This window comes from Aplidium turbinatum, chromosome 5, assembly GCF_918807975.1.
Source record: "Aplidium turbinatum chromosome 5, kaAplTurb1.1, whole genome shotgun sequence".
In the NCBI taxonomy this organism is placed as follows: domain Eukaryota; kingdom Metazoa; phylum Chordata; class Ascidiacea; order Aplousobranchia; family Polyclinidae; genus Aplidium; species Aplidium turbinatum.
The window spans coordinates 7,466,053-7,527,674 of NC_137476.1; the positions used below are offsets into that span (position 1 = coordinate 7,466,053).

General features: G+C 39.7%; 1 protein-coding gene and 1 pseudogene across 1 annotated transcript; both read left to right on the forward strand.

Moving 5' to 3' along the window:
• The first annotated feature begins 34,694 nt into the window (after window positions 1–34,694).
• Window positions 34,695–47,329, forward strand: LOC145770711 (uncharacterized). Its single transcript, XM_082582409.1, has 2 exons — window positions 34,695–34,837; window positions 44,701–47,329. Exons 1-2 carry the CDS (start codon window positions 34,775–34,777, stop codon window positions 45,565–45,567), a joined length of 930 nt encoding a protein of 309 aa, XP_082438535.1. The 5' UTR covers window positions 34,695–34,774; the 3' UTR covers window positions 45,568–47,329.
• LOC145770098 (protein FAM200A-like) lies at window positions 36,525–38,235 on the forward strand (annotated as a pseudogene).
• Window positions 47,330–61,622: the final 14,293 nt, after the last annotated feature.

Sequence of the window (61,622 nt, forward strand, 5' to 3'; positions counted from 1 at the left end):
TGATAAAGCTTTAAGAGCAATTGAATGAATGTACAATTGTGACGTCAGTTCGTAAACTTTACTCCAGCTAGCAGAGTGACCCTGCGACGATTAATAAAATACAACAATTAAATATAATATAATACGCCAATAGTCGTTACAATTGATTGGAAATAAATCAGTTAAATGGTTTCGGATCAACGATTAAGGATTCAGTATAAAACAATTAAAAGCGACACGTAATTCAAGCTTAAAAAGAGAGAATATGGAATTGAATTTGGGGAGCACTGGCAACACTAGGTTTTTTTTTAAATTGATGCTAAAAAGCTATGAAGAAAATAATCAAAATGGGTGGAATTTGGGTAATTAAATGGGCAAAATAACTTATTTTTACAAAAATTTGAAGACACAACAGGCTGGTTATACAAATTAACTAAAATTATTGAAATTGGTAAAAATTGAGAGACAATATTGGTACAGAGAAGGTCAAAAATTAGGCTAGGATTTTTTTTTTTTTTAAATATTGCAATTGTTTTTAAATTTACGAATAAAGGTTATTAAAATGGAAATAAAACACAAATAATTACAGTTTTAAAGTCTTTCTGTCCTTCTTTCTTCTTAAGCTAAAAAATACTGTCTTTGGGGTAAAGATGGAGGGTAACAAGACCGGGCTGGAATTGCGAATCCCGGTGCTTGCTAAGGGTGGGAAAGGTTAACAAGGGTAGAGGTTGGGTACTGAAGTCTTTTCCGTTGATTGGGTAGGGGTTGATTATTAAGCTAGTCTTCTTTGTCCATTGTAGATGAATTTTTCTTGAGCTTTTTTGTCTTTAATTTTTCCGAATGGCTGAAAACTGTGTAGGCTACTTTTGTACTTGTACTGGCAAGTTTCTTTATCCAAACTGTCTACTTTCCTGGCGAAGTTTTGCTTTATTTGTAACTGATGAATTTCCGGTGGTCGAATAAATTTGTGGCAGAATACATGCGATACTGATGAGCCCAGCCTCATGGGCGAAACACGTGTCTATCGCTGTCAATTCTTGCTTGGTTTTCTTTCATCTATTCGTGTCTCTGAGTAATCGACCGCCGCTTTACCAGTCAGTTTAACTCTTATCTTTGTGGAAAGAAAGAGCCAACAAAACCAGCAGGTGCCTGGGGTGGGTTATGTGAAGAAAGGCGTTCTTCCCGGCTATCAGCACAAGGCTGATAGCCGGGCATGAGCCCAGCCTCATGGGCGAAACACGTGTCTATCGCTGTCTATTCGATGCTACAATCGGCTGCCAAAATAACTTAAACGTTTAATTGGAGGTCTTTATGGCTAGCGTGGAAGCTACACCGTTCTGGTTAGCGAAGCGTTACTGCTGCTCGCTGTGCTAGTGAGTAATCAGCCTTGTGCTGATAGCCGGGAAGAACGCCTTTCTTCACATAACCCACCCCAGGCACCTGCTGGTTTTGTTGGCTCTTTCTTTCCACAAAGATAAGAGTTAAACTGACTGGTAAAGCGGCGGTCGATTACTCAAGTGGCAAGAATACGGTGCGATACTGATGAGCCCAGCCTCATGGGCGAAACACGTGTCTATCGCTGTCTATTCGATGCTACAATCGGCTGCCAAAATAACTTGAACGTTTAATTGGAGGTCTTTATGGCTAGCGTGGAAGCTACACCGTTCTGGTTAGCGAAGCGTTACTGCTGCTCGCTGTGCTAGTGAGTAATCAGCCTTGTGCTGATAGCCGGGAAGAACGCCTTTCTTCACATAACCCACCCCAGGCACCTGCTGGTTTTGTTGGCTCTTTCTTTCCACAAAGATAAGAGTTAAACTGACTGGTAAAGCGGCGGTCGATTACTCAAGTGGCAAGAATACGGTGCGATACTGATGAGCCCAGCCTCATGGGCGAAACACGTGTCTATTCGATGCTACAATCGGCTGCCAAAATAACTTAAAGAGTATTAATTGTTATGTTTGGCATATATTGTTTTTCGTTGTGACAGTCAGAAATAAAAACAAACTGAACTGATTTACATGGATTATTTTGTGTTCTTTACATTTATCAATCACACAAAAAACTTGTTTTTCAAGAGCCTCAAACAACAGCGAGGAGATGATTTCGCTGCAGCAAAAAAGTCACAAGTGATAGAGGAAGAGAACTGGAAAAAACAGCAGTTTTCTGCAGCAATTGATGAAGAAATTGACTCTCCTTTCGAACCAGCTGCACCTGGTACATCTGAATGTGACAATGCCCCGGTATTCAGTGATGATCCTGCTCTGCGATCTTTTTCTGTGAACATGTTAGAAAACATTCGCAAAGGTAGTAACTCTTGTGATGTTTCTGTCCGCACTTTTACCCAACCAAAATTAAATTTGGATGCCAACTCACTGTTCTCTTTGATTGGGACCATGCCACGCTTACTGAGTCTATCCTTACTTCACACTTGACCATGGATGAACTAAAGGGTTTGATAAACACAAAGTTTGAATGCCCTCATTTTCCTGCCCATACTCAGGCTGTGCAGCGTCTTATTTGGGAAGTCACTAACGACTGTGGAAGTATTGCTGGCCATCAACGACGGGATGGTTTCATTCGGGCGAGAATTGCTTCGCGTAGGGTCTTGCCGAAAGCAGACACGAAATCTGACTTTCTTTCATTGGCTACAGTATAATGTTTTGATATTCACCACTGTTTCTTGTTCATTGTCTTTATTCTTCATTCGTTTGTGCACGTTTTACAAGCACTTATAAAGTTGGTTGGTTGATGTGTAAGCTACCATTGGAGAGTTGCAGTTACTATATCTGTCAAAAAACAAATGTAAATCGGCGAAAACAATCGAATATTAATGCAGTGCTTTGTGTGATTATGTAATACATATTACTACAACAAAACCAAAGTGTCATCTTATGCACAGTGCATTCCTACTCTTGCCATAGAAGTGAAAAAGGCTTTAATATCATCAGTTTTTGCTGACCAAGCAAAGATAGGTTTGCCAGGTGATTGTTTAATATCTTACCGTACACCGCCAGACTTTACCAAAAAGGGCAACTAGCAGTCGCATCATATGTAATTGTTGTTGTGGTTGTTAAAGTTGGAAATTTTTACAATTTAAAAAAGATAAACAAAGTTTTTTCTTCAAAAAAATTGTACCTGGCAACTCTGTGCTGGCAACAAATGCCAAAGACAAAATCGACTACATGTTTAAGGTTACTGAATATTTTTGCGTGAAATTTTACAGAAATACTCTACATAGCAATAGTCACCCTGTGTGATAATTCGATTTTTGATTTTTTTAAATTTTTTGATTTTTACATCGCCTTAGGGAACGTTCAAATATTACGTAACGCTTTTTTTCCGAATTTTTGACCCCCCCTCCCCCATGTAACGCCAACGTAACGCTTTTTTCAATCCCCCCCTCCCCCATGTAACGCTTTTTCACTACGAATTCAGCATAAAAAACTACCATTCCGTACTCGAAAGCGTTACGTAACGTTTTGCTTGAACCCCCTCCCCCCGATGTGACGCTAACGTAACGCTTTGCATAAACCCCCCCTCCCCCTCGAAGGCGTTACGTAATATTTGAACGTTCCCTTAGTGGATACATATAAACTATTGCAAAGTTATATAGGTTAGCTCAACAGGCTACACGGTGTAATGTGTGTAACGTTAATAAAATTCATGTCTGAACAATTTAACCCTATTTCCTGTGACGTATTTTGGCCAGTTGACTTGCGGAGGGGGGGTCGGTTCGACACTATCACTTTCAGCTCGTGTAACTCAAAAACCACGCAAAATAGATCAATCAAATTTTCACATGATGCAGATAATTTATCTGACAACATAGCATCGAAAATCTTTTGCAATTTGTTCAACAGAGTAACTTGAAAAATCAAATAATTTGATGGTTGGTCATATTTTTTTATTTGACTTGAGAAATCGTTTCTTAATTACTTTATAATTGAGTGTGACGGGATAATTCCATTGTGTTGGATTTTAATCTCTTACGCGTGGACGTCGTCCACGCTTCAATGAAATCGTAATTGGCGTCTGACTTGCGTTTGCTTGTTGTTTTGCCCGAGGCATTGCAAAAATCTTTCGCTTTGTCTCGACATTTGCAGAGAATGAGACAAAATCACGGCAAAATAAACTGTTTCAAGTCATTTTTGAGCCATATGTTATAGTCTACACATTTTCAAATGTACTGTCATCGCTTGATATTAAAACTAAATCAAGCAATGAGCTTTAGTAAACATTTTATTTGTAACAATTGTGTTCAGTTCAGTTTTCTTTTCACACTCATACTGTCCAATTTGGTTATACATGATCAAGAAACACTTTGCAGTTTACAGCACATCCCAGGGAGCTACTTATTTGTTTTTAACATTGTTTCAACGTCTAGAGACGTTGAATCGATGTAAAAAGTATCTGATTTGCTTTCTAGCTAGCGGTTGATACAGAAAAGTAAGTTGGCCTATTGGTGTCACATGGTGTTTGAACCACAACCTATCCAAAGTCAAGTCAAGTCAAGTCAATTTATTTTGTTTTAACAGCGCCATATATTAACAAACAATCAGAGTAAAATGTAGTTGTCAAAACAATGCATTGTACAACTGTTGGTTAGATTATGGCGCAATCAGAAGGTAGTTACTTGCTTCGATAGGAGCTCGTTCCAACTTGGACCTTCATGCACTTCAAAAACAATAAGTGTCTAGAACTCCTGATTGATAAACTATGTCACGATGCATTACAAAACTGATTTGTTTCCATACCTACCAACAATGATCACTTTGAATGAAATAATTTTGCAACAATTTTGATAAAGTGAAGTGACAATAATCGTTTAGTCAAATCGTATTGGTAGGCTATGGAAGAGGTCGTTTGTACATTGCCAAATGGAACTCCCGTTCTGCGTGACAAACTCAAAGTCGTGGCATAACGATAGGAAAAATAAATACATTTAGCAAGATATCAAATCTTGCAAAAAAAATCTTTTTTAGGCTGATTGTTATTATTATACAAAAAAATCACTAAAATTTTGACTTTTTTCTTCGGCAAAATTGAAGGTTTTTGATATTTTGAAAATGCACGTTTGTGTCTAAGCGATTGAAACGGCTTTTTTATGTTGTCAACTAGATTTGCAAGATAAGGTTTTCTACATGTTTTTCTAATTTGTTGGACATGCATTTTGTGTCAAGCTATTTCTTATGCATTAGAAAATTTCTTTCTCTTCAAATTTTGAAATAACATTTTAGATGCAGTTTGCTGTTGACGGCATTACTGCAAAAGCCATCTTTTGTAATTGATACATAACCAAAAACAAAAGGCGCATAAACTACTGCTGGCTGATAGACCACGTAACAATACATCATAATGATGTTTTTCCGAACCAAAGACCCAGAAAACCAATTTTGTTGTATATTAGTTCAGACGTTGAACCAATGACAAAAAGTGATTTGCTGATTTGAAACAAAGTGATTGCTGTTCCCAATGTGCAAACCTTTTGATAAAAGTAATAAAGTTTTGGCCACAGCTTTCTGGTCCACTGAGGCTACTCTGGTCAATCGACTCACGTTGCAAATAACTTATCGACATTATTGGGTAGGCTCACACTGAAGTTGTTTTGTGTAAAGTCTTGCTTGTGAAAAAGTCGAAGTAAAAACACAAAAATAAAGTAAGTTATATTTACAAAGTATTATATTCTTGAATCAACCACAGTTTTAAAAAAAATAGTTTGAACAGGTTTCATGTAATAGAAACTACAATTGATATCATCGCGAAGGATCAAATAGCTGTGAAAATCACTTCGAACAATTGTTTGTTATGATTTTCATTTTTCATCATGCAAACCAAGGTGAACCTCAATATCATATTTTTATGCCAAACGATAAAAATCGTTTTTATTTTTTTTTAGTTACTTTTAGGAGACAAGGAAAACAATCCGTATAAAAAATAATTCAATTCAACATATTTCCCTTATTTTGTCAGATATGTATTTCGTGCAACAATTTTTTAGAAAAATTGCTGAGTATGGTATCGCGTTTTAGATGCAGTCAAAGAATGCAACTTCGCGGTTGATGGCGTTATTACAAAAGCCAATCTTTTGTCACGGAAATGTATTCGAAAACAAAAAGGCTCAAAAGCGGCTGACTGATAGGTTACGTTGCAATACGTTACAAAAACAAGGCATTGATTTCAGATTCTTTCAACCAAGCAAACAACTTTGCTCCAAATGACATAAACATCCAAGTTTATTGAGAAAATGATATATGTCTACACCTTTTTGAGGTAAGCCTTTGTGAAAATAAGCTTTTGAAGATCAACATTTGAAAACAAAGTTTGAAATTATTGAGTTGGTCCTAATAGTGTTTCTGCTGAGATATATCAAACTTTTCAATCCTCGTAGAGAAAAAATAATTTTGTAATCTCTCAAGCAACTGTAAAATTACCATTTAGGAAAAGATACATTGCTGACAATACAGTATGTGCAATGTTTGTCAAAGCACAACAATTTCGCTGCGCGTGTTTTTCCACAAAAGCAGAGCAGTTTAGATAGACGATGTCAAGTTCTTTTCAGTATCCTTCAATCTCTCGTTTTTATAAAAACGTTTTAACAACATCCATAAATATTTATGTAAATATAAGTGTACCGGTACATGCAGAAGTTTATTGGCGGGTCAAAAACTCACTCCTTGTTGCTTTCCGACAAGAAATCAACAAAAAACTTCCCACATCAGTTTGTTTGTTTTGTGAGATAAACTGAGTTTTGTCAAGAAATTTTCGTACGGCTTCTTGTTATAAGTTAGAAACAAAATGTATTGGCCATAGAAAACTATGTAAAATTACATCTTTTTCAGAATGGCTTATCGTATACTTACTCTCTGATATAATTTCAAAGAAACCCAGATGTAATTAGAAGATTAATCAAAGCAACTCAAAACTCGAGTTTGCAAACAAAAGGCGGAATCATTACGGTCGAATGCTTTACAACAAAGCCAACTCACGAGATATCTGCGTCGCAGTTCCACGCACGACGGCGCTCAGTAATCCTATTAATCCGTATAATTAGAAAACAAAAGGACTAGCTAGTAGCAGGCTAAAATATCCGAGTATGTTATGAAAATCATATCATATCTCTAAAACTTTAGACAATAGCAATGCCATTTAAAGCGGAATAAATACTTGAATAATTTTTAGGAAAAGTCAAAAAATTTCAAAGGTGTGGATTGCGTAGTTCTTTAGTGATATTGCTTTGAAAAGCGCCAAGTCCCACCCGACCCCCCCCCCCCCACAGGACAAAGGGTTAATCCAAACCTTTTTGTGATACGAGAAAGATACAAATTTTGGAGTGATCTGCAACGAACAAAGGGAAAATTCATATCTCAACTTGCTGCAAGAATTCGTCAAGATGCACGTCTGCGAATTTTCTTGTATCGAAAACCCTCAGGATGATGATCAATCAATCAATCAATCAATCAATCGTTTATTTATCAAAAAACAAAACACAAAAGTGACATAAAACAATAATACATACAATGTTTAGGTTTTGTTATTGATACGGAGACAACGAAACGACCATACGGTCAACTAGTCAGTTGCCACCCTGGAAAGAATAATTTGAGTTATGAAACTAATCAACAATTTAACCAAATCGGTTACAATCAAAAAAGAAAATACAAACAAGACTAATACTTCGATTAGTAGCTTACAATTACAGTAATTGTCAGCTTCATAAAATTGTATGCGAGATTTTCCAACAAATAGTAATCATGAAAATCAGTGGACACTGGACACTATGACAATAGACATTGTTGAATGTAAGAGCTTAGGCCAAATGAAGACCCACTTATCAAGTATCATAACTTTGCAAAGCTGATGCTTTGCTATGTTTTTTGAAATCATAAAAAGATAACTTTTTGAGATTGCTTGGAACCTCTGACCACACCATTGGTCCAAATACTTGTATGGGTTTTTTGCCAAATTCTGTATTAGTGCGAATAACAAAATAATTATTGTTTGATTGATATCTAGTGTTATGGTTGTGGATGAGTGAAGAACTTGTGAACGATGCACAGTAAGCAGAAGGGTACAAGTTCATGCAGACTCTGAACATGTGTTTTTTTACTTCTAGTGTACATATGTCTTCCAGCTTTAAGATATTCATTTTTAAAAACAATGGACTGGTATGGGCTCTATAATCGCTTTTTGTGATTATTCTTATTATTCTTTTTTGCATTTTTCTGAGAGGGTCTAGAACTTTGTTGCAAGCTTTACCCCAGCTAGTAATGCAATATTGAAGGTGGGAGTAAATTAAAGTATAATAAACGGTTGTCAATGTTTCTGAATTCACATAATCTCTCAGTTTTAATAGTGCCCAAGAACCCTTTGCAACTTTCCCACAGACTTGTTCTATGTGGTGTTTCCACGTTAACTTATTATCAATATAGACACCAAGGTACTTGATTTGTTCTTTTTGCTGAATTGGTTTACTCCCAATCTTAATGTTAACATCTGTTCCAGACAATTGTTCACCAAATCAAACGTCATATAAAACCGTTCAGGTCTACTGAATCTTAGCGTATTACGTAATGGAATATTTCTAAAAAATGAGCAGATTGCATTATCGCTTGCAAGACCTGTAAAACATTGCAGCTGCAGCATAACATTACATATCATTGCATATCCGCCCCGATAGCTCAATTGGTTAGCGCGTCACTTCTGGAACGAAGAAACTTCAAGATCAATAGCGGCGCTGGTTCGACTCTCGGGGTGTGCGCTTGAGCAACGCACGTTAAGGACTGCTCTCCATTCAGCGGCGTCTAATGGATGGAATAATTCCCCGGCAACAAGACTTCAACAATCGGAAACTTCACTCTGTCAATCTCGGTGACCGGGCTTGCGTCAGTGATTCAAAGCCTCTACAAGTATGCGAAACTGCCAGGATTAAGCTCTACAAGAAGCTTTCCCAGTCCGAGGATAAAGATTCAATCAATCAATCAATCATCGTTAAATCTTTAATTACTTGAACAAGTGTAAGCCAAACTTGAACAGGTGTAAGCCAAACTTGAACAGGTGTAAGCCAAACTTGAACAGGTGTAAGCCAAACTGTTGTGTATCGCTACGGGTCATTGCTTTTAGTTTCGACACATGGTCTGCGGAAAGTTACATGGATGCTTAAGTATTCAATGAGGCGTAAACTCTCGTGCTAAGACGTGGTTGTATCTTTATGCAGTAGAAGAGAAGAGTTTGTGAAGTACAGTGCGTTGTTATTGTGTTGTCTGACTTGATTGATTGATTGATTGGATCTTTATCCTCGGACTGGGAAAGCTTCTTGCAGAGCTTAATCCTGGCAGTTTCGCATACTTGTAAAGGCTTTGAATCACTGACGCAGGCCCGGTCACCGAGATTGACAGAGTGAAGTTTCCGATTGTTGAAGTCTTGTTGCTGAGGAACTATTCCATCCATTAGATGCCGCTGAATGGAGAGCAGTCCTTAACGTGCGTTGCTCAAGCGCACACCCCGAGAGTCGAACCAGCGCCGCTTGATCTTGAAGCTTCTTTGTTCCAGAAGTGACGCGCTAACCAATTGAGCTATCGGGGCGGCTATCGGGACTTATCATCGGGACTATCGGGACTATCGGGCTATCGGCTATCGGGACTTATAAGCGTTTCGTTCAATATACAAAAACCTATATCTTACCGAGGTATCTCCTGACTTAATAACGAGGCAGAAGTAAGAATACAACAGAAGTTTTGGCGACGAGGATGGGATATTCGTTTTAAGCAGTGAGTTGGTAAGAAGTTAACGCAAGTTGAAATCGGTTTTTAAAGTGAATAAAAATGTCGAACAAAGAGCTCATTCAACTGATGAAAGAACAGCTACAGCAGCAACAACTGCAAATTGATCTACAAAACGAAGCTCAGCAACATGCACTACAGCAGCAGTAGGAACAACAGCAGCAGCAGATGCAACAAATGCAAATGCTCACGAAAGCTTTAGAAAAGCTTGGAGACCAAGGGACAACTACTACTAAAACAGAGAGTAGTTCTGTTATTCCTAACTTCAGCGCATTCGATCCGTCGAGTGAGTTGTGGTCTGACTATCACGCCAGATTCAAAACATTTTTGGGAGCACACTCTGTTCCCAAAGGAAAGGCTGCGCAAGTTTTCTTGACAAATCAAAGTGCAGTCACATACAAGATGTTGCAGAATCTTGCAGCACAACAGAGTCCTCCTGTGGAGATAAACAATTTTGTTTTAGAACAGATAACAAAGTTCATGAACGACCAATACGACCCGAAACGTTTTACGATACGAGAAAGATTTAAGTTATGGTGCGACATGCACCGCAAGCCAGGCGAGTCTATCAACACGCTGGCAGCTCGAATACGACAGGACGCTTCAACATGCGATTTTTCTTCTATAAAGGATGCTCAAGATGAGGCCATGTGCACACGCTTTATTTGCTCCGTCAGCAATGAAGCGGTGTTGAAAGCTTTGTTCAAAGTAGACGCGGAAGAATTAAGTTTTGCCAAGGCCATAGAAATTGCCTTGGAGACAGAAGATGCTGCTAAGGTAGCAAAAGAGACAGTTTACGGATCAAAGCCGTTTACACCTGGCCAAGTTAACGTGGTCGAGAAAAAGAGACAATGGCACAGAGGGCAAGCTGATTCCTTTAACCATAGAGAGCGAGCAGATCCGAAAAGAAACTTACAGTGTGGACGCTGCGGGAAGAAGGGCCACACTGGAAAAGATTGCCGTTTCAAAGATTCCATTTGCAACTACTGCAACAAAAAGGGACATATCGAACCGGCATGTTTCAAGAAGAAGCGAACTGCGCATGTTAAGGTGATTTGTAAAACTAAATTGCAAAAAGTAAAAACCAATAATAATGTGCCTCAGCTCCAACAATGTGTTTGTATTGATAGCATGATGTTTAGTTTTGAAGTTGACACTGGAGCTGGGGAAAATTTCATGTGTAAACGTCGTTGGCTGCAGCTTGGCAAGCCACCATTGCAACATTGCAGTTCGAAATTCGAGTCCGCTTCCGGACACAAATTGCCAATTATGGGCATTTTTCACCCGAATTCCGTTACGACAGAAGGCTCTAAAGTGAACTGTAACAATTTATCGTTTATTGTGACAAATGTAAATGATTTGAACTTACTTGGTAGAGATGCAATTTCTAAATTACAAATTTCTGTAGATGCTTTGATATCTCCTGCTGATACTAAAGTGTGTAATTTGATTGGTGTAAATCATGTTTTTGATAACCTTTCCGCAGACACATCTCTCCAAAATGCTTGTAAGCAATTATGCAATGAGTTCCCTGACCTTTTTAAACCAGAATTGGGGTGTTTGAAAGATTTTGAGCTTGATGTCAAATTTAAACCGAATGTCAAGCCCGTGTTTTGCAAGCCCAGACCGGTACCATTTGCCATACAGTCTGATTTAGCCCAAGCGTATGACGCTGGCATTGCCAAAGGGGTTTGGAAGCCAACCCAGTTTAATGATTACGGTACTCCTGTGGTGCCTGTACGCAAGACAAAACTTCCAGGGCAAAGCACAGCATCCCTCCGAGTTTGTGGAGATTATTCCGTCACCGCCAACTCTCAGCTGGAAACACATAGACAACCTCTTCCTCTGCCGGAAGAGCTCATGCACAAGCTGGGAGGTGATTATGGTTTCACAAAGATCGACTTGGCAGATGCCTATATTCAAATACCACTGAGTCCAGAAAGCCAAAAGAAGCTTGCTCTGAGCACCCATCAAGGAGTCTTACTCCAGATGAGATTACCTTTTGGCATTAGCTCAGCTCCTGGCTATTTCCAAAAAATTATGGGTCAACTCACCTCTGATTTGAAAGGAGTAGCCGTTTACCTAGACGACATTTTGGTGAGTGGACACAACGCCGAGGAGCATCTGCAAAATTTGAGAGCTCTTATGCATCGCTTGCAAGAAAAGGGTTTAAGATGTCGTCTGGAAAAATGCGCCTTTGCTCAACCAAGCGTTGAGTACCTGGGTCACCAGCTATCCAAGACAGGCATTGCAAAAGGACATAAAGTGGACGCAGTTTTACAGATGCCACCACCAAACGACGTGTCCAGCCTGAGGTCTTTTCTTGGTTCCGTGCAAATTTTACAGTAAGTTTTTGCCAAACCTATCTTCCACGACAGAACCACTTCATAAGCTCACACGAAAAGGAGTAAAGTGGCAATGGGAAGCAGATCAGGAAGAAGCTTTTCAAACTCTAAAGAAGGTGCTCTGCGCAGATTCTGTACTGGCTCATTTCGATCCTTCTCTGCCTGTCGGCATATCATGCGATACGTCAAGTGTTGGAATTGGAGCGGTACCCTTCCATCGTTTCCAAGATGGCCAAGAACGACCAATCGCCAATGTGTCAAAAACATTGACAGATACGCAAAGGCGTTATAGCCAGATACAAAAAGAAGCGCTAGCAATAATTTTTGGATTACAAAGTTCCACCAATATCTTTACGGAAGAAAGTTTATTCTAATCACAGACCACAAACCACTACTGGCATTATTCGGACCAAACAAAGCCACACCAGCTTTAGCAGCCAACCGTTTGGCAAGATGGTCACTCATGTTGAGTCAATACGACTACTCAATTGAGTATAGGAAAACGCAAGAGCACGGCAACGCTGACGCACTCAGCAGGTTGCCTGCGGGAGAAGACGCCATCTTCGACGGAAAGGAAGAGGAAGAGAACACTTTTGTAGTGAGTACTATCAAAATGATCAACGCTCAGCTGAATCCAACAGAGCCTGGAATGATCCCAAAAGAGTCTCTCAAGGATCCAGTCATATCAACGGTAATGAGATACACCAGGGAAGGGTGGCCTGAATCAAAGACGTCTGAAGCACCAAATTGTGACGCTTACTCGACAGAGGACTTCAGAAGAATCGCTCCATCATTGTCTGTAGAGAATGGTTGCTTACTCTATGGAGCCCGACTAGTCATCCCACGAAGTATTCACAAACAAGTCCTGGAACTTCTTCATCTTGGGCACTTCGGGATACAAAGAATGAAACAGCTGGCACGGTCAGCAGTTTATTGGCCCAGAATCGACCAAGACATTGCAGAAAACTGTCGTCAGTGCACTGCATGCTCCGAACATCAAAACAAACCGGCAAAAGCAATCAACCACCCGTGGATGTTACCAGAGAAGCCGTGGAGTAGAATTCATATTGACCATGCAATTAATTTTATGGGACGCAATTGGCTAGTTATTGTAGATGCGTACTCTAAGTACCCTTGCATTCACCCAACTACATCAGTGGGAACGCAAGCTACAACTGAGCTGCTGGAAGAAGATTTCTCGCATTTTCGCTATCCACATACAATTGTATCTGACAACGCCACAAGTTTTAAATCCGAGGAATTCCAGCAGTGGTGCAAAGAAAGGGGTATAGTGCACTTGACAGGGGCACCTTATCACCCAGCAACGAACGGGGCTGCAGAACGGCTTGTCCAGTCGTTCAAGCAAGCACTAAAGAAGTCGAGCTTGCCACCCAAGCAAGCACTTCTAGAGTTTTTAATGCTATACAGAAGAACACCGCTATCAAGTGGCTTATCACCAGGTGAACTGCTTTCGGGGCGCCGCATTCGCGCCAAGATCGACGTCATGCTACCGTCACCAGCCCACTTCGCACAAAGTAAGCAAGTCAACAGGCAAGGAAATGCGGAAGCACTTCAGAGCGTGGAAAGACCTAAGTTCGAAGCGGGAACCCCCTGTTATGTGCTGTATTGCGGACCTCGACAGACACAAGACCCTAAGTGGGTCCCAGCTGTGGTAACGAAAGTGTTCGGTAGCCGCAGTGTAAACGTGCGGGTATTACCCCACGGTCCGATGTGGAAAAGGCACATCGAACAGCTACAACCGCGTTTTGACCATCCAGCAGATGAAGCAGATGTGGAAACATCCAATCCGGTCCAACAACCACCAAGAACGTCTTCAAGAAGACGTAAGCCAAAAAGAATGTTTGAATGTTAACTCTTTCACGGGTTTTCAGAGTAGAAGGAGGTGTTGTGTATCGCTACGGGTCATTGCTTTTAGTTTCGACACATGGTCTGCGGAAAGTTGCATGGATGCTTAAGTATTCAATGAGGCGTAAACTCTCGAGCTAAGACGTGGTTGTATCTTTATGCAGTAGAAGAGAAGAGTTTGTGAAGTACAGTGCGTTGTTATTGTGTTGTCTGACTTATAAACGTTTCGTTCAATATACAAAAACCTATATCTTACCGAAGTATCTCCTGACTTAATAACGAGGCAGAAGTAAGAATACAACACAAACTTAAACAGGTGCTTGAATAACTTATCATTGGTTATCATTATTACGTCACAGTAGCTGCCTACGTGCGTTTGAGATATTGCAATGTATTCTCGTCATTCTTAAAATTGTTACTTAAGAGTTGGTTGCATATTTAACTGTTTTGCTTAGTGCTTGCCAGCTGGACGAAAGTTCCGTCTTTATCCAAGTAATTTGCATTGTAGTGACAAGTTTAGTGGTGTATCGCGTTGCACCTCAGTTTCGACGGCCAGTGGGCTATTTTTTACAGAAATACAATTCTTGAATAGACGTTTCAGAAGAGTGTTTCTTTTCGGTCATTACATACAGACAAACGGATCCGGGAATCTTATGTTACAATTTTCCCACGAAGAGATTATGGTTTACCGCTGTGACCAACATCTCTTATTAGTTTTTTGTTTGTAATAAGCATGTATTCTGTTTTTGTAAAATTTATTGATAATCTGTTAAGTTTCATCCAAGTGAGAACCTTTTCAAGTTCTGTGTTCACATTTTGTTGTAAGTCATTCTCACATTTGTCTGCCATCATTAGATTTGTGTCGTCAGCAAATAATTTAACAGTCATTTTGTTGAGTTTGGCAGATCATTTACATACAACAAAAAGAGGAGAGGTCCTAATGTTGAACCCTGGGGAACTCCACAGGTAACTTTTGTAGAAGTGGACGGAACACCATTTACAACTGTGCATTTTTGACGGTTTCTGATGTAACTTTTTAACAACTGTTGGGAATGGCCTCGAAATCCATATTTTTCTATTTTTTTTATGAGAATAGTATGGTCGACTGTATCAAAAGCCTTAGCAAGATCAAAAAATACCGAACAGGTGGTTTTTTTGTTATCAAGATTTGCTAAAATGTCATCACAAATGTTTGAAACAGCAAGTGAAGTGGAATACTCTGGCCTAAAACCAAATTGGTGAGGTGTAATAAGGTCTTTTTTTGCTAGATATTTGTGCATTTGGTCAAACAGGCATTTTTCAAAAACTTTTGTAAAAGGTGACAGGATTGATATTGGCCGGTAGTTGCTGCAGCTTTTTTTAGATCCATTTTTATGTATAGGAGTCACTTGAGCAGTTTTTAGGATGTCAGGATATTCACCTTGATTAATACATTCATTGAATGGAAACTGGAACACTGGAGCGACAATCGAAAGGCCGCCAGTTCGACACCGCTCAAGAGCATGCGGCTGTGTCTGTGGCAGGACACTTAAAGGCATGCCTGAAGGTGGACACGAAGATTGGCTTCCTTGCCTTCCCGTCCACTTAATATAAATCTTCAACCACCGGGTGTAAGCCTGGATACGACAAACAAAACATTGAATAGATTAGTGAGGATGGGTGCTATTACTAATGAGGATAACTTTATAAACTTCATAGGTATTCCATTGAATCCAGTACTTTTAGAGCATGACAAATTGCTCAGATGTTTAAGCACTTCTTCTTCAGTGATGGGTGACAGAAAAAAGGAATATGGAACATTTCGAAAATTTAGTGGAGACCCAGTGGTTGACAAAGGAATCTTCGATGCCATTGAAGGACCAATTTCAGTAAAATAATCATTGAAACAATTGCTCACTTGTGGTGGTTCAGATAAGATTTCATTATTAAGATCGAATATTTCTTTTGGCATTTTTGCATTTTTCTTTTTGTGTTTAATAATATCATTTATGGTTTTCCATGTCTTTCCAGTGTTGTGTTTGCTCTCTGAAATTAAAAAGTTGTAAAGCATCTTTTTTGCTCGTTCCATAATTTGAGTGAGCAAATTTCTATATTTTTTATAGGCATCATGAGCAGATTTATCAGTTGGTGTTTTTATTTTTAGGAAATATAATTTGTTTTTGGTTTTGATAGAGTTTAAGATTGCTTTTGCTATCCATGATTTAGCCTTGAGCTTTTTTTCTTCTTTTGTCAAGATTCGAGGTGGTGCATGTTTATTAAGTATGTCGTTATATGTATCTATAAAGTCATTAAATTGATTATGAATTGATTGATCTAATGCAGGGGCGGGCAACATACGGCCCGCGGGCCGGATCCGGCCCGCGACGGGATTTTGAGCGGCCCTCCGACAGTTTCCGGTGTTTACATGATAATGTGGCCCGCTGCCACACTCTGCCGCAATCCCCCAGCATTTGCTTACTAGATCATATAATTGTGACTGTTAGTTATTCTTTAGTTCTTTGTTTTCGGTTTTTAGTCAAGTGACAAGCATATTATGTTCCGTCATAAACGAGCCCTTCCATCCTTTTTCTTTGTCTCTTGTAAGAATTTTCTTCAGTCTCAAGCCTTGCCTCAAGCCGGAAAAGTAGATCAAAGTGAAATTTGGCTGATTAGTGTAATAATTAAACGGAGAACGTATGCGAATAGTAGTGATTGTATGGTTATTCTTTAGCTCTTTGTGTTTTTAGATTCTTTGTTTTCAGTTAAAATTAGATTTTGAATTTACAATAAATATTTTCCCATGGATTTTTCCAAAAAACGTAGTTGAAAAGGAATGTCGCAAATTTAACAAAGATTGGACGCTCAAGTACTTTTTCACAAGTCGGCAAGAAAGCAGTAGCCTATGTTTGCGGTAGGCACTTTAACGTAGGACAGGTTTCCTCGTGAATCAGCTGTTTGCAGTCATGTGACTCACGCCATTATGATTGTAACCTTATAAACTCAATTGATTACAGTCTTTAAGATCCTTCTTGCACTCAGTTCAGTTGCAGAAGAAAAAAGAACATTAACAGAGGGTGGGAATCGAACCCACGCAATCGAAATGACTATTCCCTTGCCCTAACCCTAACCCATTAGGCCACGCTGCTGTGGCGATACATTCACTTAATTTTCTTTGTATCAAAAATGTTTGGAGAAGATCGGATCGAGAAGATCGGAATATCACGTGCTGAGTCACATGACTGAAATCAGCTGATTCGCACGGAAAACTGTCCTATGTTAAAGAGCCTACCTATGTTTGCTTTGCAATGAAAGTGTTGCCGTATTTAAAAAGTACAACACTAGCGGCCAGTGTGCGACAAAACATGCAGGCTATGGCAGTAATTTATCAGCAATGGAACGGCTAACGAGAGCAACAGAACTTAACGTTTACTTAAAGTGTATATTACATTAAATACGATTTATTCCTTGTCTAGGTAGGTAAATACGCAATTAATGTAGCAATTCATGAATCCGGCTCGCCAAGTACTTTACTACATTATATCAGGCCCGCTGACTGGAGAAGTTGCCCGCCCTTGATCTAATGTATAGTGATTTGTAAACGAATTTTCAAGATCACATAAGAACCTTTCTGCAGAAAAATTTCTTGTATCTCTAATTGTATAAGTATGTTTCCCCTCTTTGGGTTTCATTGACTATTGCAATTGTAATTGGAAAATGATCAGAAATGTCATGTAGCAAAGTAGGGCACATAATTTTATTTTTTAAGTCATTTGTGATGATGTCATGTGCACCCGTTTCATTTGCTCTATGCAAAATAAGTCCTTCTTAAAGGCAGTTTTTAAAGAAAAGGGAGGAGACTTGACATTTGCAAAAGCAATCCACATGACAAAAGAAATTGAAGAAGCGACAAAAGTGTCCAAAGAGACTACGAGCATCAATATTGATGCGACATTTATGGTCAAGAGCCAATCTCGCAAACCGACAATGAAACAAACTTTTTCCAAGAGTGTTAAACATGAAAAACTGTGCACAGTAGGCTAAGTCATGTAGCGGATGTGGAAAGCATGGACATTGGACATACAGGTACATCCTGTCGTTTCAAATCTTTTGTGTGTAATTATTGTAAGAAAGTTGGCCATATAGAGCATGCATGTTTTAAAAAAATAAAAGACACAGCAACTTTGCCGAAGAAAAAACGATTGCTCGTGAAATAAAACAAAAGTTTAGTTCAAAAACTTTTCATTCCAAACTACTGTATAAGTAATTGATCAGAATCAGATATAGTTACAACCAGTGGCGTACGCAGGATTTTCTTAAAGGGGGGGGGCATTGACAGTAGCGTAGCCAGGAATTTTGAAAGGGGGGTTGACGACCGGCGGGCGAAGCCCGACGGCGTCTTCGCCAAAGGCGACATCCAGCGGCGGGGGATCTGGGGGGCTTCCCCCAAAAAAATTGCGAAAAATTACTTTGAATTTGGTGCATTCTGAGAACAATTTTAACAAAAATGTGGGTATGAATATTCCTGTAAAATGGTGCTGTCAGGTGGCATAGCAAAAGAATAAGATCATGTTTTCTTCGGCATTTTTCGGAAATAAAGCTAAGTCTCTTTGTTTTCTTGTTGCTAAATCCTGCTGAAATGTTTGAATGTTTGGTATTGGCAAAACTCGCTCTTTTAATGCAGTTTTGTTTAAAATTAGGCAAGTTTTTTTTAGACTGAAAGCATCATTTCCAAGCATAAAGAGACTGAAAGCATGGTTCTCAATATCGTGACGTCACACGCGTGCCAAAGGGGGGGTTGTAACCCCCAAACCCCCCTGGCTACGCCACTGGCCATTGATATCCCAGACGTCTTCATGATATCCCAGTATGGTTTTAGTTTAGACTTTATAGATTTCTTTCTCACTATAGGCTAATAGGCTTACAGAACACTATGCTACATTGGCATACCTGGGGTGGGGTAGGTGGATTGGGCCATGTATTTCGTATTGGCTTAGTCTATAGAACAACATCGTTAATTGTTTTGACAGTGCAATCCAAAACATATTAAATGCCTTAATATACGTCGTTAACTACTAAAACATTTTTAAGGGGGAGGGGGGCCATGGCCCAATGCCCCCCCCCCCTGCGTACGCTAGTGGTTACGACTAAGCCAAATTGATCAGATTCAACTACGAGTGAAAAACAGTCCCGTCTTTGAGCCTGTCGCGACAACATAGGCAGTCCCGTCCTTGAGCCTGTCGCGACAACATACAGTACATAGTCTACTCTACAGACTTAACAAAACCTTGTTCAGACAGACCCAACACAACATAAAACCCAGTACAGACCCTTTTATACCCAAGCAGCAAAAAAAGAGCAGCTTAAAGATGTGTAACAAACATTGCTTGTTGTCATAAACACTTTTTTTATGTTTGAATTTTAAGCATTGAATTTGCCTATAGGCAGAGATTGGCGTGATCTTGATCTTGAAGCGGCTTTGGGTGTGACGATGCGATTCTCCACAAACTACAACAACGATTGATAGGCCTAATAGCAACAGTCACTAATTTATTACAATTCTTAGGCCAGCGATCGAGTAGTTAAAACTAAAAGTTAGCAATACCAACTATATACCTTTACCCAGGTTGCTTATAGTAATTATTTTTTGCAACATCATTGATCAAAAACTTCATTTTTTTTCAAGTACACAAAAAGTGATCTTGATCTTCAAGATCACATAGTTTAGTGATCTTGATCTTCAACATCACCTATTCTTGGTGATCAAGATCACGATCTTGATCTTCAAGATCACATAGTTTGGTGATCTTCAACATCACCTATTCTTGGTGATCTTGATGTTCAAGATCACCAATACTAGTGATCTTGCCCATCTCTGCCTAAAGGCCTACAGACATTTTGTTATTGCGCAGACAACGACTTGGAAATGGAAAGTAGCTTGAAAAGAATGAAACATTTCTTTTTCCTTCTTGCAATTCTAAGTAGCCTGTGTTGAAAAGGTGGTCTCAAGATAAGATAAGGTATCCCTTGCGCCATCTCACCGCCGCCGTGTTACTTTCTAAAAATTCAACGAACCCGTTCACTTGACATGTCCTTTCTGTTAATTAACATTTGTGACATTTTACATTGCATTGTTTTTAACTTGTGTTGCTTAACGGGAACCCAAATCACGAAAGAATACCACCAAAACCGCTACCAATCAATTAACAAAACCAGGGCAGCTACATAACGCCATGGTAGAAAAGTATGTGAGGTTATTCTGAACAAACTTCTGTGTCAAATTTCGTAAAGTTGTTAATCTGTTCTATTCCTATTTTACAATTAGCAAAATTGCCAGAATAGCCTTTGGCTTTACCAGCCTTTGGTAAAACTGGCTTTCTTTGAAAATATATTTTATCAATCACATATCAATATTTTTACTATCAACATTTACTGCGCAGAGGAGGGTCAACTACAATCACCATGATCAGCAGATATGCAATATCTAACAACATGAAAACTGCATCCATAAGGATTTTTTTGATTGGAATAGCGTACTGACGTTTTGCATACCATGCCAACACGCATCCTCAGTGAATAATAATTTACCGAGTCAATTTTTTGTAAATGTTTGGAGCAACAAAAGTTCAACGATTGAAAATTTCTGAAATGTTCCAGCATTCACAAAAGAAACAAACATTTTAAATTCAACTTCTTACGTCGTTCTATCCAACCATACACAATCGTATGTGGTAAAAAACGTTTGGATCACAATAAAAACTTCTACATTATCAGCCTGACAAAGCTTTTTATAGGTTATTCCTGGCAGTTTTGCATAGTCTTAGGGAACGTTCAAATATTATGTATCGCTTTTTTTCCGAATTTTTGACCCCCCCCTCCCCTATGTAACGCCAACGTAACGTTTTTTCAACCCCCTTCCCCATGTAACGCTTTTTCACTACGAATTCAGCACAAAAAACTACCATTCCGTACTTGAAAGCGTTACGTAACGTTATGCTTGAACCCCTCCCCCCCGATGTGACGCTAACGTAACGCTTTGCATAAACCCCCCCTTCCCCCTCGAAGGAGTTACGTAATATTTTAACGTTCCCTTAGAGGTTTGAACCACTTCTGCTGCTTTTATCAAGTCTTCTAAATTTGGTTGATGGCCTACACCAGGTGTTTCCAAGCTGGTGTTCGCGACCTCCCAAGGGGGGTTGCGTAACGATCTTCAGGAGTGGCAGAAAGTAATACCAATTTATAAAAAAAAGTACTGCATGTAATACTGATACATTTCAAACGTTTAATGCAAATTGCAGTTGTTAGAACTGGTGCTACTGTTCAAAACATTGCTAATTGAGCTGTAGATTGTACTAAATAGGCCTAGCCCCAGCAGTGAACTTCGTTACTTGACGGCGAATAAACGTCTTCTTATTTGTTTCACTGCTGAATACGTAACTTTTTGCTCCGTCACTTTGGTTTGTGACGGCACATAATTCTGCTTTTGCGGACAGAGACCAGTTACTGGAAATAAAATTTAAGCTTGGGGACTGAATGCTAATAGCTAAACATTGTCAAAGTAAAACTAATGGAATCAATGGATAGCACTACTGAGTATCTGAAGATATGGGGTTGTTACAAAATATGTTTTTAAAGCCAGCTTAGTAAACAAAACTGTTTTGATTATACTTGTAAATACTTTTTTGCCTGGCTGCTGGACAAGTCAGAAATTTTGAATAGATTTTTAAATACATCATTTTGTTTCAACAGGAAACGCTTGTCGAGAACAGCCCGAAACTTTGGTTATCAGAATATGCCATATTTTATGTCTTCTTTAACCTCGAGTTGAACAAAAATAATAAACATTTGTGCTAATAAAAAAAAATAGATGATACAATAACCAGTGATGTACGCGCATACAAAAAATATTGACGCCGTCAGCGTAAACGCAAACGTTCGAAAAACCATACGTCGTATGCGTCAACGTAACTTGTAAAAAAAGCTGGCGGCGTCAGCGCCAGCGCATACACTAGCGTAAACTCATTTTGTTTGCTAGGTGCCAAACATTCACACGATATAAACAGGGGCGCCGGAACGGTTTTTGACTGGGGGGGCAGGATTATGAAAAAAGGGCACTTTTATTGCTGAAAGGCCTTTTTTTTAAGTTTTAAGATAAGATATAGCAATAATGCTCATCCATCAGCTCATCATCGAGTAATGATACAAGTGTCCGGTATACAAAGAACAATGGCACGAGAGGGCATCATGCTATGTTATGATGATGTAGGCTAATTACTTACTGTGATGCAGAATTTTGTGTCGTGAATATTATTTTGAGGCAGAAATGAAAGATTATAGCAGGCCTCGAAATTCACGGCGGACATGTAACATGTGATGTCCGCGGGAAATACCATCTAGATCGGTCATATTTGTCCGCCGAGTAACACAGGAACTAGCGATACAAATAGTCATTGCATAGCACAAACGATTCTTGCGAGAATATAATTTCCCTCGCATTTAGAAAATGTGAATACTGTACCCCTTAGCTTCCATTCAAGAAGGAAAACATTCGATTTTTACGTTGCTTCAACGATTGATGACATTGAATCAGCGTAACAAAGGTGAATTCTTCGCTAAGAATCGATGGGAATACTGGTACTTCTACACTAATCACGCTCAACTTAGTTCAAGTTTTACGTCACAATGTCTGGCTTTGATCTCCAAGTAATATTGATAAGGCAAGGTTGGTTCGTCACCTCCGAGATAACCGTCACCTCCGACTCCGAGTTATCTTGGAGGTGACGGTTGGTTACAGGAGTAGGCTATGTTACAGCAAGATGCAGCAAAAATTGTTAAGTTTTGGTATTAGGCTACAGTATGAAAGAAAACGCCCAGGGAAAATTCACTTTCCCTCACATGACACTCAAAAATAAACCTGAAGAAAAAAGCCTAATGAAACTTTGGACAGTCGAAAATAGTTGCGTTAGTGTAGAAGTTTTCCGACTCGTGCCCAGAGCATAGTGAAGTAAGAAGCCACACGACGTCGTTAGGTGGAAGTTAATTAGTTATGCGGCGTATTAAGCAGCTACACGGCGCTTTGACTCTTCAAGCGCACGTCGTTGGTCTGATGAAAGCCTTTCAGAGTGACTTCGATAAAATTTAAAAAAGCCTTCTAAGCCGTAGCTATAGTTCTCGAATGGCGAAAAATTATCAAGATAAAGTGATTAAGCATGATGATCGATGTTAAAACTGGTGTGTCCGCCGTGAGACTTAATCTGTCCGCCGAGATAGCTGCTCAGACAGGACACGTTTGTCCCCCATCAACAAAAACGAATTTCGAGGCCTGTTATAGTTAAGCTAAAAGCTAATAGCTGAAATTGTTATATCGTATTGCAAAATGTGCAGTAGCTTACATGACCTTAAAAGGGCATCATTGCCCCCCCTGCCCCCCATCCACAGAAAAATTGAGGGCAAGGGGGGCATCCGCCCCCCTGCCCCCCCGCTTCCGGCGCCCCTGGGTATAAACCACTCGAAACAAACAAGTTTTATTTTGAATTTCCACGAAGAAACACAAGCATCTGAAAGTGTTCATCTGACATTTTGCTGTGTTTTGGTTCCAATATGTCTTTGCCCATTGAAAACATTCTTTCAACTGCAGCGCTGGAATGTATTGGCGTGTTGTGGCGAAAAAACAGACATTAAAAAGCATGCGTTGACGCTATGCGCTAAAAATCGCGAAATCTTTACGGCGTAGCCTCAAGCGACAACTATCCAAAAAAATGTGGCCGTAAGCGTTAGAGCAAACAAAACGTCTACGCTGCAAGTCTACGGCGTAAATTTGCGGCGTATACGTACATCTCTGACAATAACTCATGTAAGAAAGCGATTGTGGCAATAAAAGTATAAAAAAGTTCAGATATAAAGCACAATTGATGTGGTTGAGACCCAAGCCCCTGAGAAAAAAGATTTCAGTATTGCATAAACTCATAGTAATAACTTTATGCTTAAAATTAGTAAAGTTTGCACGTCGCAAAACAGCAAACTTCTACTCCCCTGATTTTGAAACTAATTTCCGCAGACAACTAAAAGTCAAAAGACGAACCAATGTGATGTGACCTAAGGCTATAATGGACGAACGTCGTAGCACATGACTAGGAAACTGTGTTCCGAAAGCTGGTGCAATTCGCTATTATCACAGCGAGCTCGCAGCCTCAGGCTAAAACAGGTGGTTAAAATCTACATGATGAAGAAATGCTATAATGATGTCATAAACGCAATTGTAAATATTTGGTTAGCGACAATGCATTGTCATGATTTTAAAAACATCAACTTGATTAGTGACGTTTCTTGCAATTTCACTGCTACTTTCTGTAAGTTGCTTTCAAGTTTTCAAAACAGAAAATCTTCAAATGCATGAATTGCGCAATTTAAGTTACTCGGACCCCTTACACCTGATAATTCATAATTCAGAAAAATTTTAAACCAAAGTTATAAAGTTTTATTTTTCAAATAAAAATTTAAAAAAATGTTGCAACATTAAAATGATTGGGGGCACGTGTACCCCGTGCCCCTTAACGCAATGCTACTGTGCCAAACATAGCAGAGGTCTAGAAAAAGGTACAAGCGACACGCAGACTTTGTAACGTGCATGATTCCAAAGCAGAACAATCAGATTAAAATATGGCACGGTCGCAACACATTGTGGTCTATTATTATAATTTACTTGCGTCAGACAAAGCCAAAACATATCCATATCCAAAACAAAACAACGAAAATTATTTCAAATGTCCAAATGCTGTATTTTACTTCGCAGTGTAACTTGACCGCTTTACCTGGCAAAAACGATGATACTCAGTTTTGTACTCAGTTGACATGTCGCTTGCGTTAGTGAAAAGCAAAGCTGGTTCATCAGCTTTCATTTCAACCTTTCCATGTATCTGTACGATACAGTGTAGTACAGCTAGGAAGTGACGTATGCAGTATGAATTGATGCAGAAAGCTTTCTGTAGGCAAGCACAAGTTCAAAAAGTTGTGAAATATCTCACTAAAGTATCAACTTATTAGCTAGGATAAATCAATAGTTTGTTTGAACATATATAAAGTACGGCAGAATGTACAAAACCAGAAGGATAGCCAAACCGTAACCCGGTTGACGTGTTGTTACTTGAGGCAATGATTTCAATTGTTGATTGTTTTGGTCAGCCACAGCATGATCACTTCTAAACTAGAATAGAACAGCTAGATTTGAGATGGAGCACAGGTCGGACCAAACTGAAGAGAGAAGACTTTAAAAACGGTGCCGATTGTGTTCTTTCTTGCATAACCCAGTGAGGATAAAGTTGGTTGGTTTCGAATCTTTATCCTCGGACTGACAAAGCCTTGATAGGTTATTCCTGGTAGTTTCGCATACTTGTATAGAGGCTCTTGACGCAAGTCGGGTAATAATGTGGTGAGGGAGTCATGTCGCTCAAAGATCTTAGCAGTTTTAAAGGGACCATAAATAAAACCATAACATTATTATTATTGTTAGAATAGAACAGCAGTAGAACAAAATTTCGGCCAGCACCACAGCAAGTATCTAGAGCAGTTTATTATATGAACAACACAGCCTTAACTTTGTGTTGTCAGATGCCTACGAGCAAGACAATGTATGTGCTTTTCACTGCAGTTTTTCACAGCCAGCAAATCAGTCCTTTTTTACATTGACTCAATGTTGACAAAAATTGATTCAATATAAAACAGGTGTCATTTTCTGGTTGAGGAGTGGTTAGCTATAATTATACTCAGTGCCGGTCTTAGGGTTTTTCGGGCCCTGTGCGGAATATGCTTTTGCGGGCCCCAATGACAATAATCCAATTCAGTGGCGTAGCTAGGTACTTTGAAAGGGGAGGGGCGGCGTGATCGCCAAAGACGACAACCAGGGGTCTGGGGGGCCTCCCCCAGAAAATTTTGAAAAATTACTTTGAATTTGGGACATTCTGAGAGCATGTTCAACAAAAATTTAGGTATGAATATTACTGTGAAATGGTGCTGTCCGGTGGCATAGCAAAAGGATAAGATCATGCTTTCTTTGGCATTTTTCGGAAATAAAGCTATGTCTCTACAGTATGTTGAGTCTGGATGCAACCTATTTCGTCCCCTGAAAAGATCGAGAAATTTTGAAATGTTTGCGGCAACTCCGATCAGCGATTTCGGCTATGTCGTTTTTTTTTCTCGATCTTTTCAGGGTACGAAATATTCAGGCGACGAAATAGGTTGAATTCGTTGAGTCTCTATGTTTTCTTGTTGCGAATTCCTTTGCTGAATTCACTTGTTGAATTTTTCCTTTGAAAATGACAAAATTACTGCATTTTCTGAGTAAATTGCGGGCCCCCTAACTTGCGGGCCCTGTGCGATCGCACGGTTTGCACATCCCAAAGACCGGCACTGATTATACTAATTTAGATTCATGGCCAATTCCATAAGTGTTTTGAGTATTTGATCGAATGTAGGATTTTGCAGGATATCTTAGGCCAGGGATGTCCAACCTGCGGTCCGCGGGCCGCACTGCGGCCCACCTGAAATTTTTGTGCGGCCCGCTAGTTATGTTCACTCCAAGTTGTATTTTGAACTTCATGGAGAAAAAGAAACAAACTGTAAACTTTATAGAAAATGAAGAATGGTTGTCCGATTTGTCTTTCTTATTTGACCTCACAGAAGTGCTAGCTGAGCTCAATTTGCATTTACAAGGGAAAGATCAGTTGTGTAGTTCAATGTTACGAGCGAATAAGTAGCTTTACCAGGAAATTTTTTTCATAGCACAATTGAAAGCTGGCGAAATTGTACATTTTTGTAGTTTATCTGAAAGAACTCAAGACAGGTCTGTAGGCTAAACTATGAAAAGTATGCTAAGTTATGTGAGGATTTGCTTGGAGAATTTACAGTCAGATTTTCTGACTTCAAAAAGATTGAAATTGAATTAAAATTATTCAGTGACCCAATTTCATTTTAGTGTGATAAAGCGCCACCCGAATTCCAATTTAACTGATTGAACTGCGAAGTCGAGAAAGTTTGAAAACTTTCCACAGAGAACACTCTTCCTTTATTTTATAAAGAATTACATTCATGTAATGAATTTATTAAATTAGTTAGTTTGTCCAGAAAATTATTGTTTATGTCGGTCAGCACATATTGTTGCGAGCAGTTATTTTTATTTATGAAAAACATCAAAACTGCAGAAACAGACTGACCGACAAACACTTAGCAAACATCCTAAGAATCAAGACAACGTCCTTGCAAATGTTGATATCCTCTTATCTGGAAAACAATGTCAAAAATCTCATTGATTTTGTATTGTAGAAATAAATTTTTGTTTCTATCTATGTGTGTGTTACTTTTTCCTATTTTTAAAGATGAAATTAATGCTTTTTAATTGTTTCTTTATGTGCCTATTTTTCTTGAAATTTAATAGGTCCTGCGGCCCATTGATTCATTTCAAGTGACAATGCGGCCCACTATAATAAAAGGTTGGACATCCCTGTCTTAGGCAATAAATTAGTCCTTCTTTACATTGACTGAACAGCAACAGAAGTTGACTCAATATAAAAAATGTAACTGATTTGCTGATTAAAAGGTGATTAGTCTGACTATGTCGCTTCATAAAGATACAGGCATTCAAAAGAGACAGTTTGAATTTTGCTGGAAATAAAAGTAAGCTTAGAAGAGTTTATGGAAGTTGGCTGCTTTCAGAATGTTGGACAGTAGCTGTACGGTATTATACTGACTGATTTACTGGCAGATTACACACACAAGTGGTTTGGATGTTTGCATAGATGCGAACATATCTAAACTGCGCAGTTATAGATTTCGCATCTAATCGTCAGATTTGCTATCGAAATGCTATGCTCGGCAAAAGACGTTTTTCGGTTCGCTTTTAAAAGTTTAAAGTTGTGATACGCTACTTTGTTTTGGGGCAGAAATTACAAGATCTACTGTAGGCTATACATAACTTTAGGCTACTAATCAGCATAGTTATGAGATTGTCGAGTAAATCTAGCCGAATTTACGTTTTTGGGTTGAACAATCATAGTTTCATTAATGCTTTGCTCAATGTAACGCAAGTTATGAAAGCTAAAAAACATTTCAATATACTGCATCTTGTATGAAAGACCACGAAACTTTCATCAATCTTGACAAAGCATTTCATACACAAGGCTAACAAACTACACCAAGTTGTCCAAATTGCAAAAAAGCAGGTAGACCATAGCCTACTGCTGACCATTTGATTTGAGGCTGTCTATGGACTGCACTACCCGGTGGTTACAACGCGGAAACCAACGTAGTTCACCTACGCGGAAATACTTTTGAATAGGGGAAGGTCTAGTTCAGGGCTTCTCAAACTATGGGTCGCGACCCCAAATGGGGTCGCGTAATGAAATTTTGGGGTCGTAATGAAATTCTAGTGCCGGTGGGTTGTAGTCTTGCCATGATGTCAATTGAGCGCAACCGTCGGTGCGAACTGTCAAACGATAAAATATAATCAATCGTAACAATTGATGCATTGTTACGCTATCGTTGCTGTAACGTGCTGACCAAAAGTAACCTTAACGCTCGCATTATGATTTCAGAGTAGCTTATCAACTAGTTTCTGAAGGAACCAGTTACAAGATTAATTGTCTATGGATCAGTGGTTAGGTTTCGTAGATTCATGCGGTAACAATTGCAAGCACAAAGAAAACAATTGATAAGTCAGAAAGAAAATATAATGATCAAAATGATCCGTTTTAATGTCATTAACGTGGATGTCCCCATAACAGGGCCTGATTAAGGCTCACGGGGGCCCGAGGCACAGCTAAGTTTAGGGGCCCCTATTGGCAATCGTTTTCGATGCAATGCCATGTACTCTCTGCGAATGATGAAATATGGGTTAACAAAATAGTTCAAGCAAAACTATAACTTCATAAATATTAATTGAGCCAATTTACCTACAACTTTCTAACAGTATGAACACTCTTATACTTGTTACAAAAATTATTGGATGAAAAATCTCTCTAACAGATTGGAAATTGAGCGCATTTCATACTGGAAACATTAGCAAAATATACACTTGAATTTGAACTAGCAGAGCTTATTAATGGTTTCTTGAAACTTATCAAAGTATTAGCTTTTTTATATAATTATGATGGAAGGTTGGCATATTAAAATTCTATAGCAAGTATATATATATATTAATTATGGTTGTCTGGTTTGGCACTAAACATCACTTAAATCACTAACACCAGTAGTAAGCAGTAACACGTTGTAGTACTGTAACACAAACAAGCTAACCAATTAAAAACTAAAAGCAGTAGTCATCAAAGAAATAAAAAACAATGTTTTTCACATCACACAATAATTGTGCCAGGCCCCATTACGTAAACTGTTCAGTCATCATAACTCTTGTTGACTTCATTACTATTTACTGTTTTTAAAATGTGAGCTGGTTGACAGCAGGATTCCAGGATAGTACAAGAAAAAATACAAAGTATTTATAAAAATATTATGGCAGGCTGTTCCAGAAATTATTAATAACCTATGTAACTAAAACTAGTTTCATTTCATTGTGGTACCAGTAATGGAATGTTAAAACAAACACACCTCTGTGCAACGTTTTACATGTTTTGCTTTTAACTGAATATCATCAGTAGAAAATTGACATAGCTACTGGCACAGAAATAACTTTTGATTCGATTTTCATTTTTTATCCTCATTCCTCCTGCATGGGAAAGCGAATTGTATCGCTATATACTGAGATGTGTAAATCATACAAAACATGGCCTACCTTATGGTGCTGAAATCCAAGATCCAGAAAGAACGCTACTGTACTGAATATGCGGCATATTCATTAGTGATTTATCGCTTATTGGAATAATGCCCATAAGCGATAAATCACAAACAACAGGTATAAGGATTTCTTAGGTCAATTGGTTCAGAAGCATTCAGGCTGCATGCCATGTGATGAAGAAAAAATTCCATAACAGTGAAATCATCTCAGTTGTAATCACTATCACTAAATCACTATCCGGCATGGCTGACATAGCATTGCATATGTGTGCATACAGCTTTACATTAACATACAATACCATTTCTGGCCTTGAAATCTTCTTCAATTCAAAATAACTTCTTTTCTGTTGCAGTTAGCGTTTCATATTGTATTGACAACAAATAGGAAGTCGTCCCTTCCGGTCATTTTGGCACAAGTTCCAAGTCTCTAGCTCTTGCCATATTCGTAATAAGGCCAAAATAGCAAAAATCCGCTAGCTGGCACATCAAGATGACGTCATAATGAAAAAATAATGTCATTTTTGAAATCAGTGACGAAAATCCATTCAGAATTTGACCCGAACCTAATTTTCCTGAAAAGTCGCCTAAAAGTGGGACACCCTAATGTAGCTGTTGTCCCTGCTTTCTTGCCACTTACTTAATAATATTACACCTCAATTACGTTTTGGCACTGTATTTACAATTTTTAGGCTAAAAAACATTACTTGGCCAATGAAAATTGCTGATTATATGTTGTAACACTTATCTCAGTTGGTAAATTGAATTTTCGTATAGGCCCCCACATTATTTGGCTGTTGTCACGGTGCACGGTCGATTGGTCGACAGACATTTGGTCGACAGGACAATTGGTCGACAAGACAGTTGGTCGACAGGACGTTAGGTCGACGACGATTCATTTTAGGGTTAGGGTTAGGGTTAGAGTTAGAGTTAGGTTAGGGTTAAGGTTAGTTAACTAACCCTAACCCTAAAATGAATCGTTCTGTCGACGTAACGTCCTGTCGACCAACTGTCTTGTCGACCAATTGTCTGTCGACCAATTGTCCTGTCGACCAACTGACCGGGTACCGTCTATCTGTGGTACAAAAAAGCAAACTTTCTCCCGAAACTATATTGTATACAATAAATACATAGATTACAAAGAAAACACAGGAATAACCGAGGCTAATTTTAAAAAGGTTTTCAGTCACAAAACAAAAGATTTACGAAATAGAATTTTGCAGAAGTGCTAGTCCAGCCTAGGGCATCTCAAAATTACTTGAACCTTGTATGCAACGTCTAGGCTAGTCAAGACTAAGCTCAATACTAGTAAAGTTTGTTTCCAAAGCAATACTGTTAGGTTTTTTTTAAATACAGCTTAGGAATATCAACTTTTCAACAAAGTTTGAATGCATTTTTTTCAAAATTTGGAGTAAAAACATGCTCAGAACGCACCAAATTTAATGCGATTTTTCAAATTTTTCTGGGAGGAGACACCCCAGATCCCCCGCGAAGTCGTTCTGCTTCGGCGAACTCAGCGGCGAGCTTCGCCCCCCCCACCATTCATTGCAGCCCCACTGCTCACAAACAGCACCAACGGCCACTGTGTAAAACCATACCAGTAATGATACTAAACATATTACCCTTAAGGACTGATGGTACACATATGTACCACAGCGTAACTTCTATTTGAAATAAATAAAATTTAATTTTTTGTCAAATACCTCTTTAAAGTGATAAACTTGTAGTAAAAATCATCAATATTTCAATAAAACATGTCTCAAAAGCCTCAAAGAGTTAAAATAAAATCTGATTCTGTTTGAATAATTGGCTTCAATTTTAATGATGTCAGTATTATTTTGTTTGTTGATTTGGATAGGTACAAGTGGCTATGTTTAATTTTTTGACACAATTTGTATTTTCTGAATGATTTGATTTTAAATAATAATAATAATCGTGTTTTTATTTGCGCTTATTGCGATTACATACAGTACACTGCGATCACAGATGCGATACAACCAGAGGTGGGCAGTAACTAGTTACAAAAGTAGTTACTTTTTGAGTAACTGTAACGGTAACTTCGTTACTATTTTCCAAAAGTAACGAAACGCGTTAACTAGTTCCTATTTTAGCACTTTTTTAACAGTTACAGTTACAAGTTACTTTTGTATTGAAATTTTAGTTTTTAATTGCCGTTTATTTCTCTGCACGTGTTTGTGTCTTGTTTAGTGCGTGTTTGCTGCGTTTTGCGCAATAATGCATTTTTCTCGCACAGGTAGCGGCGCAGCACTGCGCAATGCGCATGCGCGGTTCTACTTTTGTTTTGTGGTTTGGTGGAGAAGGGTTGCCATATTGGCGAATTTATCGCCAAAGTCCAGAAATCTGGCGATTTTTTAAGACGTTTAGCTTCATATTTATGATTTGGCTCTTTTTTGGCAATTTTTGATAACTGATTTGGCTAAATTAATTGTTTTTGGCGATTAATCAATATGTACCAAAGACAGGCAAGACACAACAATACAACAGGGTTGAGCATTATAATAATATATTTTACTGTACATATTTACAAATGAGTTTAACAGTCAAACATTTTCGGTTTAACTTAAGCCCTCATCAGGAACCTGAAAATATTTATAAAAATGCAGTAAATTTCAACTTCTTGAAGGTAACTGACTAATGACTATAAGCATCAAGAAACATGCAGCGATTAAAAGCAATTTGTTGATGCTTATAGTCAGTTAGTTAGTTAGTTACCTTCAAGAAGTTGAAATTTATTGCATTTAGTGTAACGCTTGCAATGCCTCTAAAAAGATTGTCTGACATTAAAACCAGAGCAACAGCATTGCTGTTTGCTTGCCGTTGATGGACGTTCTTGTGGAAGCAATACAAACCAGATTTGGTCATTGGTTCGAGGACAGCGACTGCATTCCACCCACAATTTAGACTTATCCGTGTTTAATGCCTGATCATTAAGCGACAATGCTGAATGGAAGACCAAAATAAAACAGAACATGCTTCAAGCACTTGAAGAAGCAAACTGCTCTGCTGAAGAGGGGAGTAGCAGCGACACTGAAGTGGATGGTGGTAGGTAGAGCCACGGAGGACTTTTTGCACCACTTTACGCCAAAACTTAGAAAAGAAAGCAATGCGCGTTGAATTTGTTACAGGAGTATTTGGAAGCGGACCCTGAGAACAAGTTAAGCGGATCCAGATTCACAATTGGACCGATGAAAAAACTGTTTTAAAAACATAACACTCCCATTCCGTCAAGTGCTGCAGTAGAAATATTGTTTTCATTGCAGCACTTGTTCATCACCAGACTTTATTCGTTCATCCCCGACGCCGACACACTCTCTATTGACCTGACACTACCAAGGCAGGCATGGGTGCGCCTCAACCGTCTCCGTACGGGCGTCGGGCTTTTCCGCTCAACCATGCACCAATGGGAAATGGCCTCTTCCTCCTCCTGTGAATGTGGTGCCGAGGAACAGACCGCAGACCACATCATTGATTAATTAAATCTTTATCCTCGGACTGGGAAAGCTTCTTGCAGAACTTAATCCTGGCAGTTTCGCATACTTGTAGACTAAAGGCTTTCAATCACTGACGCAGGCCCGGTCACCGAGATTGACAGAGTGAAGTTTCCGATTGTTGAAGTCTTGTTGCTGGGAAATTATTCCATCTATTAGATGCCACTAAATAGAGAGCAGTCCTCAACGTGCGTTGCTCAAGCGCATGCCCTGAGAGTCGAACCAGTGTCGCTTGATCTTGAAGCTTCTTCGTTCCAGAAGTGACGCGCTAACCAATTGAACTATCGGGGCGGACATCATCAATGACTGTAACATCTTCAAGCCACCTAACGGAGTGGAAGGTTTGCGTGTCATGAATGATGAAACCAAAGACTGACTGCTCTCTAGTAGCCTTCCAGTGTAGTCCGGGAACATTGTGAATCTGGGGCAGTAAAAGGATAGACTCTCGGCCCCAGAGGCTCACACGATGACGACGATTGGGCAAGGACATTTTAAAGCCCAAAAGGGCAGGCCTGAGTGACGAGCACTTTGAAATGCTCGTATTTCTCAAAGGAAATAAACATATAAGCCACTGAGTATTTTTTTTTAAATAAAACCTTGTTGGTTTTGTATTTGTGCTGTTATGTTAGCATGGATGGTTCTAACACTATATATCAAACATTGCGGTTAAACTGGACTTGCATGCAGAGCTGGCCAGGTGCAGAATTTTATGTTCAGATTTGTGAGTAACTGAAAGTAACTAGTAACTGTAACTAGTAACGGTAACTAGTTACTTTTTAAAATCGGTAACTGTAACGGTAACTCAGTTACTATTCTGGCCAAGTAACTGTAACTCAGTTACTTTTGAAAGTAACTTTGCCCACCTATGGATACAACAGACGACAGGAAGCAGCGAAGTGACATATCCTCGAGTCAGCTGCTCGTCATCTATTGGCTTGCCATTAAGTGTCTTTGTCGAGACACAGCCGCGTGCTCTGGAGCGGTGTCGAACCCACGTCCTTTCGAACGTCGCGCAGACGTTCTCACCACTCGGCTACGCCGTCGACAAAAAGTGGTTCCCGATTAATATTCCTAAATGAGTTGGTTAGGCTTTGTCATTCAGCAATATCATAAAATAAGGTTGAGACATGTCGCTCTTTTGAAATACTTTTCCTTTGATAATAATACTAATGGTTAAGACTCCACTTATGAAGCAGTTGGGTAGTTTTTTAAGTTGTACAATACTGCATTGGAGATTGAGTTAAGATAACTGATGCGTAGCTGTGTCAAGTGCTTTCGTTAATCAGCTGCTTGGCTAATAAAGAGAACAAGAGTAGACTTCCGGAGCAAAATGCAACAAACGACTGCTTAGAATAAAACTGCACTTTAGGCCTACTACAAAAATAACAATTTTTTTTTGTATTTCTGAAATAACAATGAAAACTGATAAATACAGTTTTTTTTTAGGTTGAATAGCCTAAACTTTCACAAAGTTTTTATTAATGATAATAATTGTAGGCTAGGCTATTGCTACTTTACCTATTGCAAAGTTACCAACCTGGATATGGGAGGCAGTGCACCATTCCAGTTAAAAGGATCCAAAGCTATTTCCAGTCTCATTATTTTTGTGAGTATTGTATTTTTGTTAATTTACGTTTAAGGTATTCGACAATAACTGCATGTTTTTAAAGGCATACTAAATGAAATTTTCAAACGGGAATTAAGCATTAAAATGCGTAAACTGTACATTCAAGAATACATTAAAAAAAAAAATTAACGAAAAAAAAAATGTTTTCAATGGCATTGGCAAGACCCAAAGTCCAATGTTTTAGTTATTTTTATTTTTTTCAAAATGACCAAAAAGTGGAAACACTGCTCGAGATACGTCACTATTGACAGCAATAACAAAAGGCACGTTACCACATCTGATCAATTAACATCAGATCTGATGTTTTGAGCAAACTGTCTGATGTTTCGATGTTGAAATCTGATGTTTTGCTGTACATACATACATAGCCTGCAGTTAAATCGCCACAGTAACAATTATTGCTTGATCAGCTGATTGCTAGTCTATAGTGACGTAGACTGTACAGTCGCACGCTTCACTGGTCACGCCCATTCTCGTTTTGAAAGCTCTGACAACAGCACGCGCGGAATGCTGATCAGACCGCAATGGGGCAAAATTTTATTGAAAATTGTTTTATGGTACCGGTAGCATGTTAAACACAAAGAACGTGTACAATTGCCAAATCAGGTTTTTCCTTTAATATCCCTTTAAGTTTGTGTTGCTTAAAAGTAGTGGATTTAGATAAAGCTGCAAGCAAAGTTGCTTTCGTGGAACGCCTTATAATCAGTTAACACGATAATCTATTTTTTAAACGTTCAGACTAGAGATGCAGCGAACCCAAAATTTTTATCCGCACGCCGCACCGCAACTGAATCACCTATCCGCACACCGCAGTTTATATGGAACTTTGACACTGCATCGCACACCGCAAATTACAAAATTTTCAAAAAATATTTTAACGCGTTATTTTTTAGAAAGTCAATTGTGCCAAAAAAACACCCATGGCATATAACTGGTAACCTACCGGTACCGGTACAGTCTTCGTGGTCCACTGTGGGCCATGGCCCACTAGTGGACCACGAAGACGGTTTCAGTGAGCCACAGAGTTATTTGTAATTGAACTTATACTGTTCCTGTATTGTTAACAATTTCTAGATTTTTTACCGAAAAATTTTAACTGCCATTCTTAAAACTGTCTGCCATGGGGAGGAATTGTTACGTAACAATGAGTTTTTAAGCTTGCATGTGCCAGAAATCGTACTTAAAAACAAGCGTTCTTTATGTCGTGGACTGATAGTTGTGAGGTGCAGAGCGAAGAAGAGATTGAATAAAAATTTGCAAATCGAGACATGCTAAACTAAATTACTAAATACTAAATTATTCAATGGCAAACAAAAGAAAGTATGATGATAGTTACGTTAAATTTGGATTTACTTCGTTAAATGATCATGGAGTCGAAAAGGGACAGTGCGTAGTATGCTACCGCGTCTTAAGCAATGAGTCATTGAGACCGAGTAAATTGAGAAATCACCTGGAAAAAAATCATCCTGAGTTGAAGAATAAAAGCATTGAGTATTTTAAACGACTAGAATCTAGCTGTAAACGTCAACGACTTGACAAAACTGAAAACTTTCAACAAACTGATCAGAAACTTACAGAAGCATCTTTCGTTGTTAGCCAAATTATAGCTAAGCAGAAAAAAGCTCATAATATCGCTGAAACTGTTGTTAAACCGTCTGCACTGGCCATGACGAGAATTGTCCTGGGTGATAAACATGAGAAAAGTCTCAAAGCTATTCCTTTATCCAATAACACAGTAAAGAGACGAATTGCAGCAATGTCAGAAGACATTAAGGAACAAGTAATAACTGAAATAAATAAATCTGCTTTTGGTCTATTCGCCATCTAGCTGGATGAGTCTGTCGATGTATCTTCAGTTTCTCAACTTATGGTTTTCGTTCGCTATGCAGTTGACACCTCTGTAAAGGAAGAATTACTCTTCTGCTGTGCTTTGAACACCAGCACAAAAGCATCACATGTAATGGAAAAAGTCAACCATTTTTTTAATGAAAACGGAATATCCTGGGACAATCTGTGTGGCGTGTGCACTGACGGTGCACCTGCGATGCTTGGTTCCAAAAGTGGATTTAAGGCACTTGTGCAAAGAAAGGCTACTGGCGTTATGTTTACTCATTGCTTCATTCACCGGGAAGCTCTGGCTTCTGAAACTTTACCAAGTGGTCTCCAAGATGTGCTAAACGTTACTATTAAAATAGTAAATTTTGTGAAGAGCAGCGCTTTGCACACTCGTCTATTCAGAAAACTTTGTGAAGACATGGAATCTGATCATAAAAACCTTTTGTTTTACACAAAAGTTCGCTGGCTCTCTAAAGGGAACGTTTTATGCAGAGTGTTTGAGCTCCGCGATGAGTTGGAAATCTATTTAACTGATGTAAAACCTGAGTTAGCATTTCACTTTACCAATGCAAAATTTATTGCTTGTTTGGCATACTTGGTAGATATTTTTCATTCTTTAAACACCCTTAACCTGAAAATGCAAGGAAAAGAAAAAAACATTATTCAGAACATGGACTTGATCAATGCGTTTGTTGAAAAATTGGCAAACTGGAGACGAAAAGCTCAAAACGGCAATTTTGCCATGTTTAACAACCTGTCTGATATTTACGAGTTAAACGATGAACTAAAGACCAATATTGTTTGTTTGTTTGTTTGTTTATCTTTATCCTGCATTGCGGGAAAGCGGACTTGAGCGCTATGCATCGGTGTACGCCTTCCGACGTACACCTGACCCACGCTGCAGCCGACGGTAATGTCTGTTTCCGGTTGTCTACTCTATTTATGACTTAAATTTGGTACTACCCATTACTCGAAATCGATCACTGGGTAGAGGCAATTATCGTAAAGTTTCTTGCCCAGAGAAACAACAGCAAGTGCGGGTGGCTGGAGTCGAACACGCAGGCTCTCGACTGCGAGCCCAACGCGCTAACCACTCTGCCATTGCGGCCATTGTTCAACATCTGAAAGAGCTGGAAAGCGAATTCAAGTCATATTTTCCTGAAGTTAGTGCTGATGACCTATCACTTGCAAGAAATCCGTTTCGACTTTCCTCTGAAAATGTGGAAGATGAATTGCAAGACAAATTGATTGAATTGAAAAACGACTCCAGTTGCCGAGATCTATTCGAAACTTTGCCACTCACGGAATTCTGGCTAAGCATGGCATCATCATATCCAGAAATAAGCAAAACTGTACTTAAACAGTTATTGCCTTTCACTTCTACATGGTTATGTGAATCTGCCTTTTCAGCGCTAGTATGTATGAAGTCCAAGCAACGCAACCGCCTTGAAGTTGAACATGACATTCGCTGTGCTCTTTCGACAACTGAGCCAAGAATTTCTAAGCTTGTTGCTAAAGCACAAGAGCACCCTTCCCATTAAAAAATAAGTTGCAAAAAGCCATTTTGTTTGTTTTTGTGTTACATGTCATATAGTACAGTAATTAGGTAGTAGAACTTGGCCGATTAGCGTAGTGGTAAGAAACATCGCTATCTGTGCTGGAGGTCTGGGCTTCGATCCTCGGGCCAGTCAAATCAGGCACAGCGTCGCCACTTAGAAAATTGCTAGAGCCTATAGTGCTCGCCCATATACAAGTGTATAAAATATTTTGGGTGGGCCACGAACTTTTTTTGAATCAAAATTTAGGCCACGGAGTAAAAAAGTTTGGGAACCACTGGACTAGGCTAACTAGATCATACTGTCTTATCAGCAATGCATCTAAGAAATCATGCTTTTTCAAATAGAATGTTCCTGGATCCAGTATCAGGACTTTTAGACACTTTTGTAATCAATAATGCAATTGTAATGTCAGTGGTATCAACTACACACTACACAGATAAACAAAACGTCAAGAATAAAACTTATAGCCTGAACTCCTTGGGCTAACTGTTATAGTAACTAATGAGGTAATTCTGCTAGGCCTATAGCCTGGTAACTAGGAGCTGAGCTTATCAGCTAGGCTACCAAAAACTCTCGTACAGCTTTCCTCACAAGCCAGCCCCAAAAACCGTGTCAACTGCAAGCCATTTGCATAGCTTTTCAGCTTAGGTTTTCCGTTAAAGAAAAAAAAAGTGATCCGTGTTTCCAATTTAAATTTGAAGTTTCATAACTGGTCACAGCGGAAGGCCATAATATCTTCGAGGGAAAGTTGTAACATAAAATTCCCGAATCCTTTTGTCTGTATGCGATGACACCGAAAAAATACTCTTCTGAAAACGTCTTTTCACGAATTGTATTTCAAGAAAAAATAGCCACAAACTGTCGAAAAAGGAGGCGTAACGCGGTTCGCTACTAAAACTTGTCACCACAATACAGATTACTGAGGATAAAAGACGGAAATTTCATTTAGTTGGTGAGCACAAGCAAAACATTTTTAATATTCGACCAACATAACGACAATTCTAAAACTGACTTGAGATATTTCAAATCATATAACTAGCATTCTGTGACGTAATAGTAGATAAATATTGTTAAGCAATTTCACAGGAGTTTAAAGGAATTGTGCAATGTTTTACAGGTGTAACGAAAGTTTGTGCAATCTCTACTCATTTTTTAGCGATATTCCATGACGTAAGACGTCAGGTTAAGTAGACCTTAACGATTTTATATAACGTTTGATTTGGGGAACGATTGTTCGTAAATTGACGACAATCGTGAGCCAATAAATAAAAACAAACGATACACAAATTGTTTGAATCACTCACGGTTAGGTTAATACACAAATACAAAGGGCATGCAAAGTATGAACAACAATAAGAATAATACACGATGATACATGAAATTGGTACCATAGGTACACGCTATATACAATGGTTGTGATAATAACCGACTGTTCTGGGCTCAGGCAAAGTCGACCACCGCAGACAGAACTAGGCTCAAACCCTAACTCTTGAGTGTTCTTTACGGGGGCGAGGCACGAAATATCCCTCAACACGTAGTCCACTTTCACTTCCCCCGTAATATCATCATAGTTGCAGACGGCAACTTTAGCTCTCCGAACCACAGGCTTCCCTTTCCTAATTTGTGGGACCACCTCATGCACCCTTCGTCCCTTCCAAGTTGATACTTCCCACGTTTACCAACGTCTTGGAGAGAACTCACCACTACAAGCTGACCACTGACCAGGCTCCAAATTCTCGGCCAATTTTAACCATTTTTTCCGGCCCTGAAGCCCTGGCAAGTAAAAATCTATCCATTTACTCCAAAACTGCTGAGAAAGTGACAAATTGAACCGATAATCCCTTCTGAGTTGGTCACGATCATGTGGTTGCCCAACAGCACAATATGGGTCCAAATAGGGGTCAAAATAGAGGCAGGGGTGATGAGTGATCACAGTAAAATCCTAAGGGTCGTCACTCAAGGGTACCAAAGGGCGTTCGTAAACAATCCGAACGGCATTGCCTGTGTACGTAGGTAGTTCAATAAAATTGGACTTGCGTATTGAAGTGTCCAAAATGTGAAAAAAGTATCTAGTCATATCAGCCACGAGACCAAATCTACCAAGCTGAAATCTAGCCAGAACATCTACCAGAGGGTTTAGCAAGTCAGGACTCGAAAACATTACATCATTAACACAAGTTCCTCGGAATTCAGACTTGCCATCGTAAACAATGCGCTTTTTTAATTGTGACGTCAAAAAGTATGGTAAGTACCACTCAAAACCCTTTACATTTCCTGCTTCACCAGCACGCTCAATATAACCATTAGATTTAAGATCTTCCATGGTGTCAGTAAGAAAATCACGAAGTTCAGGTTGTTTTAAAGCCTTCTTTCTTAAAGAAGCAGTTCTATCCAACGCCAACACAAAATTGTTAGATAGATCAATATCTTCCTTCAACGGTACAGGTATCTCAAATCGACCATCTTTCAACTCAATATTCGGTTCAACAAGTTCTCTAGCCAAAATGTCATTGCGAGACAATTCACAGGTTTCATTTTGCAATGTCAAATCCTGAATAACTTTATTCAGGTCTGCTATTTCCATATCACGAGACTTAATTTTACGTTGAAAGCCAGAGATGACATCCGACTCTGAAAGCGTCTGCACTATGCACACGTTAGCAACGCTTTCATCTAAGGGTGACTTAATTACCACCACAAGCCAGCCAACTGAGAAGAGTGAGCAAAACATGTGGCTCACTACGATTCTCACCAACACGCTCTTCTTTAGCCTACATCAAATAAGCGTTGTCGTTGCCAATCAGTACATCTACAGTACTACATTCACTCAAATGAAACATATTCACGTCATGAAATGACGGAAACCACTTAAATCCTGCTTATGCGGTAAAATTTTAACATCGTCAGCCCAAGCTGGCCACCGAAGTTATATCACAAAACAGTTCATCCGTCTCTAACGACTGGATGTTGAGTTTAACAAGGTCAGCACAAGTAGCTTTCTGACCAGCCAGGATATCCATTTTAAATGACGCTTTATCATACGGTTTAACGCCAAGTTCGCACACCAAATCACTCGAAACAAAAGTCAACTGCGAACCGGGATCATGCTGACAATACACCAACTTCGATTTGCCAGTCATTGGATTCAAAACACGAGCAGCAGTAATGCGGTTAAAGGCTGCTTTAACATTTCCAATCTTAACATTACGCACAGGAACTCTGGCACAAGCATCATCTTTGCTGACAGAATCCAGAGAATCACGTGACGTCACATAAAAATTATGCAAGAGAAAAAAGTGTTTCCTATCGTTGTTAGGCCCACACTTACGACAGTTTTTTGCATGATCGCAGTCTCTAACCATACGCTGGCGCAAACAATTCAAGCATTTGCCAGCTTTCACTATAACATCTCTCCGATCTTTAGGTGTCAAGCGCAAAAATTCCTTACAATTGGACAAAAAATGATATTCTACTTGACCCGTGACGAACAATAAATACATGCCGGTAGGTCTCTACTTTTGGCCTCACCACCGCGCAGTGCGCCAACAGCAGTCAAGTACTGCGAACTCCCTGAGATCACATTATCATGGGGTTTTACCGACGTCTGCCTAACCGGACATGAAGGCAATTTTCCTTTGCCAAACTTTTTAAAATGCTGCGACTCACCAGAATCGCCCATTAGCATAATGCTAAAATCAGTCGACTTGCGCGTTTCCTCCCGTACTACAAAATCGAACAAACTCTGAAAAGTAGGCTCATTAGTGCTACCATACTGATCATCTAAAAAGTCAAGATAACGTTGTTTACGTCAAACGGGAGTCGTTTAGCCAAATCCAAAACAAAACGTCCTTCCAATTTATCACGCTGACCATAAGCTTGCGCGTAAAGCAGACACTGCGACAATCCATCTTTAAACTTTTTCAAATCATTAGAAGAGATCGAAGTCAATTTGCTACCATAGCGATACTTCATAATTTCCGGTTCTGCTAAACGACCTCCACGAACTCCAAAACGTTGGGACAAGCGAGCTAACGACATTTCTATCCTGTCTTCCTCTGACAAGCAAGGAGTGTCGGAAGCCAAATTAGAAATCGTTTGAGCAGCTGTTTTAACACAAGCTGCTTGTAACAAAGTCAAACGATCCCTTTAAAAGGCGAAGCTGCCATCAAAGCCGTAAAATGATTTTTGAAGAAGACAAATGGCATATTATTACCATCGTAACCAATCAAGGCCGCCTTATCAAAAAACGTCCTACTATTTTGGTATTCAAAAAAGCAATCCTGTTGTTGAAAACTCGATTTAGCGGGAGAAGACAAGCTATATCCCTAAAGAGGCTGAGGGGGCTCAGTCACATGCACAGCCCGATCACGATCCTCACTCACGTTAAAATCAGTTGACGCGACACGCCTCTCACAACCACTCAAATTACGTGTAGCTTGGCGATCAAAAGCTAGCGGCGCAGAAAACTGCGAAGGGGGCAAAACATTACTTCTGATAGCGGCCCCGTGACCTGTACGCTTTGGGGGAGGAGTTCGGCTAAAATTCGCAGGCCTTGGCTCTAGATCATTCGGAAGATCCTTAGCCGTTACCCCGAGACCTCCTGAAACAGCTGGGAAACATGTGAATAGTATTGGCCCACTTATGGATTGAACAGGCGTCTGGAAAAAGTTATGTAAATTTAACCGCGATTGAAGTTCACTTTTGGAATGCCTAGAAGATCCCTTCTTAGAGCTACGCCGGAAGCCCACCTCTGATCGATATTCAGCTAAAGCTACCTCCTTACGTTGTTCAGCCCTCAACTGGGCGTCTTTGAGTGCGAACTCAGCAGCTCTCGCTTCGGCCTCAGCTTGTATGGACTCAGCTCTCGCGGCGGCCTCAGCAGCTCTCACTTCGGTCTCAGTTTTCGTGGCGGCCTCAGCAGTTTTGCGTTGGCCTCAGCTCGTATGGCCTCAGCTCTCGCGGGGGCCTCAGCAGCTCTCGCTTCGGCCTTAGCTTGTATCTGGAGTTCCTCTCGTCTTAGCTGCAGATAAATTTGTGCAACTATCCGTGACGAGCTTCTAGACATCCTAGTGCTTACATTTGAGGCGCTATCCTCAGGATGTATGTCAGCTTCCAACATATCGGAGTACTCATTTTCTCTTTGTTTAAAGTTATTTTTATGTTCAAAGTATGTTATGATTATGCAATGTGAATACGTTATAAATAATAAAGTAGCCTGTTTGCTTGTTGTCGAGATCTGTTTTTTTGCAGGCAGTCTTAACTTGCTCTCCAGTGAAAGCTATCCCAGCTAAACGTATTCATTATCCTGTAGGAAATGCTCAAGTAATGTTCAATACTGCATAGTGGCGCGATTTAAGTAAATCCTTCATTATTTTATACATTTTCATGTTTCGAAATGTATGGTTTAGCCAAATGTTATTGGAGTCGAATTGTTGTTCATTTTGGTTTGAATCACTTAATTGCTATTTACACGTGGTTTTAGTTGTAACAAATAGTCTGTCATAGCTTCAAAGATTTGACTTCATTTATAGCTTAATTAATACAAACAAACAAACAAGCAATTTATGGACGCAATAACAACGAGATCTTGACAATAAACAAACAGGCTACTTCATTAATTTTGACATACTCACATTGCATAAGCAGCGACTTCTACAAAACAATGTATATAGATATAAAAAACATAGGATAGAAAAGAGTTCAGCAAATGTTGTTCTGCAACAGAGGGTCTTAACAGCTAATACAACTGGTAGGGAATTAAGTTTTGCCAATCATTGCTCCACCTAGACAGAATAAAATTGCTAAACCTGATTGCCCAAATAAATTACTTTTTTGCTAGCGCGTAGGGAAAGTCCCTTTGCCTACAAGCGCGTTGCTTGTCTTTCAGACTGCCTAGGCGGTAGGCCTAGGGATTGCCTCTGAGGTGATTTCCTCTTTTGTAGGTGGATAGAAGTGGTAATATTGCCTGTTTTACCCCATGTGCTATGCACACCCTACTACCCATGTTAAAGGTTTTACAAGAATAAAACTACAATATTTACAATATATACTATATTTATAATGTTTAGAAAAATTGTAATGTTTAGAACAATTTCAATATTGATTATATATAAATATAAGTTATTACTGCTCAATGCAGCAAGCAGAGCTGAAACAATTACAGCAAAGGCTAACACAGACAAGGTGTGCTCTATCTAAGGATTTATGGTAGATAACAATCAATCTGAAAATGCACAATTATTTGTTGTGTGAAACCTCAGTGTTGTAATTAATTTTTTTCAATTATGATTTATTTTAAGCTTGGGCATCATCAAAGAAACATTTATCAAAAACATAATTTATATTATCAATCCATGTTTCACGAATTTAGCTCAACAAATTGTCTAATGCCAAACTGTAATTTTATTCGATGTACTGTAACCCTATATTTATTTGATGTGTTTACAGATATGCGGTGGCTTGTTTGTATATCTGGTTCTTCCAGACAGAAATTCTTTGGTAACGCCCAATTACCTTCGAATTGATTGGAACAAAATGAAGAACATCACCAATGTGAAAACAACTCACCGCACAGAAACCGAAGCGAATTTCAAAAAAGAAGACAAAACCAATAATTCAAAAAGTGCTAAAAATATTCTTTGTTACTCTCTGTATGGTTCAAACCCACGATATACAGACGGAGCAACAGCAAACGCAAAATTATACAAAGAAATATACCCTGGATGGACGATGCGAGTGTATTATGACAACACTGTTCCGAAAAACATTCTTGATCAACTGATAGCTGCAGACGTAGAACTTGTTGATATGACAGGTTCCAAAATGAATAAAATGTCATGGCGCTTTCAAGGCGTTGTAGATGCTGACCGGTCATGCGCGAGAGACATTGATTCTCGCTTATCCTTACGCGAAAAGGCTGCTGTCGATCAATGGATACAATCTGGCAAAAAGTTTCACACAATGCGCGACCATCCCAACCATTCAAAGTTTGCAATGTCAGGTGGTATGTGGTGCTCAACGACTATTCCATATATGCTTAAGTTACTGACAATCGTAAGAGGTGACTCGTATATGGTAGACATGAATTTTTTGAACCAAGTACTATGGCCCATGGCACGGAGAAGTGTGATGCAGCATGACGGTTTTTCATGTGAAAAGTGGGGAGGGTTGCCATTTCCAACGGAACGAGTAGGAGATGATTTTGTTGGAAGTGTGTACATAAATGGAAAGACAGATGGAGTTGACAGCTCAAATAGAAAGGAAATCGACAAAAAATGTTTGAAAGACAATTGGTCATCGAACAACGAATCATAAAATTTTATATCGTTAATAAGACAATTTTCCACCAACTGAAAAATCACAGTCAACGCGGTGAATAAGTAGTTGTGCCCACCCTTCTCCAACTTAATAAATAATAATGATAGGCCTATAGTTGTATTGTCGACATGTAAAAGCTTGTAGAATTTTGAAATCACTGCTAACAATTAACTATTTTATTGTCATTCTCGATTTGTCTAAAATCACTTTTGGAATGTAAATTGTCTTGCTGCGTTGGGCACCATTAGCAGACTCAAAGGGGATGGGGGCAATTGAAGCGACCTCCAAAATACAGAAAATTTTCACTCTGGATTATTTTGTAAGGTAGAATTAAAGTAGGCTTAGGCTACTTAGTTTTGTGTTTTGTTGAAATCGTTCCCTTCCCTCGTGTGCTGTGTCCGTGAATGCATTTGGTGAATGTTACTCATGTAAATATTGTTGTAGTGTTCTAACTTTCAAACACTGCAATGACACTCCAGGTGTAAAACTTTTTTATGTGTTAACTGTGCTGTATTGTATGAAACACGTCTTAGAATGTGTCTATTGCAGTACAGTAGAATTCGCCTATAGTAACACCTGAAGGACCGCGGAAAAAGTGTCACCATAACCGAAGTGTCACTATAGCCGAATTCTACTCAACTGTTGCGTATGCAAACGGGACTTTGCAACAGGTGTCACTATAGGCGAAGTGTCACTATGTCACTAGTGTCACATTAGTGTCACATTAGTGTCACATTAGTGTCACATTAGTGTCACATTAGTGTCACATTAGTGTCACATTAGTGTCACATTAGTGTCACATTAGTGTCACACTAGTGTCATACTAGTGTTACTATATAGTGTCACCATACAAAAAACTCTATAGCCAAAGTTACTATAGGCGAATTCTACTGTGAAACATTTCACGTACTCAGGCTCATAATTATTTTCCTAATAGCACAGCGGCTCTCAACCAGAGAACCATAGCTCACTGTACGTTATGGAAACATTTCAGGGTGAGCCACAAATACATCTTAAAAAAATTTGGCTTCTATTTTTGTGTGTTTGTTTAGTAACAATGATTGAAGTAACAATGAATGATGCAGCTTTTTTGCTACAGAATGGTAATTTTCATTCGAACTATTGAAATAATGTTTCTGACAGTGTAATGCAATCAATGTCTTCTATTGCATCCAGGGCCATGTTAACCGCCCCTCGTACCCCCCGGCCAAAGGGGCCCACAACTGTTCATGGGCTCACTTATTTTAGTCTGTATAATGTATTTTGACTATTTAAAATAAAAAAATCTGCTACAAAAGCTCGATATATTGAATAAATAGCTTAATTCATGCAAGGCCGTATTTATTGCTTCCCAGACCCCGTTTACGGGCCCACTATCATCTATGGGATCATGCATATTTAGTTTGTGCAGCGTTTTTCAGATTGTAATTTCACGTGTACGGCAAAATTTAATATGGAATATTTTTCCACTTTTAAAAATTTCTCGCTCGCTTTGCTCGCTCAGCCATATTTCATTCACCTAATTAGCAATGTTGGGCAATGAGCATGCATAGTTTCAGAAGTGGTTTAAGGGAGTAAAACGTTTTCTGTGTCTCACAAAAAACATTAAAATAATGTAACATTTCGAAGTAAACGCTGCTCATTCAAATAGCCCAGTTAATTAAGTAACAATTAAATTGATAAATTTCAGTGTTACTGTTAATGGATTTAGGCTATAAAGTGGAATGAGCGGCGAAAATACTGCAGGTAAAGCGAAGGCCAAGACACCTCAGACAGATTTTTCGAAGTTTTAGCCTGCTGATAGGCTACACACCATAGCCTACTAAGCTATATAAACTTTCAAGAAATAAATTATTGAAATCCTTCTATGATAGTGAATAATTTTTTTTTGAAATGGTAAGTTAACTTAAAATTTAAACCAAATATTCTACCCAAATCCAATTGTAAGAAACTAGAGGCAGGAGGCAGGGCCAGACTAGAGGCAGGGCTAATGAGAGGATTATTTGGGCCCTGTACCAATGAAATCTTTGAATCCCGAATCCGGATACTTCTCAGAAAAGTATATCTAAAGAATGAGTGGTGGCTTCCTTAAGCTTCTGCAATCTTTGAGAAGGTTACGACCCCTAAATATTCTCGAGTCCGGTTTCAAAGGTATCCTCTGGGCTCTGGACCCTCTGGCAACGCTATTGACTCAATAAATTCTATTATTGCTCTATTCTCCTCCGACATATGTGGGGTAATGCAGGATACTCAAGTGGGGTAGCGGGAGAGAAAAGATTAAGAACCACTGTAGTTGATTAAATCGTCGTCAGTAGATGATGTAATCAGGGCCGTGGAGCACCATCTTAGCCCCCTCCTCCTAAATTCACTAGTGGACCACTATGTTTTGTAATGGCTCTTGAAAATGCGATAAGAAAGCGTAGGGTTATGGCCGCTAACTCTTTCAATGTAGACCGTAGGGGAAAAATTCCAATTAGCTTCTATCACTCCCTATGGTGTGGAAAGACTACATCAACCCTCATGAACAGAACAGATATCTGAACATTCTGGGAGAGGCCAAAATTGACGAAGAACAAAGTTGAACAAGCGGGCAGCTGATAACTCTAAAGAAGTAAAAACCGCCATCGACTTTCTGAACAGAGATTCTGCACCCGGATCCGATGGTCTCGGCGCATTATTTTGCCAAAAGTGCTGGCACTTCCTGAAATACAACATTTTGGAAATGCTTACAAATTGCTATTTGAAGAAATCAATGACTCCCTCAATGAGAGAAGCAAAAGTGAAGCTAATCTTTACAAAAGGCGAAAAAGGAAAGCTCAAAAACTAGAGACCGAAAAACTGTCATCTGACATTTTTCTTCCTTCCGAACCTCCTCATACGGTTAGAAGAACCAGTCGAGACTCTCTCTTCAACCTCCCCTCTCATCCGTCCTCGATGGTAGGAACGACTGATTGCAGCAATGAGTCTCACTAGCCCACTACGCTCGTAGGACACCTTTGATAAATTGTAGACAGCAAAGGGGTAACAACCCATCTTTAACCCGTCCCTCTCACTCATCTGAAACGGCCCGACGCAGGAAGAGTGATTGCAGCTGGAAATCTTTAACCGTACTTCTCCGTTGTCCCACTCGCTCTGGGATGACAGGATTGCAGCGGCCCATCCCAAGAAGACTCTGGGGTCAGCGAAAGCTACCCTTCCTCTGGTCGCCCCTCTCTGGCATCTCCTCCAAATGAGATGCTAGACTGCAGTGGCCGGTTTTCCACAAGCCGGTGCCCTTCTTCAAGCGGGTATCAAAAAGAAACACACACACAAACAAGCTCAAATTAAATTAAAATCAGTTATGTACCAAAACGTGCTGGGTCTCGAGCTTGACCCGCCATCTCCTAGTCCAGTGCCGGTCTTTGGGATGTGCAAACCGTGCGATCGCACAGGGCCCGCAAATTAGGGGGCCCGCAATTTACTCAGAAAATGCAGTAATTTTGTCATTTTCAATGGAAAAATTCAACAAGTGAATTCAGCAAAGGAATTCGCAACAAGAAAACATAGAGACTCAACGAATTCAACCTATTTCGTCGCCTGAGTATTTCGTACCCTGAAAAGATCGAGAAAAAAAAACGACATAGCCGAAATCGCTGATCGGAGTTGCCGCAAACATTTCAAAATTTCTCGATCTTTTTAGGGGACGAAGTAAGTCGAAATTTAATTTTGTTACACGATTTCAGGGGACGAAATAGGTTGCATCCAGACTCAACATACTGTAGAGACATAGCTTTATTTCCGAAAAATGCCAAAGAAAGCATGATCTTATCCTTTTGTTATGCCACCGGACAGCACCATTTCACAGTAATATTCATACTTAAATTTTTGTTGAACATGCTCTCAGAATGTCCCAAATTCAAAGTAATTTTTCAAAATTTTCTTAGGGAGGCCCCCCAGACCCCCCACCGCTGGTTGTCGTCTTTGGCGATCACGCCGCCACCGCCGCCCCTCCCCTTTCAAAGTACCTAGCTACGCCACTGAATTGGATTATTGTCATTGGGGCCCGCAAAAGCATATTCCGCACAGGGCCCGAAAAAACCTAAGACCGGCACTGCCTAGTCTAATCCAACATCAGCAAGAGAAAGTTGAAACAGGAAGATCAGCTTGAGGCAGCCAATAACCATCATTTTTACACCTACAGAATACCTGCAGTGGGTCCCTTCGGTCAGAGTAAGTCAAGCGTACGACTCAAGATCAAGCTTCGCTGGTTCGGCTCTAGGAGTGTGCGGTTGAGCAATGCATTTCAGGGTTGCTCTCCATTTCAGAGGCACCTAGTGGATAGAATAATTCCCTAACAACAGCACTTCAACAACTATAGTAGATAGCCTATTTAACAGTAGATAACAGTTAACAGTTAACAGTAACTTGTAACAGTAGATAGCCTATTTATTGAGATTTTGTGCATTTGCAGTTTGTGTATTATTTTGTTATTTTTTGATGTTATTTCGTTGTTGTTGTTCGTTATTTGTGCATTTGCAGTTTGTGTATTATTTTGTTGTTTTGTTTTGGATATGGACAGCTTTGTCTGATGCAAATAAATTATTATTATTATAGGAAACTGTACTCTGCAAATTTTGGTAACTGGCCATGCATCAGTGGTTCAAAGCCTTTACAAGAAAGCCAAACTATCAGGAATAACCTATCAAAGGCTTTGTCAGTCTGAGGATAAAAATTCAAAACCAATCAACCATTAACGTTTCTCATACTCGCAACATAAAATGCGCAAGTTCAATATTTCTTTAAAGAAGATGACAATAATAGCAAAGTAAAAAGATGACATTGACAAGAAAGTATAATTATTTTGTTTGACTACGATTTCCTATTTTACATTAATATTTCACAAAATGTTTACAATATAATAAACTTAATTTTCAACTGGTTAATTTTTACACTTGCGTGCATATCTCTCCATCACCAATAAATAATTCACTATGATATCAGTGATTGTTTGAAATATTCGTCTCTATGGCTGTTAGGGTAGAGGTTGGGGGCTTCAAGGAGAAATAACCTAGAGCCTCTTTTTATCTAAATCCGATCTTGCCTGTCTGACAAATTTTTAGAAATCTACTTTTATCCTAGAGAGATGAGATAAAATACCTAATAAAATTGATTCTGCTGAAACGAAATCTATTTCTACAAATCCTGTGAAGCTTTTATAAACTGCTGCTTTTCATGTACCTTAACCCTCTGTCTACCGTGGGGTCCAATGGACCCTAAACAAATTTCGTTCTGCGATTTCTCAGGACATATAGCAGATGCGATATTGATATACCTTGAATTTTCACGGCTTTGCTTGATCTTTAGGACAACATAATAATTATTGATCTCAAACAAAAGTTTGTAGCATAGAAAAAAATAATAGCATCTTGTACCGTGAGATCCAATGGACCCCAAGCCTGCTGCATTGGAAGTAATCTTGTATTACAACAGCACTAAATGGGGAGTCGACACTTTTGGCACAATGGTTAGGAAATACACTTCCAAAAAATGACGAGAAGATGGCTGATAGCTCTATTTTACAATATGATCGATGTCACTGCTGTCAATACTTTTGTGATATGGCATCAATTGCAAGGCGAAAATAGCAGCACAACATTCAGCATGAAAGAAAAGAAAATTTTAGATCCAACTAGGAAAAAAGCTTGCAGGATTACCAGCTTCGACTTCAATATCAACAAAACATCTAAATCCGAAACAAAATAAAAGAAACAGGTGTTGAAGATCAGGCGCCAAAATCAAAGAAGGCTAGATGCTATCGTTGCGAAAGACACAAACACCAAAAATGTAGACATTTCTGTACTATTTGCAAACTCAACATTTGCCAAGAACATTCGCAAATCATTAGTATCATAACGAATGCGATAATATATAAACTCACAATATTTCTTGTGAACTATCATGTAGGCCTATATGCGTTTTTTTAGCTAAATCTCTCAATAGTTTAACCATTGCTCTAGACCAATTCCGTATCAGTTTGGTTTGTGCATGGGTTACTGTATGACTTGTTTGTTAAATTTCGAGTATTTTTGGTTTTTCTACAGTGTTTATCAGTTGTGATGTTTGTAGTCTGTTACGTCCATTCCTATTCAGCTTTAATTTCATCATCAGAGCTGACTTTTTTTGTCCAAAACAAGTCCTTTGAAGCTTGGGGTCCAATGGACCCCAATGGTAAAACTTGCATATTTTTTTTCGGTAGACAGAGGGTTAAAACCTTTGCTAGAAATTCCTCACGACTCGCCGTCCTGTTATACAGATAGCTACAAACGATTTCAGTGGCACGGGAACTATTTTTCTTTAGAGGGGGGGCTGAAGCTGCCGTAGTGTTGTCAGCTTCTGGGGGGCGAAGCCTTCCAGACCCCTTTATGTAGGAGGACATTTTAAACTGGTAGTAAGCATTCGGTCCCCTCCTGTGTAAAAAATGACTCCAAAACACACACATTGTAAATTGTAACAAATGAAGAACGACAACAACAAAGTAGCTGTGCAATAGACCTCCCCAATCCCCAGACTTTCTTTTGTTTTCTTCTATATGGTGACTTTTCTGCATGGGTTTTCAATGCTGATTTCAAAAATATGCATAAAAATTTTTTTCGATCAACGTCTTGGAAGTTATTCGCCGCTTCTTAGCAACAACTTTTCATAAAAATTACAAAAATCCCCTTTAAAACCTCTTTCCTTTTAACCTAGTATGCTGATAGCTAGATTATCTGAAAACACTTCTTCAGCTGAAGAATTTAAAAAAAATTTATTAAAATTGGACAATCGGTACCAGAGTTATGACCGTTTAAGTACCCAGATTACGCAGTCACGCATGACTGATTTTTGTTAATTTATTGCCAAATGATACTAGAAAAATGGTGAAAGTTGCTGTAAAGGGGTTTTTGGGGGTAAGGAGTTCAAAAATTATATTAAAAAGTGTCTCAGAGCAACAGAAAAAAAGTTATTAAAAAATTGATATGAACAGTCATGCATGAATGATTTTGTCGCAGTCGCTTCATTCCTGCAACGAGATGTATTCTTTAGGCACCACAAACGTTAAATGCCTGGAGTCATATACAGTATAACGTGAAACCGATCATCTCAATGTAGCTAACATCTAGGTACCCATTGCACTTGAAGTTAGAATACATGCTTCATTGCTCAGAAAGAGCTCTGATCGAGTGCAAGATGGTCACGGTCCGCCACAATTTCAATAGCATCTCTCACACAGCATAATGTAGTCTATGTATCTAAATCATGTGGCAAAAAATGGATTAAGTCAGCTGAACTTAACGATAACCTTCTGTAATGCATTTCAGGTTTCACTATTGATCAGTTAGCATTTTCTACTTGTATCTTGTATGATTATAAACGTATTGTATACACTTCTGTCTAATATTCCGTGTGTATTCATTTATCCATCATGGAGCTGAGGAAGAGTAAAATGAACAATGGTGGTTTGCTTGGTAATTTGCAGCCTTTAAACATTTTAAGGAAGGACAATTTGGACCAACTACTGGAGATGTTCTTCAGAAATACGTATATCATCTTCAATTAAATCCCCGTAACCACCAGAGTGGGAAGCTCGCAGCTTGGGAATTGGGATACATACAGCAGTATGTCTAGCAAAAGTATGGCAGCCTGCTTGCATTCCACTGATGACAAAACAAAAATATCCAAAACAAAATTATTCATTTGGTTGATGACTACAAGAAATACAAACATGCCAAAAAGGAATCTGCTGCCTTAATTAAATTTCGAGAAACACTGACAACACGATTTATGATATTTGCTAAGTATGCCGAAAATCTTATTAACAAAAACAAAACATAGCTACCAGAAGAAAAGGCAGAAGATATTCAGTTTCTTAAATTACTTGAAACAAACCAACCAGCATCTCTTGGACTCCTTGATAGAAAGAGGTTGAAATGCTTCACGAATTATGCATTAAAGAATCGAATAAATAACTTTTTTTCTGTTCCTCTGAGACACTTTTTAATATAATTTTTGAACTCCTTACCCCCAAAAACCCCTTTACAGCAACTTTCACCATTTTTCTAGTATCATTTGGCAATAAATTAACAAAAATCAGTCATGCGTGACTGCTTAATCTGGGTACTTAAACGGTCATAACTCTGGTACCGATTGTCCAATTTTAATAATTTTTTTTTTTAATTCTTCAGCTAAAGAAGTGCTTTCAGATAATCTAGCTATCAGCATACTAGGTTGAATGGAAAAAGGTTTTAAAGGGGATTTTTGTAATTTTTATGAAAAGTTGTTGCTAAGAAACGGCGAATAACTTCCAAAACGTTGATCGAAAAATTTTCTTATGCATATTTTTGAAATCAGCATTGAAAACCCATGCAGAAAAGTCACAATATGGAAAAAACAAAAGAAATTCCGGGGATTGGGGAGGTCTACTGTGCAAGAAATCAAAACGAACAATTTAAAAAGTGATATGAAAACGACAGTTTGTGGAAATGAGTTCTCACACTCTTCCGAAGATTGATTTTCGCTTAGGTGTTTTCTCCATGAACTGTGTCATGAGTTCTTTGACAACGACAGTGTCCAAAATGTTTTGTTGGACATGCATCAACGCAAGATGAGTAAGTCTTTTTGTGTCATTGAGCTTCTCAACCACGTTTTCAGGCATCTTAGAGCAGAAAAAGAACATTCTGATGATGCAGCTGAAACCAAGAGGCAAACGCAGAGCTCCACGAATTTTTGCGTTTCCTTGAAAAGATCTAGTGTTTGAGAATTTTTGATTTCAGGCAGTTGCTGTTGTGTGATGTGTTGCACTTCAATACATAGTGGATACATATAAACTACACAGTAGATACATATAAACTATTGCAAAGTTATATAAGCTAGCTCAACAGGCTACACGGTGTAATGTGTGTAACGTTAATAAAATTCATGTCTGAACAATTTAATCCAAACCTTTTTGTGATACGAGAAAGATACAAATTTTGGAGTGATCTGCAACGAACAAAGGGAGAATCCATATCTCAACTTGCTGCAAGAATCCGTCAAGATGCACGTCTGCGAATTTTCTTGTATCGAAAACCCTCAGGATGATGATCAATCAATCAATCAATCGTTTATTTATCAAAAAACAAAACACAAAAGTGACATAAAACAATAATACATATAATGTTTAGGTTTTGTTATGGATAGGGAGACAACGAAACGACCATACGGTCAACTAGTCAGTTGCCACCCTGGAAAGAATAATTTGAGTTATGAAACTAATCAACAATTTAACCAAATCAGTTACAATCAAAAAAGAAAACACACACAAGACTAATACTTCGATTAGTAGCTTACAATTACAGTAATTGTCAGCTTCATAAAATTGTATGCGAGATTTTCCAACAAATAGTAATCATGAAATTCAGTGGACACTGGACACTATGACAATAGATTTTTTTCTTTTTTCTTTCGCGCAACGCTCAGAGTTCAAGATGGATACCACTACATCTTGCAGGTTTACAATTTTCCATATAAAATGGATTTGTTTCCTGTCTCATCATTAGTGCGTCCGCTCCGGGAGCCGTCCACACACCCAAACACTCAGCAGGCACACCATACTTACATGGAAGATACTTACCAGGGAGGCGAGGGACTCACTACGACTGAAGGGACCCACCGCGGTAGATGGTAATCTGTGGATGTAAATGTTTGGTTAGTGGCTGCCTCAAGCTGATCTGCCTGTTTCGACTTTCCTCTTGCTGATCTTGGAGCAGACTAGGAGATGGCGGGTCAAGCATGAGAATTAGCGCGTTTTGGTAGATAATTCATGTTTTAATTTTATTTGAGTTTGTTTGTGTGTGTGTATCTTCTTGTTGCCCGCTTGAAGAAGGGCACCTGTTTGGAGAAAACGGGCCACTGCAGTCTGACATCTCATTTGGCGGAGATGCCAGAGAGGAGCGGCCAGAGGGAGGGTAGCTTTCGCTGTCCCCAGAGTCATCTTGGAATGGGCCGCTGCAATCCTGTCATCCCAGGGCGAGTGCGACGACGGAGAGGGACGGTTGAAGATCCCCCGCTGCAATCACTCTGCCGGCATCAGGCCGTTGCAGATGAGTGAGAGGGACGAGTTAAAGGTGGGTAGTTACGCCCTTGGCTGTCTAAACTTCTTCAAAGATGATCTACGACCGTACTGTGCTAGTGAGACCCACCGCTGCAATCAGTCATCCCTACCACCGAGGACGACTGAGAGGGCGGTTGAAGAGAGGGTCTCGACTGGTTCTTCTTTCTTCTGACCGTAGGAGGAGGTTTAGAAGGAGTAGAAATGTCAGATGACAAAGGAATGTTATGCTTTTTTGTTATGTCTTTCGTTTTTGTCATGATGACCCACAGGGCTTGAATGGTGGACCGTTTTGTGTCCTGTATGTATGTGTCGCCTATGTCCAGAGATATCTTCTTTTGGATGATGGTGTGTTTGGCGATATTCATCATGGTCAAAAGAATCGGGTTGTTCTTCTGTCCGTCAGGGATTTGGTTGTAGAGGATCATGTCCTTTGTTATTTCCATGTCTTCGTTGGTTAGGTCAAGATATTGTTGTTTCAGGCGCTCCCATATTCCTAGCGCAAAGGAGCACTTGGTGAGGACGTGGGCCACATTGTCTTCTGGTTTTCTGCAGAACTTGCAATTTGTTGTTTTGTCGGAGTGTATTGATCTATTAAAATCTCCCCATTTGTATCCTCCATGTGCAATCCGAAAGGACATGGAAGATAGGTGAGGTGGAAGGAGAAATTTGATTTCTTTATTTCTTAAAAGAATTTTGTTCCAAGGAATCTTCTTTCCGTTTTGATCAATCTTGTTAGTCTTCTTTTCATTTTGCGTTTTCAGATTGAGGTAGATGTTTTTGTAGGAAGCATTTTCCCAGTCGTGTTTCAAGCCTTTGAGTTTGCAAAAGGACTTGAAGATGTCCGCATACATTTCGTTTGGAATTGGGGCATGCGGAATGCTGTTGGAGAACAGATGAGGATTAATGTGTCTCATTCTGTAGCTCAAATTGAACATGGCCCATTCGTGCCAGATTTCGGTGGCGTCTTCTAGTGGGAAGAGGTGCCGAATTCTGTCTATTCGACTAGTTTGGAATTTTGATTGGATGTCCACCATGTTGATGCCTCCGTCTTTGACAGGAGGAAATGTCTTGCTTCTCTGGAGCTGTTCAAATGGCGAAGGATACCAGAGGAAGTCGAAGAGGATTTTGTTTAGTTCTTTGATGTGTTGTTTCGTTGGCATCAGCACTCTACTGAGATGCAAAGTGACGGGTACCAAGAGAGTGTTGATGATGGAAATCTTTCCATAGAGGGAGAGTCTTTGTGGTTTGTGGATGTTGGCGATCGTTTGAGTTTTCCTGATGGCGGTCTGCCAGTTCATCTTGTCGAGTTCTGTTTTGTTTGTTCCTAGCCAGATGCCCAGGATCTTGACGTTGTTCAAGATCGCAGCTTCTGGAAAGAGCTGCTGAGCTCTTTGGGCCAGGTCAGGTTTGGACGCCAGGATCTGGGTCTTTTCCTGGTTCACTTTCTGGCCGGACATCGTCTGGTAAATGGCTAGTTTTTTGTTGATTTCTTTGAGAGATGGAATGTCTCTTGTGATGAATGTAGTGTCGTCCGCATATTGCTGGATTTTGATTGTCAGCTTGGAAAAGCGAAAACCGTTGATAAGATGGTTTTTTTCTATGCGACGGGTCAACACGTCGGCACAGATTATGAAATAGAGCATGCTGAGGGGACAACCTTGTCGAATGCCCCTTTTGACGTTGATTCGTTTTGTTAAAGCTCCATTGATGTCTATTTTGCTTTTTGTTTTGTTGTAAACCAAAGACAGGTAATTCATCACTATTGGTTTTACTTCGAGTTTCTTCAGGATTCCATAGAGGAAGGAGTGACTAACTCTATCAAATGCCTTTTCAAAGTCGGTTATCATGATGTACAAGTCCCTGTGTTGTGTTTGAGATGCTTCCAGGGCAGCTTGTATGTTCATAGTGACATGCTCTATTCTGCGGTTTGGCAGTCCAAATTTCTGATTCGGACAAATCAGGTTTGTGATCATGGGTGTGAGTCTGTTGGAGAGGATTTTACTCAAGATCTTGTAGTCTGTGTTGAGCAGAGAGATCTGTCTCCAGTTTTTGAGCTTTTCTTTTCACCTTTTTTAAAGATTAACTTCACTTTTGCTTCTCTCATTGAGGGAGTCATTGTTTTTCTCAAGTAGCAATTTGTAAGCATCTCTAGAATGTCGTGTTTCAGGAAATGCTAGCATTTTTGGTAGAATGATGAGCCGAGACCATCTGATCCAGGTGCAGAATCCTTGTTAAGAGAATCGATGACGGTTTTTACTTCTTTTAGACTGATCAGCTGTTCCGCTTGTTCAGCTGCGTCTTCCTTAATTTTGGCCTCTCCAAGAATGTTCAGGTAGTTGTCTTGAGGGTTGATGTCGTCTTCCACACCCCATAGGGAGTGATAGAAGCTGTGTACTTCTTTAAGAATGTCTTCTTTTTTGGTTAGAGTTGTGTTGTTTGTGCCATGTATCTCAGTGATAGAGCTACTTTTACAGTTTTTTTCTTCTGCTTTGAAGAAGCTTTTGGAGGGCTCTTCATCGCTTGTTGGAGTTGTTCTGGATCTGATTTGAGATCCGATTGCTTTGTAATCGTAGAAGTTTTGGATTTTCTCCAAGAATTCCGGTCGACGTTCTTCCAAGACGTGGTTTGGATGAGCGTCCAGAGTGAGGAGCATATTTTTGGCCTGATTGTAGTCTTCTCTACGCTTGAGTGCGACATCTTGCGAGAGTTCGATCAGACGATGATGAACTGTTTTATTTTGATCAACGACGCACGAGTACAAAATAATTGACACGGCGAGAAGAACACAATAAACATAGCCAGGTCAGAGACTTTAAAGAACCGGCCTGCCACGCCCCGTGGAGGCGGGAAGCGGCGTGATTATGGGGTGGCGATGCACCCGGAAGGGAAGTCCACCAGCTTAGGTCGCGGGGGCCAGGCTGGGGAGTCTAGGTACCTGTGGAAGGAAAGTGTGGATCGAGAATTTTGTGCGACTCGTCCGCAAAAGTTAGAATGGCGGAACGGGCCAGGGAGACGGGCTTTGCTTTCTGCAAACGCAAAAGGGTCAGCTCACGACGGGCCGGGCGACAGAAGTTTTATAAAGCCAGGCAGCGCCCACGTCTCCATCACGTGACCGTAACACAGGTACGTTTAACTCCTATACCCGGTCTGCCCGTAGGCAGAGCGGATAAACTTTGGGGTCTCCCACGAGGAAGAGAAGCTTAGCTACAAGGACGATTTGAATACTCGTGGGAGACGAAAATTATATAAAATCTGGAGCAAAGGCTCAATTAATTGGTGTAACAAAAAAGATGGTACGTGGGAATATATTGTATGCTTTACCTACCGAAAAAGTGTTGACGTTGAACCAACGAGCACGGATGTGCACTGGCCAGACGTTGAGGCAGGTTCGCCCAGATGGGTCGGGGGGACTAGCGATCGAAGCGTAGATATGACTAGGCTACGTTACCAGGAAAAATATAGAATAGTGGGATGAAACTTTGGAGGTTGCATCGAGTTGATCAGGAATCATGTTTATCGATGAGTTAAAAGCAACGCGAGGTTGATCCGAGCGGGAAAGAGCAGCATATCGGGAGAAGGTAGTGTGTGATAATCTAAAATATTGAAATATGAAAATACAGATCCAGTGTTGTTAATGATATTACGTCATTGATAGATGATATGAGTCCATTCACGATATGCAATATATACTTAATTCATATATTGCTATTTTATTTTATTGATGATGATTGTATTCTTCATTGAGCTGCAGCATGCTGATGAAACAACAATTGTTTACAGGTAAATTGATAATGAAACAATGGATTTAACATACTATGACGTCACACAATTACTGGCGGGTTTTGAGGTTTGCTGTCTTGCGCGCTCGGATGCTTACTGCAGAGCTTCTGTTGTTGGGGAATTGAGCTTCTGATCGCTGGAATCGTCTTTTCTATGACGTAGCCTCTCCACTAGTGAGCCCGGCGTTCCAAGCTTTCCAGACACGGAGGGAACCTTCGATTGAGAGGGAGGCCACTTTTCTAGCCACCTATGCTACCCAACGAGCAGGAACACCCAAGGCCGCCAAAGCCCGTGAGCTCAACGGAGCATAGCTCCCGAGGGAGCCTACGACGAACGGAAGTGACAGGACGTCCCTGCAAGGGTGCTTCCTGTCTTCCAATATGTTTACACATAACTCGCCGTACTTGTCGTGTTTCCTGTCGGCGGCTTTTCGAAGGGAATCCGCGCCGTAATCGAACGGGCAAGGGACGTCACATACAACCGTGACACCGTCAGGGCGTTGCAAGACAATGTCAGGGCGCAGATCAGCACCGCCCGCTTCCACGTGTTGTGGAACCGTACTATCTATGGTAAGCAAGGGTTGCCATTCGGCAGGTACATGCTTCACGATCTCCCACAATACTGAATTGTGTCGTTGCGTGACAACAGGCATCACGGTAGGGCAGTGGTTCAATATATGAGGGAGAGTCTCTTCCGCTTTCCCACACGCGCGACATATGGCAGGTTTATATGGGTGGCCATGGCTTGGTTTTGATTTCAAGGGAAGTAGGTTTAGGCGGGCTTTATAAGCAAATGCACGGTTTGCGTGATCCAGGAGCTCCGGTCGCCGATTCCAAGAGTTCTAAAATCCGGATAGACAGTGGGCACTGACCGTCTTGCCTTGGTCAGGTTTGGATTCCCACTGTCTCTTCCACCACAAGTCATTGTGTTGGTGGAGGGTCGGAACCACTTTTTTTCTTAAGGAAAGGGTGATTTTGGAGCTCCCCGAGGTCAACTCGAGACCGCCATCCGGGCGTGCAAACCAACGTACATTTAGACGACGGGTAGCCGCCGGGACGCGGCCCCACAAGCTTTCGCCTGTTGGGCATTTGTTTGCCTTGATCCCATCATATTAGCATGTTTGGTGGTTCCGTTTGTGGTACGTTTATAGTTCAGTTTTCCCAAACCGTTTCGAGCTCTGTTATGACGTGTGCATATTGCAATATGCTATTATTGATTTTGTATGAATATTCACCCCATTTGATGTGTTGTTGATATTTGAGATGAATTATCGGTAATGTGCAGTGGTCTGATGATGTGAAGTATTCATGTTTGATGTTATGATAATTTTCAAGTGCATGTTGATTTATGTATATTCTATCTATCCTGGTCTTTCTGTTGCGGTTTTTGTATGTGAACAGTCTTTTGTATGGATGTTCTTGTCTGAATATATCTGTCAATTGGTTATGACGTATGAGTGTTTTAAGTGATGTTTTATCCTGTGTAGTTTTGAAGTTTTGCGGCTTAGCAGTGTCCAACGGATCAAGGATCACGTTAAAATCACCAAGTAAGACCACATGTTCATGTTCACACTCCAGCATAGCCTCGGAGAGTAGCTCAAAAGAGGACTTTCTCTCTCCGATGCTCTGCGGAAGGTATGCGTTGAATATGTTTATGTTACTTTTACCACATTTGATGTTGAGAAGATGTATTCGATTTTGTAGTATGGTGTGGTATGTGATTTCGGACTTGTCGTGTATGTCTTTCTTCATGATGAACATTGTCCCTGCATAGAAAGGGGTTCTGTCAGGTTCTATGTTGGTGTATGTTTTGTAATTGTTATGTTGAGCCCACGTCTCGAGTTGATCGGTGGGGATTCTGTGTGTTTCCTGAATTGCCAGTACAGAGAGTCTGTGAGATGTAAAGAACTGTTTGACATCTCGCAATTTCTTGGATATTCCGTTGATGTTCATTGAGCCAACCTTGAGGTTGCCCAGTCCGGCGTCCGAATCGTCACTCTTCGTATCTGCGAACATGATTATAGGTATACTATTCTTTGAAAGGTAAGTCGCCCTCTGGTGAACCCCGATTCAAAGTGAGAACGATTACTTGCGACCTGATGGCATTGGAGACAGTGCTGCCAAAAAGCGATTAACAGCAAGCCTTGCTTTCCTCGCTAGAGCGA

Bases quoted from the DNA above. Each gene is read 5' to 3' on its own strand.
- LOC145770711 (XM_082582409.1), top strand. From the start codon at position 34,775: ATGGGAGGCAGTGCACCATTCCAGTTAAAAGGATCCAAAGCTATTTCC. The intron at 34,838-44,700 runs GTGAGTATTGTA...ATGTGTTTACAG, and splicing joins TTTCCAGTCTCATTATTTTT to ATATGCGGTGGCTTGTTTGT.